We start from the raw sequence: 60,948 nt of genomic DNA on the forward strand, positions 1-60,948 counted from the left end.
TTGTGCAGTAGTTTGAGCATTCTTTGGCATTGCCTTTCTTAGGGATTGGCATCAAAACGGACCTTTTCCAGTCCTGTGGCCACTGCTGAGTTTTCCAAATTTGCTGGCATATTGAGTGCAGCACTTTCACAGCATCATCTTTCAGGATTTGAAATAGCTCAACTGGAATTCCATCACATCCACTAGCTTTGTTTGTAGTGATGCTTTCTAAGGCCCCCCTGACTTCACATTCCAGGATGTCTGGCTCTAGGTGAGTGATCATACGATTGTGATTATCTGGGTCATGAAGATCTTTTTTGTACCGTTCTTATGCTTAGTAAATCTTTAATCCAATTTCTGCTGAAGGGTGGGGCTGTGTTCCCTCCATTATTTGACTGGAGGCCAAACTATGGTGGAGGCAATGAAGATAATGGTGACCTCCTTCAAAGGGTCCCATCCATGCACTGCTACACTCAGTGTCCCCAACCCTGCAGCAGGCCACCGCAACCCACGCCTCTGCTGGAGACTCCTGGACACTCCCAGGCAAGTCTGGATCAGTCTCTTGTGGGTCACTGCTCCTTTCTCCTGGGACTTGGTGCATTCAAGTTCTGTTTGTGCCTCCAAGAGTCTATTTCCCCAGTACTGTGTAAGTTCCGGCAGCTCTATGGTGGGGTTAATAACGACCTTCTTCAGGAGGGCGTATGCCATACTCAGGTCTGCCGCACCTGGAGTACCTGCCCCTGCAACAGTCCACCGCTGATCTGTACCTCCACAGGAGACACTCAAACACGGTTCTGTCTCAGTCTCTGTGGGGTCTCTGGGTACTGGTGTGCACAAGGTTTGTTTGAGCCCTCTGAGCATCTCTGGAGGGTATGGCGTTTGATTCTAAACATTAATTTGCCCCTCCTACTGTCATGCTGGGGCTTCTCTGCCCTTGGACATGGGGTATCTCCTCACATGAACAGTAAAAAAAGGCAAAAAGACAGGACACTGAAAAATGAACTCTCCAGATCAGTAGGTGCCCAATATGCTACTGCAGAAAAGTAGAGAAATAACTCCAGAAAGAATGAAGAGATGGAGCCAAAACAAAAACACCACCCAGTTGTGGATGTGACTGGTGATAGAAGTAAAGTCCAATGCTGCAAAGAGCAATATTGCATAGGAACCTGGAATGTTGGTCCATGAATCAAGGCAAATTGGAAGTGGTACAACAAGAGGTGGCAAGAGTAAACATAGACATTTTAGGAATCAGCAAACTAAAGTGGACTGGAATGGCTGAATTTAACTCAGATGACCATTAAATCTACTACTGTGAGCAAGAGTCCCTTAGAGGAAATGGAGTAGCCCTCATAGTCAACAAAAGAGTCCGAAATGCAGTATTTGGATGCAATCTCAAAAATGACAGAATGATCTCTTATTTTGAGGGGCTCCAAAATCACTGCAGATGGTGACTGTAGCAATGAAATTAAAAAACGCTGGCTCCTTGGAAGAAAATTTATGACCAACCTAAACAGCATATTAAAAAGCAGAGACATTACTTTGCCAACAATGGTCTGTCTAGTCAAAGCTATGGTTTTTCCAGTAGTCATGTATGGATGTGAGACTTGGACTATAAGGAAAGCTGAGTGCCAAAGAATTGATGCTTTTGAACTGTGATATTGGATAAAACTCTTGAGACTCCCATGGACTGCAAGGAGATCCAACCAGTCCATCCTAAAGGACTGACTATTCATTGCAAGGACTGATGCTGAAGCTGAAACTCCAATACTTGGCCACCTGATGTGAAGAACTGACTCATTTGAAAAGACCCTGATGCTGGGAGGGACTGGGGGCAGGAGGAGAAGGGGACGACAGAGGATGAGATGGTTGAATGGCATCACCAACTCAATGGACATGAGTTTGAATAAACTTTGGGACTTGGTGATGGGCAGGGAGGCCTGATGTGATGCAGTCCATGGGGTCGCAAAGAGTCAGATATGACTGAGCGACCGGACTGAACTGAACTGAAACACTATAATTCGGCAATTCCACTCTGTACTCTCATTTGCACTCATTTCACATGCTAACAAAGTAGTGCTCAAATCCTCCAAGCTAGGCTTAAACAGTACATGAACCAAGAACATTCAGATGTACACACTGGATGTAGAAAAGGCTGTGGAACCAGAGATCAAATTGCCATCATCTGTTTGCTCACAGAAAAAGCAGGAGAATTCCAGAAAAACATCCAACTCCTTCATTGACTATGCTAAAGCCTCTGACTGTGTGGATCACAATAAACTGTGGAAAATTCTTAAAGAGGTGGGAATACCAGACCACGTTACCTGCCTCCTGCAAAACCTGTATGTAGGTCATACAGAGAAGAAACAACAGTTAAAATCAGACATGGAACAACAGACTTTTTCCAAATTGGGAAAGGAGTACATCAAGGCTGTATACTGTCACCCTGTCATTAACTTCTATGCAGAGTACATCATGCAAAATGCCAAGTTGGATGAAGCACAAGCTGGAATCAAGACTGCCAGGAGAAATGCCAACCTCAGATATGCAGATGACACCACCTTAATGGCAGAAAGCCAAGAGGAACTAAAGAGCCTCTAGATGAAAGTGAAAGAGGAGAGTGAAAAAGCTGGCTTAAAACTCAGCACTCAAAAAACTAAGATCATGGCATCTGGTCCCATCACTTCATGACAAATAGGTGGGGAAACAATGGAAACAGTGAGAGACTTTAATTTCTTGGGTTCCAAAATCACTGCACATGGTGACTACAGCCATGAAATTAAAAGACACTTAGTCCTTAGAAGAAAAGCTATGACTAACCTAGAAAAGAAAGTGAAAGTGAAAGTCACTCAGTCTTGTCCAACTCTTTATGAGCCATGGACTATACAGTTCATGGAATTGTCCAGGTCAGAATACTAGATGCGTAGCCTTTCCCTTCTCCAGGAGATCTTCCCCACCCAGGGATAGAGACCAGGTCTCCCACATTTCAGATGGATTCTGCACCAGCTGAGCCACAAGAGAAGCCCAAGAATACTGGAGTGGGTAGCCTATCCCTTCTCCAGGGGATCTTCCCAACCCAGGCATCGAACTGGGGTCTCCTGCATGGCAGGCAAACATTTTTTACCAATTGAGCTATGAGGGAAGCAGCTTATGACTAGCAGTTATGACTAACCTAGACAGTGTATTAAAAAGCAGAAACATTACTTTACCAACAAAGGTCCATGTAGTCAAAGCTATGATTTTCCAGTAATCATATATGGATGTGAGAGCTGGACCGTAAAGAAGGCTGACCACCAAAGAATGGATGCTTTTTGAACTGCTGTGTTGGAGAAGACTCTTGAGAGTCACTTGGATTGGAAGGAGATCAAATCAGTCAACCTGAAAGGAAATCAACCTTGAATATTCATTGGTAGGACTGATGATAAAGCCAAGGTTCCAATACTTTGGCCACCTGATGTGAAGAGCTGACTCACTGGAAAAGACCCTGATGCTGGGACACATTGAGGGCAGGAGGAAAAGGGGATGACAGAGGATGCGATGGTTGGAGGGCATCACCGACTCAATAGACATGAGTTTGCGCAAGCTCAGAGAGATGGTGAAGGACAGGGGCGTCTGGAGTGCTTCAGTCCATGGGATTGCAAAGAGTTGGACACAACTAAGCGACTGAACAACAACAACAACCCTCAAGATACTTTCACACAATCATGAGTTGACAGTGCAAGATATTAATCAATCACAGCAGTGCTGTGAGGGAGGAAACTTTACAGTTTATCCTAAAGAGAATGGATAATAAAATGTAGTAGATATGTACTATGAAAGACTGTGTAGCAGTTAGAATGACTGAATAGATGTCCATAGATCTACCTTATAAGCACAGAGTTCAAAAAAGTCAAATCAGAAATGAATTATATAACATAATACTGTTTATACAACATAAAAAGACCCCAAAAACCTAAGTTTTCCAAGACTACTTCAATATTCCACTTGTTCACTTTCTTTAATAAATATTTATTAAATTTCTATTTTGCATATCAGTTGCCAGGAATATATCGATGAGCAATAACAGATACAACCTACAGTGTCCTGAATTTGAGTCTAGTAGGGTGTTATGAGCTGAATTTTGTCCCCCTAAAATTTATTTGTTGAAATCCTAACCCAGGTACCTCAGAATGTGACTATATTTAGGGGTAGGGCCTTTAAGGATATTAATAAGTTAAAATGAGGCCATTATGGTGGACCCTAATGTAATCTGTGTGCTGTGTGTGTCAGTCACTCAGTTATGTCAGACTCTTTGCAACCTCATGGAATATAGCTCGCCAAGCCCTTCGGTCCATGGAATTCTCCAGGCAAGAATAATGGAGTGAGCAGCCATTCCCATCTCCAGAGAATCTTCCCAACCCAGGGACTGAGCACAGTCTCCTGCACTGGAAGCAAATTCTTTACCATCTGAATCAAGGTAATCTGATTGGTGTCCTTATGAGAACAGGAAATTTGAATACAAAAGAGAAACACCAGGGGTGTGCATTCCCAAAAAAGGACAACAATGTGAAGAGGCAACAAGAGAAGAGCCCCCAATGCAAGTTAAGGAGACAGTCTAGGTAGTACATTTTCTAATTTTTCTGCAATTTTTTCATGTTTCCTCTAACACATGCAATATGGAGAAACAGACAATCTGATCTACAAAAAAAAAAAAAGGCAGAACTTGCATCAACAAACTCTCCCGGAAAAAAACAATTAAAAATTCCAGGATGCTGATATACTAAAAGAAAATAGCTTGAAAGCAACAGATAAAGAACAAAAGCAGCAAAATGTGAGGAAAGTTGATACTGGAAGAATCTTCACTGGATAAGATTAGTATTTACCCTTGGTCGCTTCTCAGTGCATTCAAAGAGAATGATTATGCTAAGTAAAACAAGTCAGACAAAAAAGACAAATACTATACAATTTCACTTTTACATACAATCTAAAAACAAACAAAGCAAACACAGACTCATAGATACAGAGAACAAACAGCATGGTGAACAGAAAGGAAGAGGGTGCGGAAGGTGAAATACATAAATACATAAAAGAGGTAGAAATGTCCAATTATAAAATAAGGAAGCCACAGGGATGTATAATATACAGTATAAGGAATATGGTCAATAATACTGAAATTTTATAGGGACAATGGGTTACTAAACTTGTTGTGCTGGTTAATTCATATAGGAGGCAAATGTCAAATTACTATGTAATACATCAGAAATTACCATGATATTGTACATAAACTATATTTCAATTCAAAAAGCAATACAGGAATTGAATGCAGATGGAAATATACTTAATAATTCAATAAATATGATTATAAATGCTTCATATGTTTATGAGAATCACATGAAATAGAAGTTATCAGAATTCCTGTGTATGCAGGAGACAAACATAAAACAGTAACAAAACAGCATGTATTTCTGTGTGTCAATATTCATGTTTTTTTCATACCAAAGTATTGGATTATATCTTAGCAGATCTGATACATGATCCCAAAAGCCTCTGACAGTGCTAGATGAAGTGGCCTTAGGAAACAAATGTCTAAATGATAAAATGCACACATATTCATCAATAATGCAGTGTTCTTAGAATAAAAGTAATCTGAGTACACAATCATGTAGCTCAGTAAAATATAGCAACAATTTTAAGATGAGCAATTTGTGCACAAATATGGCACATTTAAAGGGCAGTAGCAGCTTCATCTGGTGAATATGAACAGTAAATAATACAAACTGTGGTCTTTCACTATGGCTTGGTACAATGAACCACAATTCTATTCAACTTTCTTACTGAAAGGCAGTTTGTTGGGTTTTCTTTTCAAAATCACACTAGTCATAATTTTTATAAAAAAGTACATAGAACATAAAAGTCACATAATTAATGCCTAAAGGTGTATATTTTTAATTCAGTAATTAAATGTTTTGAGATCCGAGCTAGTGTATTCCAGCGCTAAAGGACATAACAGTTTTGTTTTAAACTGTTTTCTATAAGAGACTTCTTACTTAAACCTGATGGATTCTCAGACCGAAATATTTTGAGATCCCTCAAAGGTCATGAAGAATATAGAGAGCATGAGAAGTTTATGTTTACTTGGAATGCATGTAAATCAAATGAAAATAAACTAAGTCCGTTCAGTTGACTTCAGTTCAGTTGCTCAGTCGTATCTGACTCTTTGCGACCCCATGGACCACAGCACGCCAGGCCTCCCTGTCCATCACCAAGTCCAGTAGTTTACTCAAACTCATCACCACTGACTCAGTGATGCCATTCAATCATCTCATCCTCTGTCATCCCCTTCTCCTCCCACCTTCAACCTTTCCAAGCATCAGGGTCTTTTTAAATGAGTCAGCTCTTCAAATCAGGTGGCCAAAGTATTGGAGTTTCAGCTTCAACATCAGTTCTTCCAGTGAACACCCAGGACTGATCTCCTTGAGGATGGACTGGTTGGATCTCCTTGCAGTCCAAGGGACTCTCAAGAGTCTGCTCCAACACCATAGTTAAAAAGCATCAGTTCTTCGGTGCTCAGCTTTCTTTATAGTCCAAGTCTCACATCCATACAAAACTACTAGAAAAACTATAGTCTTAACGAAACAGCCCTTTGTTAGCAAAGTAATGTCTCTGATTTTTAATATACTGTCTACGTTGGTCATAACTTTCCTTCCAAGAAGTAAGCGTCTTTTGATTTCATGGCTGCAGTCACCATCTGCAGTGATTTTGTTATTAGGTAATGCCCTATGTTCTCCAAAAAACATATGTACACTTGTACCAGTTACCAGTTGAGAAAGAGAGTTCCTATTGTTCCAGATCTCACCGGGACTTGTTTTCTTCCACCTTTAAATGTTTTGTTATGAAAAAATTTCAGTTCCTTATTTGTAAAAATAATGTCATTTTGCCCATTTTGCTGGGTACTCTGCAGATATCTTCTATCAAAATGTAGCTTATCTCTTCACTGTCTTCATATTGTCTCCTCTTTAAAAGGATTACAATTAATGCATTAGAATGTATGAATATTTAGCCTTGTAGTTTGTGCTGTTTCCCTTCTTTTCCTTGATGTCATAATCTCCAAATTTTCTTCTGAAAATATATTCACCTTTATTTTTCAATTAATACCCTTGGAATTTATTTTGTGTATGAGACTAGAGACATTATTGAATTTAATTTTTAATAATGGTGATAATAGGGATAATTTTTTCCTCACAATAACCCAGCATTCAAGCAACAGTTATTGAACTGTTATCCTTTCACCACTGATCTAATCTAACAATCTGATATAACTCTGGATCTTCCTAGTTGATTCCATTGATCTGTGTACCCTTCTTAAGGAAGCAACTGATATAAAAACAGCACAGAATTTATATGAAGGCCAGATGATGCATGTTCTAAAATCAGAAGTAAGCAGAAATCTGTTTTACTGATATGGGCCAATCTCAGTGAAATGTGTTATAGCTGTGAATTCACTGAACAGGTGGATTATTTTTTGTACAAAATAATTTTTAGCTTCTTTAGATTTCATCAGCCCATATACAACTTTTTAAAAAGTGTATCAGTATAGACCAGTGAAGGGGAGTCAAATAACTGAAAAGTTTATATTTTTAAGTAAATACTTTTTAACATGGTAAGAATTAGCATTCTCTCAATATCAACACCTTGGTCTCAAAAATAATGATTTTTCTTATTTTGATCTTACTGCAGATAACTAGAATTCAATTTTTTAAAGAAGCAGATAATGAGAAAAGAGAGAAAACGTGGAACCTCTGACTCTGTTAGCATTTGATGGTTCCAAGTTCAGAATGAACCAATTTCTGTTTTACTTTCAATGTTCAGTGTCCTCCAAAGTTCGCTTCTCCCTCACTCTTTTTCCCTCTTTTGTTGTACTTCAAGAGTACAGAGGCAAAATAATACGGGCTATAATTCATTTTTTTCTTTCCCTCACCTTTCACATCCAATTTCTTACAAGATACTACCTAAATATCTCCCAAGGCTATTTGTTTTTTAAGTCTCAACATTCACAAGCCATTGCCTGAGCTATTGAAATAGCCTGTGAATTCACCAGCATCTGGTTTTGTTGCCTTCAAATTCATGCAAAACTAAACTGATCTTTTCAAATGCAGAAACAATGTTGTTCTCAAGATTTAAATGTCTGTTTGGCTCATGATCTACAGCACAAAATGTGAGCCCTTTATCATCCCATCTATCATCTGATCCCTACTTATACTTTCAGCTTCATCTCAAGCTATTCTCTGCCTCAAAATTTGCATATCTGTGATTTCATCAACTTCACTCCCTTCCTCTTTGATCATCCTCCCTCACATCTTCAAAAGGAGCTAAGAAGTTGCTCTACTCAGAAGGTTTTCCTGCTCAACCCAACTCTCCAAATGCCCCCACTGATGTATAAACCCATTAGATATTAGACTTTTTTTGGTTTCTTGTATGCAACAAGCACTCTTCCCCAAAGTAACTTCATTTTTCTTTCTCCTTATTTTGGCATTGATGTTATGATGTTTTTGCTTTTTTTGTCATAATGAAGATTAAATTTTCACAGGTCAAATTCTGGTAATTTATTTTTGGATTTCCTGGTTTCATAGCATAGTCAAAAAATGTTTTCTTGATAAAAATGCTAATGTATATATTCTTCTCAGACTTGCAGACTTTGAATTTTTATATTATATGTTGAAAGTATTCTGGGGTAAGGAATTAAGCAGCGCTTCTTTTTCCTTCCCATTATTTTAGTGTCATGATATATTTACTAGCAGGTTGTGTTCACTGTTCTCTATTCTGTTAGTCCATTTCTCCTTGCCCTCAAAGGCTAGTCACTTGTTTTAATGCTTCAAATGAACTTTAGAATAATTTTATGAAGTTTCACTCCTCAGTTTGAAAAAGCTCTTTCTTTTGTTGAGTTTACATCTCATCTATAGATCCTTTAAAGGAAAATTCATTAACTTAAAATATGGAGTTTTCAAGAATGAGGCGGTTTCTTCAACGGTATTCAAGTTGAACGGCGATATTCAAGTCTTCAAGTGCCTCAGCTTATTTCAAAAGATATTTGTATATATGAGTTCCACATATTTCTTACTACATTCATCACTAGGCATAATATTGCTCATATTCATAGTGTGAATATAATATATACTTACTCGCATTTTCTTAGCAGCTTAGTTCTAGAAATGTTTTGATCTTTATATATTGTTGATGTAACTATGTTAATTACTTCTCTGGGGTTATTTTCCCATTCTTTTGTGAGATCTTTTGGAATTCAAAGTGTCCTGCTATATAACCTGCTGAAAATTGTATTTTTCTTGTGGGTTTTCACTATTTATCTCATTCATTTTACTCTCTTCTCTAAGTGCACTTGTTGACTAATATTTCAAGGACAAAGCTCAGTAAAACTTAGAATTAGTTTCAGACACAACACTGTTTATCTGCAGCAGCAGAAGACACTAAGTCGAGATTTCTATTCATCTTTCCTCTTGTCATCAACACCTCCATCAGTTCTTAATCTTTTTATTCCCTTTGTCTTTACTTTCTCCATTCTCTGAAGTCTCTGCTCTGAGAAGTAGGAACTTTGAAATTTACCAGGCCTCTCCCACTTTTTTCCTTTTCAAAAGAGAAGGAATTTGACAAGCCCTGAAATTCCCTGACCCACATTAAGGGCTATTCACCTGAACTGGTTGGTGGTCTGTGGCTTACATTTCACATTTGTTGCTGCTCTGACAACTTACTACCATCCCATAGCCCTATTGTAGATTCTTCCTTCTAGATTTCTGTTATCCCTAGGAGCTTTCAGAAACGTGTCCACTCATTTTTCTCCCACTATCCTGTTTCAGAAGGAATTGGAATCAGTAATTTATGGACAATTCTATGGATGACGATTTTCAAAATTTATGGAAAGAACTTGTACCCCTCCTTCCGTGTCCTACTGCTCCTACTTTTTTCTCCAGCTTATTGAGTCCTAGGGAAGAAAGTTTTTTGATTTGTTTTATGAGACTATATTTCCCCAGAGAATGAGGATTTTGTTTAGGAAAGACAGCTAACTCTAAGAGAAAAACTGTTGACCAGGACACCAGTCAAAAGGCTGCTGCCATAAGCCAATTGAGAAATGATGGAGCAGATTAGGAAAAGCTGCATGAGGACTCATCAAGACTGAATATATGCAAAATAAATGTATCTCCGTTTCAGATACTATATGCTAAATACATATTATATGGTATACAAAATGATTTTTTATTTTACATGAAATCCTTGTGAAACAGTTAATAATACATGTAATTCTAAAATGGTGACCCTAATCCTCCAGAAATACACATAATTAATTCAAATCCTCATAGATTCATGGGAAGCCCAAGAATACTGGAATGAGTAGCCTATCTCTTCTCCAGCAGGTCTTCCCAACCCAGGAATCAAACCAGGGTCTCATGCACTGCAAGTGGATTCTTTACCAACTGAGCTGTCAGGGAAGCCCTCATAGCTTCACAAATATATACTAATTTCAGCCCAGGTCTGCAAATAATGAACAATATATGATTTGAACTTTATTATCAGTACAGCATTTTCTTCAATAAATGATTTTGGTAGTCATCTTTTTTAAGCACTGAAAATGAAAATCAATTTATTGCATCAAATTTTCTTTTGTTTCTATTAGTACCCTATGGACCTAAAGTGAGGCTTGAGACATTCAGTAATTCTGAAAGTATATAACTAGGATAGGATTTCCTAGCAACTGACAATGCCTAAAAGTCTCTTCCCTCTGTTTCAAAAGTATTTACAGTCTACAAATATTTCAGTTTGTACATTAATCTTTTCAAAATTTTTTCTTTTAAAATTCAGTTATTCACCATATACAAAAATAAACTCAAAATGGATTAAAGATCTAAATGTAAGACCAGAAACTAAAAAACTCCTAGAGGAAAACATAGGCAAAACACTCTCTGACATAAATCACAATAGGATCCTCTATGACCCACCTCCCAGAGTGATGGGAAAAAAAGCAAAAATAAATAAATGGGACCTAATTAAACTTAAAAGCTTTTGAACAACAAAGGAAACTATAAGTAAGGTGAAAAGACAGCCTTCAGAATAGGAGAAAATAATAGCAAACGAAGCAACTGACAAAGAATTAATCTCAAATATATACAAGCAGCTCATGCAGCTCAATACCAGAAAAATAAACAACCTAATCAAAAAATGGGCCAAAGAACTAAGCAGACATTTCTCCAAAGAAGACACACAGATGGCTAACAAACACATGAAAAGATTCTCAACATTACCCATTATCAGAGAAATGCAAATAAAAACCACAATGAGGTACCATCTCACGCCGGTTAGAATGACTGCTATCAAAAAGTCTACAAACAATAAATGCTGGAGAGGGTGTGGAGAAAACGGAACCCTCTTACACTGTTGGTGAGAATGCAAACTAGTACAGCTACTATGGAGAACAGTGTGGAGATTTCTTAAAAAACTGGAAATAAAACTGCCATACAACCTAGCAATCCCACTGCTGGGCATACACACCGAGGAAACCAGATCTGAAAGAGACACGTGCACCCCAATGTTCATCACAGCACTGTTTATAATAGACAGGACATGGAAGCAACCTAGATGCCCATCAGCAGATGAATGGATAAGGAAGCTGTGGTACATATACACCATGGAATATTACTCAGCCATTAAAAAGAATGCATTTGAATCAGTTCTAATGAGGTAGATGAAACTGGAGCCTATTATACAGTGTGAAGTAAGTCAGAAAGAAAAACACCAATATAGTATACTAACACATATATATGGAATTTAGAAAGATGGTAACGATGACTCTATATGCAAGACAGCAAAAGAGACACAGATATAAAGAACAGACTTTTGGACTCTGTGGGAGAAGACAAGGGTGGGATGATTTGAGAGAACAGCATTGAAACATATATATTACCATATGTGAAATAGATCACCAGTCCAGGTTCTATGCATGAAACATGGTGCTCAGAGCTGGTGCACTGGGATGACCCTGAGGGATGGGATGGGGAGGGAGGTGGGAGGGGGTTCAGGATAGGGAACACATGTACAACCATGGCTGATTCATGTCAATGTAATACAAAAACCACTACAATACTGTAAAGTAATTAGACTCCAATTAAAATAAATAATTAATTTTTTTTAATTTAAAAATAAAATTCAGTTATTATTCAATGTTCAAAGTATTTAAGACTGAAGGTCATTAAATCTGTATGTAGCTTCATAGAAAGTGATATACAAACGGTATTGAAAACTCATATTTAAAAATAAAATATTTCATGGTTGAGGTTAAGGTATGTGCAGATTTCCTGTGTAAAGAATCTCAAAGTGTTGACAGTTGCTATTCAGTTCAGTTCAGTCACTCAGTCATGTCCAACTCTCTGTGACCCCATGGACTGAAGAATGCCAGGCTTCCCTGTCCATCACCAATTCCCAGAGCTTGCTCAAACTCATGTCCATCGAGTCAGTGATCCCATCCAACCAACTCATCCCCTGTCAGCCCCTTCTGCTCCTGCCCTCAATCCTACCCAGCATCAGGGTCTTTTCAAATGAGTCACCTCTTCACATCAGGTGCCCAAAGTATTGGAGTTTCAGCTTCAGCATCAGTCTTTCCAATGAATATTCAGGACTGATCTCCTTCAGGATGGACTGGTTGGATCTCCTTGCAGTCCAAGGGACTCTCAAGAGTCTTCTCCAACACCACAGTTCAAAAGCATCAATTCTTCAGCACTCAGCTTTCTTTATAGTCCAACTCTCATGTCCATATATGTTGCTATTAGAATGAGTAATATGGGCTAACTCTGATGGGTGATTCTTTTGGTCCTTAAGATGAAATAGAGATATAGTAGCCCGGCAGAGAGAAAGTAATAAACAGTATTATGACTTCTAAGAAACAGAAATGAGGACTAGGGTAACAGTTGCTGCTGCTGCTGCTGCTGCTAAGTCGCTTCAGTTGTGTCCAACTCTGTGCGACCCCATAGACGGCAGCCCACCAGGCTCCCCCGTCCCTGGGATTCTCCAGGCAAGAACACTGGAGTGGGTTGCGATGTCCTTCTCCAATGCGTGAAAGTGAAATCGCTCAGTCATGTCCAACTCTTCGTGACCCCATGGACTGCAGCCCACCAGGCTCCTCCGTCCATGGGATTTTCCAGGCAAGAGAACAGGAGTGGGGTGCCATTGCCTTCTCCAGGGTAACAGCTGACGAAAGCCAAACACGGACAGCCGGAAACCACCTGAACAAAAGGGGGCAAGGAGCAGAGATCTGAGGAATTTAGGTTCAATCAAGGCTCTGCCAGTTATTAACATGTATGTCATTCTGAAAATCATATGGTAATTCTGGGCTTCAATTTTCTTACCTGTAAAATGGTCACTAGTTTTTCTTTTAGACCACTCAGTATCTAAATCTTCCCAGCCTGACAAAGATTCTCCACCATATGATCGTGATGGAAGACAGAGCCCTCCTCTCAGTGCAGAAGCTTCAAACACCAGAAATGGCCCTTCCCACAACAGACACCTGTTCTGAGCTAAGGACTTCAGATGATTGTCTCTGGGAGTGAAGACAATTACAACCAAGTCCCGTTCCTCGATCCTCAGGCAGCAGTGGCAACGCTGCTAGGACTCAGAGCCTCAGTCATGCAATTTGCAGTAGCTTCTGTGTGCCATTTTCTCACTGGACCAGTTACCTGTTATGACCATAAGAATTAAGGCTACATAAAGTTTTATTCTTTCGTACATATCCTCCAAAACTAGATTTCTAGGCATCTGGGAAATTCTATTAGCTCTCCAACATTATTTTAATTCATTTATTTTTTGCCTGAATCAAACGAAGTCTACTTTCAGGTACCAGCATTAATGATTTGAAATTGTCTTTCATATAGAACCATTGTGACTACTGAATAAGATGATGCAGGCTATATAATTAGCACAGGAACTGGAAAGAAGCTTGTGTTCAAAAAAATCAATGTTATCAATTTCTATGACATTACTCCTTGGCTGCTTAAGTGCTATTTCCCAGGAGATAAAAATATCATTCATACATTAAATAATTTCAGCCCCAATTCTTCCAAAGGTTTTATAGCAAAAGAAAAAAAGCTGCAGTTAAAAAAAGCATCAAGGTAAAGTAGCAAGAAAATGAACACTAGAGACAGATGGAATTTAATTCAAATCTGCTTTTTTTACTTTCTTGAGCAAGGACTTTTAATCTCTCTGAATCCTAGTTTGCCATCTGTTAACTGTGTATAAATAATTCCTAACTTCAAGGTTGTAGTGAGGATGGTAAAAATATACTCAAGACATTTATCATGTTGCCAAATTTGGATAATTAGACTAATAAATGGTAGCTATTGTTGTTGAAGGAAATCTCTTTTCCTTCATTTAATGTATGCAGTATTCTCATACACCTTGCATAACAAGTCAGCAGTTGTAAGAATTTCTGCTAGATATTAGTCCCTTCAAACAGTTTTCATTTGAATGCTTATATTGAAAAGCTTATTATGTCATTAGATACAGCAGGATATTGCAAAAACTTTTATAGTATATATATTTTTAAATTATGTTTGGAAGTGACATGGGACATTTGAGAACAATCCAAGGGTTATTTAATTGTATAGTAGTCACCTATGTGTGTCTTTGTTGTAAATTATTTGAGTAGACCTCAGATACTCTGAAGTCACATGTTATCTTGCATTATTATTCTGTTCAACCAAAGGGTAATCCCAAAGATTACCATTTAGAGCACTAACCAGTTTGCACGTATTAGCTAATTCATTTTATCATATGTCTTTGAATGACTATGTACGTCTCGCATTAGTATATTCATTATAAGGCTACATTTCCAGTAACTTTTGTATTGAAGACAGGAGTTAATACTCTGTTATGGGGGAAAAAAGGAATACAGGAAAAAAATAAAAAAGGAATACAGGCAGTAGTTAAAAAAGAGTATTTGGGAAAATCACCATGGAAATGTTATATTTTAATTACACTTTCTGGTGAAAAAAATGGTACAAACTGTTTTAAAGTCTCTAGGAATAAATTTTATGGTTCAGAGAAAAACAGTTATTAAGACCAAGAAATGTATTTTCAGACCAGTAGTTACTAAATGGCAATAAAATATCTAGAAGCTGGCCAAAGTCTGTGCATATCAGGCAGGCCTCAGGTTTATTCATTAATGCCTTGGAAGATGATGTTAATAGTAGAAGGTTGCAACTAAGAGAAACTGGAAATGACTGTTCTGCCTTCGAAACAAAAGTAGTAACAGAAAGATCTCTGATTGCTCAAATGAATTGAGCAATTGAGATTGATAGGTCTGTGACAATACAGAGCTCCTTAAAAAAAGGAGCACACATGATTCAACTTTTCACACATTTGAAAAATAAAAACATTTATTTTAAAATGAGTTTGTTACAATAAAATTTAAAAATTTCAGTCTTTTCGAAATAACAAGTGAAAGGTGAAATGATAAGCAAACACTGTGAATGAAAGCAAGTATTATGTAAAAAAGAAAAAGAAAAAAGAAACTGAATGCAGAATGGGAATGTGATATGTCAGTTAACTTGTCATAGCAGAACTCCAATTAGCATTAAAAATTCACATATTTACAGATGCACATATTAAAGTTTGAGTGAATTTGAACTTAAAAACTACATATTGGTCAACAAAATTATAGGCTAAAGAAAAATAAAAATGTGACTACTATAAATAAACAAATATAGCCAAAGTTGCACTCAGAAATTCACATTCATAACAGTTCATGTAAAAATGACCAATAATAATAACTTGACCAATTTTCAATTTAAAAAGATGAAAAATAACTATATAAAGCTAAAACAAAGAAATAAAAGGAAAGAAAGAGAGCTGTCAGGAACTGGAAGACAGGGGGTGAAAACAGAATTAAGTATAATAAGAAAAGTACAATACTTCTATGAATCCATTAGAAATATCCTACAGAAAGATGCAATTAGACTTGAATAAGAAATTCTTAAATAACACTTACTATATACTACACAGTAATTTATCTATAAATATTGTATTATTTAATTCTGACTACTGGCCAAAGAAGTAGATACTATTATTATTCTGGCTCTTTTCAAAATTATTTTCACTTTATTTTTATTTAAAATCTTATTAGTCATAAAAGCCAATATTTTATTCTGGCTTTTTTAAAAAATAGATTAAAAACTAAGGTACAGAGAAGCTAAGTAAGTTTATTGAGATCACAAAAGCAGGAAATAGCACACCAGGATTTGAACCAGAGCAGTCTATCTCCTCGCTCTGGGCTCTTAATACTATGCTATGAAACCAATTAGTGAAATGAACTAACTATTAGTGAAATGAACCAATAAACAGAAAGCAATTTCAAACAAATATCCAACACATGTTTTTAACTTTAAAAATTAATTGTAAATTATATTTTAAGAATATTAGGAATGCTTTGATTTGGAATGAAAACAGGGATTGATTTTACCACCAGTTATTATGGAACACATTAAGTAGTAATCTTGTTCTATAGTTAAGATTATATATATCATAGCATAAGACAAAGTGACAAAACTAACCTTATCAGAATGGAATATATTCAATGATAGGATTTCAGTCAGTGATAAGAGGATTATATAGTAAATGGACAAAAGTTTATTAGAAAATATTCTTATTTTAGCATGCTTTACTGGCATAGTCAATAAAGCAGAAATAGATGTTTTTCTGGAACTCTCTTGTTTTTTTGATGATCCAGCAGATATTGGCAATTTGATCTCTGGCTCCTCTGCCTTTTCTAAAACCAGCTTGAACATCTGGAAGTTCTCAGTTCACATATTGCTGAAGCCTGGCTTGGAGAATTTTGAGCATTACCTTACTAGCGTGTGAGATGAGTGCAATTATGCGATAGTTTGAGCATTCTTTGGGATTGTCTTTCTTAAGGATTGGAATGAAAACTGACCTTTTCCAGTCCTGTGGCCACTGCTGAGTTTTCCAAATTTGCTGGCATATTGAGTGCAGCACTTTCACAGCATCATCTTTCAGGATTTGAGATAGCTCAACTGTAATTCCATCACTTCCACTAGTTTTGTCCGTAGTGATGCTTCCTAAGGCCCACTTGACTTCACATTCCAGGATGTCTGGCTCTAGGTGAGTGATCACACCATCGTGATTATCTGAGTCATGAAGATCTTTTTTGTACAGCTCTTCTGTGTATTCTTGCCACCTCTTCTTAATATCTTCTGCTTCTGTTAGGTCCCTACCATTTCTGTCCTTTATTGAGCCCATCTTTTCATGAAATGTTCCCTTGGCATCTCTAATTTTCTTGAAGAGATCTCTAGTCTTTCCCGTTCTATTGTCTTCCTCTATTTCTTCGCATTGATTGCTGAGGAAGGCTTTCTTATCTCTTCTTGCTATTCTTTGGAACTCTGCATTCAAATGTGTATATCTTTCCTTTTCTCCTTTGCTTTTCACTTCCCATCTTTTCACAGCTATTTGTAAGACCTCCTCAGACAGCCACTTTGCTTTTTTGAATTTCTTCTTCTTGGGGATGGCCTTGATTCCTCTCTCCTGTACAATGTCATGAACCTCCGTCCATAGTTCATCAGGCACTCTATCTATCAGAGTGCCATGTGACCCCGCATTTTAACTTAAAGGAACATCTGTGAGCTCCTGAGCTAATCCGTACAGAAATTTGTGATATTGTCCTCAGAGGAGGAGGAAGGTTGTGTCTTAGGGATGTTATTTGCTCCTGTTTATCATGACTGGGCCTTCCCTTTTTCTCTCTTGACTCATTTTAGCTTGTCAGTGAAAGGTGGAGGGTTTTTAATTTCAGTCTGTTTTGGTTAATCTATTTAATTAGACTTAAAAAGGATTTAAATGTATGATTCAAGAAATCATTAACCTGAATAGATATTTATGGCTTTTCAAGTGATATCTAACAATAGTTCTAGAATGCTAAATGTGTTTTAAATAGATGTCCATCAGCAGACAAATGGATAAGAAAGCTGTGGTACATATACACAATGGAATATTACTCAGCCATTAAAAAGAATTCATTTGAATCCGTTCTAATGAGGTGGATGAAACTGGAGCCCATTATACAGAGTGAAGTAAGCCAGAAAGAAAAACACCAATACAGTATACTAACGCATATATATGGAATTTAGGAAGATGGTGACGATGACTCTACATGCAAGAGAGCAAGAGAGACCCAGACGTAAAGAACAGTCCTTTGGACTCTGTGGGAGAAGGTGAGGGTGGGATGACTTGAGAGAACAGCATTGAAACATGTATATTATCATATGTGAAGCAGATCGCCAGTCCAGGTTGGATGCATGAGACAGGGTGCTCAGGGCTGGTGCACTGGGATGACCCTGAGGGATGGGATGGGGAGGGAGGTGGGAGGGGGGTCAGGATGGGGAACACATGTACACCCAGGGCAGATTCGTGTCAATGTATGGCAAAAACCACTACAATATTCTAAAGTAATTAGCCTTCAATTAAAATAAATTAATTAATTTAAAAAAGAAGTGACTATTTCAGCTTAGAATGAGCACATGTAGGATCACTGGTCATTTCTTAGGAAGCAAGGTGATGTCGTATAGAGATGTTTTTCTCATCTGCAGAAATTGTTCACAGATGTATAGCATATTTCACATGACTGATTTTACTGTCCAACATCTAGAAACTGAAAAATATCTCTTCTAGCTTTGTACAACAAAAAAACATTTGTTTTAATCAACTCTGTATAGTAAAACATGAGCAGAAACACCCTTTATAAGGTATTTATATGTATTATACATTTAAGCCCTTTATAAGTATAATTAAATAGATTAACCAAAACAGACTGAAATTTTAAAAAGCCACTCCATCTTTCTGACCAGTAAAATGGATCAAGGCAGAAACACCAACTTTATGAGAAGGCTTTTCTCCCTTAAGTCTATGAATGGTTTGATATTAAGGTTCAAAGTTACTTCTAGGTCCTTACACTCTACAAGTTCTATAAATCGTACACAGCAAGGTCACTTTGTCAGCATCCTATAGGGTGGCCAAAATTAAAGCATAAGAACAAGCAGTGGTTCCCAAGCTTGTCAAAACCAAAAGAGTGGCCTACCTATAGGCTGGGCTGACACAACAAGAGATCACAAACCGGATGGCTTATAACAATAAAAGTGTATTCTCTCACAGTCCTGGAGCCTGTGAGAGAGAATTCAAAGTCCCTGGGAGGGAGCCCCTGTGGTAGACCCAGAGGTTCCTTGGCCTCCATCCTCATCTATTCCCTCTGTGTAGCAGCTTTGTTGAATTAACATTCTATAAGTGCTCTTGTGTCAGATGATGAGCCACTGTTCGACAAAAGGCCAGAAAAGAGACTGATATAGGGAGGTTTATTATTCACACATCCTGGAGAAGGAGCATGGCATAATTTGAGGGAACACTTTGCGAGGCTGAGGCAGGAGAGGCAGAGAGCGGCAGGACCTGGGGCACATGCTCTCATCAGGGCCTGTGGCTAGAGTGCTTTGGGGTTATCAGTCTCTTACTCAGGGTCGTCTTTTTTATTAATGATTCAATGGATGGTAGTGGTTGTGAGACACGGGCATATATGGAAACCTCTGGAATTGCTAAAGTAGCTGCCCAGATCTTTTACTGATGTGTTAGAAACATACTCTGGCCCATAGTTTATTAAATCTGGTCTCCAGGTGAGCCAAACAACGCATCACTTGTATAATGAAAGCTCTTTTCATTAGAATGTTTTCAATAGAAAACATTTCTATTTTATAATCCTATAATGACACAGCTCACACTGACATTTTCCAGTGGATCATGACTCATAAACCCATAGACTCTAGTTGTTTACCACAAGCAAAAAAAAAAAAAAAGGAAATCCCAGACAGGCCATGTATACCCCCACTAAAAAAGAATTTCTTATCGGTAGATTAAAACTGCCCTTTATCTTTCTAGCAGTACACAGAATTAGGAGACATGTTTGTAAGGTGATTTGATCAGGTCATTTCTCCTCAGATGTCCCCTCAGTTAGAAGAACTGTGTGCCAATCATCTGCTAAATCTTTTCCCCCAAGGTTGAACTAGGTTATTTCCAAACTATCTTTCAATTCAATCACTGTGTTACTCCAGGTTAATTATGTTATAACCCACGTCCCTCTCATTTAACATACTAAATTCTCATTACCACCTAAAATAATTTAGTACATTAAGGAGATAAGCATGGCAAAATACTGTTGCTAGAATTTAATCCTTCAGTATGGAATTTAAAATACTAAATATTTAAGCAGTTCATGAGATTTTTACTACAGAATTACTCAATATAACATTGTCAGCAGAAAAAATATAATAATTCAATAAGCAATTTTAAAAGCTTCATAAGTATTCAAGTTTTTTGTCTTTTACTTGCCTGTAACTGTGATTCAGTAGTGGCTGTCAGGAACACATAATTCATCATATTATGGTATTGATACATTTTCTTTGAAAATCAAAGTCAAGAACTACCTACATGCTTCAAGCTGTATATTGATTTTTCAACACGGTATAACACGATATAGTTCAAAACACCTCAAAATCATGATAGTCTAAGAAATGTGAGGAAGTATTACAACACTTAATTCTGCATTACATCTGAAATTTTTAATAGCTTAAAATGATATACACATATTTTCACTATGCAAACTAATAATAAGCATGTCTCCCATAAACAAACTAACAATCTTTCTTCCTAGGTTCTCTACTAATTTGCATTTGTTACTTATTTATTTATTTTATCATCTTCAGATAAGTGACAGCTAACACTGAAGTTTTCAGAAAAATATTGATAAAAGTACAAAGTACATTTTGTACAAAAGTACAAAAAATACACTTATTTATGTTAAGCATTAAAAAAATCTACTCAAACTAAAATGAAAGTACATCCTGATTTATGGACACGGGAGAGAGGAGGAGAGGGTGAGATGTATGGAGAGAGTTTCACAGAAGTTTACATTATCATATGTGAAATAGATAGCCAGTGGGTCAGGGAACTCAAACAGGGGCTCTGGATCAGCCTGGAGGGGTGAGATGGGGAGGGAGATGGGAGGGAGGTCTAGAGGGAAGGGACATATGTACACCTATGGCTAATTCATGCTGATGTTTGACAGAAAACAACAAAATTCTGTAAAGCAATTATCCTTCAATTTAAAAATAATTTTTTTAAAAAATGAAAGTATATCATGTAATATTATGTGAAAGATTAAATAAGAAAAGTAGAAAGAATGAAATAATAAGAATAAAAGTAGAAATTCAAAAAACAGAAAACACTAACAAGTAGAATGTCAAATAGATACTGGCATTGGTGAGTATGTGTGTGTATTACACATCTTAATGATTACACACTAGTGCATAAATGTGGGTATGCGGCCATATTAGTGACATATTTTCCCCAATCATTTGTTTACAATTAGCTTTCAGTTTTTGAAACATATATGGATTTTCCTTTGTGACTAATTTTTTTAACTTCTAATTTCCTTTCTCATCTAGAAAACTGTCAGAGAAATACTGACTGAAGTCAATTATTTTCTTATAATTTTAGAGATTTTATTTTTTATATTTAAGTTGTTAACCTATCTTGACCAAAAAAAAAAAAAAAAAGGGTAGTGAAAGCAAATTAAGTGGTAACTAAAAATATAAAGATTATCTAGTTCATAATCACACCTCGATCACAGAATTACCTTAGTTTTACTCTCTCTCCCTACATTAACGGGGTTGACCTTAATTTATCCAGGCACAACTGGGAAGAAAGTGCACTGGAAAGTTCTTTACCTGGAGCCAGAAAGATCTATGTTTTAGTCTTAGATCTGTGTCTTTAATAAATGTGTGGCCTTTGTTAGGTTTTGATCTACACGGTGGCAGACAGCACCTGTATCATAGACTTACTTTGAGAATTAGGCTTTATTTTATCTAAAGCACATGGAATAAGACTTGACATTTAGTATCACTGCAATGACCCATGAAAAGTTATAACTAAATGTACAGCAAGTATCAGACACTACTGTTATGCAACTGGTTTTTATAGAGGTGAGATATTGAAAGCCCATTTGAAAAACATTCTTGTCTTGTACACATTTTCCCTTTTTATTATCTAAGTAATGAAAGTTCATTATTACCATGTGATGTTTAATTTTATGGGGCAACCTGACTGGGCCACAAGGAAGCCAGATATTTGGTCAAACATTATTCTGGGTGTTTCTATGAGAGCATTTTTAGATGAGTGTAACCTTTTAATCAGTAGATTGAGTAAAGCAAATGGCCCTCCCTGATGTGGGTGTCATCCAATCAGTTGAAGGCCTGAAGAGAACACAAAGAATGACTGTCTCCCAAGTAAGACAGAGTTCTTCCTGCTCGACTGCTTTCAAACGCAGATGCCAGCTTTTTTCCTGCCTTCAAACTCAGGCTGAAACATCAGCTCTCCCTGGGTCTCCAGTCTGCCAGACCAGACCTGAGACAAGAAGCATACCATACCATTGGCTCTCTTGCTTCTCAGGCCTTTGGACTTGGACTGGAACTTGCTCTCCTTGGGCCTCCAGCCTGCCAACTCATGTTGTGGATCTCGGGACTTGTCTCCTTTCATAATTGTGCAAGCCAATTTCTTATAATGAATTCTTTCTATACATACTCACATCCTATTGATTCTGTTTCTCTGGGGAACACTAAGTCATATAGGAAGTACAAATTAAATCTTATTGACTAGACAAATATTACATCCTAATTTTTATAATTAGGTTGCACTGAGGTTCCTTTCTTACTCACTAAGACCAATTTGTATCTACTCTTGTTTTGTCAAGAAGCCTGACTTCCTTAGTTTCACAAATACTCTGATAATAATATCACCTTTGCAATAATTGTGGTGACCTCAGTCAGTCTGCTATTAATTGTGGTAACCTCAATCAGTCAGTGGTGTAGTGACTTATCCTTAGCCCCTTTTTCATTGCAGTTCTGTGCCATTATATGCTAAGTAGCATTTGATATAAATATTATAAACATTCATATAAACTTCATTAGCTTCCAAATATTTTTAAAAGTTGGTGGTATTTAATAAGACAAAAATATTTATAAAGAGAATATGACATAGTCTTTAAAGGTAGATATGAAATGAAACTCATATTTTCAAGTCATTTCTTCCTTTAGTTCAGTTCCGTTCAGTCGCTCAGTCGTGTCCGACTCCTTGCGACCCCATGAATCGCAGCACGCCAGGCCTCGCTGTCCATCATCAACTCCTGGAGTTTACTCAAACTCATGTCCATTAAGTTGGTGATGCCATCCAGCCATCTCATTCTCTGTCATCCCCTTCTCCTCCTGCCCTCAATCTTTCCCAGCATCAGGGTCTTTTCAAATGAGTCAGCTCTTCAAATCAGGTGGCCAGGGTATTGGAGTTTCAACTTCAACATCAGTCCTTCCAGTGAACACTCAGGACTGATCTCCTTTTGGATGGACTGGTTGGATCTCCTTGCAGTCCAAGGGACTCTCAAGAGTCCTCGCCAACACCACAGTTCAAAAGCATCAGTTCTTTGGTGCTCAGCTTTCTTCACAGTTCAACTGTCACATCCATACATGACCACTGGAAAAACCATAGTCTTAACCAGATGGACCTTTGTTAGCAAAGTAATGTCTCTGCTTTTTAATATGCTGTCTAGGTGGTCATAACTTTCCTTCCAAGTGGTAAGCATCTTTTAATTCCATTGCTGCAGTCACCATCTGCAGTGATTTTGGAGCCCAGAAAAATAAAGTCAGCCACTGTTTCTACTGTTTCCCCATCTATTTGCCATGAAGTGATGGGACCAGATGCCATGATCTTAGTTTTCTGAATGTTGAGCTTTAAACCAGCTTTTTCACTTTCCTCTTTCACTTTCATCAAGAGGTTTTTTAGTTCCTCTTCAGTTTCTGCCATAAGGGTGGTGTCATCTGCATATCTGAGGTTACTGATATTTCTCCCGGCAATCCTGATTCCAGCTTGTGCTTCCTCCAGCCCAGCGTTTCTCATGATGTACTCTGCATATAAGTTAAATAAGCAGGGTGACAATATACAGCCTTGACGTACTCCTTTTCTTATTTGGAACCAGTCTTCCTTGAATACTACAAAAAAAGAAAAAACTAATTCTAAGCTAGTGCCTACTGTGACTCCAAGAATTTCTGAAACAGTATGCTAATGTCAACAATTAGCAAAGCCTTCCATTCCTATCCCCTAAGAAAACACATCAACATATAAGCTTTGATCAAAAACTTCAAACCCAACAGTGATCATTTTTTTCAAATATGCTTAAATAGGACTTTCCTTTATCATTAAATGATGCTTCATGCTTTATAAGTTAAGCGAATTTAATTTTTATAGAATAAGTATATTTAGAATTATTTTATTTTTAAGAATTATAAAATCACACAATTTATTTATTTACATATAGGAGCTTTTATGTCTACCAAGGAAATGAAAGGCTATCTTTTACGTTAACTAGCATAAAGCTATTAGGCCATTCAGTTGTAATGTAAATGTGGGAAAGGCAAATTTTACCCCCGATAGGTTCAATGGACATCATTACATTTTTTTCAAATTTTTTAAATTTATTCTTTTATTGAATTATAGTTGACTTACAATGTTGTATCAGTTTCTTCCATATAGCAAAGTGATTCTGTTTAATACACTATATATCTTTTTGTCAGATTCTTTTCCCTTAAAGGTTATTGTAAATATTAAAAAATGAAAAAACATTATTACAAAATACTGAAATAGCTCTCCATGCTACAAAGTAGGTCCTTGTTGGTTATCTATTTCATATATAGTAGTGTGTATATATTAATCCCAAACTCTTAATTTCTCCTTCCCCACCCCTTTCCTCTTCGGTGACTGTAAGTTTGTTTCCTATTCTGTGGGTCTATTTCTGTCTCACATATAAATTCATTTGTATCTTTTTTTTTTTTCAGATTCTGCATATAAGTGGTATCACATTCTTGCCTGGAAAACCCCATGAACAGAGGAAGCTGGCCAGCTACAATCCATGGGATCATAAAGAGTCAGACACAACCGAGTGAGTGTGAGCCCAAGTGATATCACATGATATGCACCTGTGGTTTGTCAGTATGATAATCTGTAGGTCCACTCGCATTGCTGCAAATGGCATTATTTCATTCTTTTATGGCCGGGTAATATTCCATTGTGTAAATATGCCACAGATTCACTTATCCATTTAACTATCAGTGGACATCTGAGTTGCTTCCATGTTTTGGCTGCTGTAAGTAGCGCTGCTCTGGACACTGAGGTATCTTTTCTGGATATATGTCCAGGATGGGATTGCAGGATCATAAGGCAATGTGTTTTTAGTTTTTTAAAGAATGTCCATATTCTTCTCCATAGTGGCTGTACTAATTTACATTCCCACCAAGAGTGTACAGCAGGGTTCCTTTTTCTCTACACTCTCTCCAGCATTTATTACTTCTAGACTTTTCAATGATGGCAATTCTGACCAGAGTGAGATGATACCTCATTTTAGTGTTGATCTGTATTTCTCTAATAATTCACAGATGTTGAACACCTTTTCATGTACCTTTTGTCGTCTGACTGCTTTCTTTGGAGAAATGTCTATTTACATCTTTTTGCTTTTTTTTATTGTGTTGCTTCTTGGATACCCAGCAGCATGAGCTGTTTGTATATTTTGGAGATTAATATCTTGTCAGTCACATATTTTGCAAATATTTTCTCCCATTCCATAGGTTGTCTTTTCATTTTGTTTATGGTTTCCTTTGCTGTGCAAAACTTTTTAAGTTTAAATAGGTCCCATTTATCTTTGTTTTTATTTCCATCAATCTAGGGAGACAGACTCAAAAACTTTATTTCCATCACCCTAGGAGACAGATCCAAAAAGATATTGCACAATTTATGCCAAAGAGTGTTCTGCTTGTTTTCCTCTAAGAGTTTTACAGTGTCTAGTCTTACATTTAGGTGTTTATTGAGTTTATTTTGAGTGTGGTGTTAGAGAATGTCCTAATTTAATTATTTTACATGTAGCTGTCCAGTTTTCCCAGCACCACTTATTGAAGAGGCTGTCATTTCCCCATTGTATATTCTTGTCTCTTTTGTCATAAATTAAGTGACCATAGTGTGTGGGCTTATTTCTGGACTTTGAATCCTGTCCATTGACCTGTTTCTGTCTTGGTGCTGGTACCGTTACGGCAGCGTTGTGGTATAGTTTCACGACATGGAGTCTGATTCCCCTCACTCTGTTTTTCTTTCTGAAGAATGAACTGGCTATTTGGGGTCCTTTCAGTGTTTCTACGCAATTTTTTTTAAATTTTTTTGTTTCAGTTCTATGAAAAATGCCATTGGTAATTTGATAGGGATTGCATTGAAGCTGAAGACTGCCTTGGGTAGTATAGTCATTTTGATAAAACTCTCCAGAAAGTGAGCATAGAGGGAACATACCTCAATATAATAAAGGCCATATACAACAAACTCACAGCTGACATCATACTCAACAGTAGAAAGCTGAAAGCATTTCTTCTAAGATCAGGAACAAGACAAGGATGTCCATTCTCACCAATTTTATTCAACGTATTTTTGGAAGTCCTAGCTACAGAAATCAGAGAAGAAAGAAATAAAAGGAATTCAAACTAGAAAAGAAGAAAACCTCTCACTGTTTTTGTATGTATAATGCTATACATAGAAAGTCCTGAAGATGCTACCAGAAAACCACTAGAGCTCATTGATGAAGTCATTAAAGTTGCAGGATATGAAATTAATACACAGAAATCTGTTACATTTCTATACACTAACCATGAAAGATCAGAAAGAGAAATTAAGGAAACAATCACATTTACCATCACATCAAAAAGAATAAACTCCCCAAGAGTAAACCAACATGATTTTTTTAAGATAATAATATATCAATATATTTTTTAAATATAAAGATTACCTTAAAAATTCATTTACTTTATCACATTTTTATAATTCAGTTACAGGAATATTCTTGATTTATTATTCCCACATCTTCTTTTATTCCCAGAGATACAAGTAACATAATGCAATTTTTTTCTGACAGCTAAAGCTCTTAACATTGCTTAACATTCTATTTCCTGTAAAAGGGAATTAGATTATATAAATGTGACATATGTCAAAAGGCAATTTCAAACATCAAAAGTATCAACTTAACTGGAGACTACCACCTACCTGATTTTAAAGAATAAAGTTGTTAATCATTTAATATTAAATGTCACATTTTTATTTCAATTTTGCTAAATTTTATATCAAAATCCATCTTTGGGTGTTTGATATCAAATATAAATATATGAATGCTCTTTTTCAGCATGTTGCATGTGTGCTAAGTTGCTTCAGTGGTGTTTGACTCTTTGCAACCCTATGGACTTCACCCTGCCAGGCTTCTCTGTCCATGAGATTTCCCAGGCAAGAATACTGGAATGGGTTGCCATGCCCTTCTCCAGGGGATCGTCCCCACCCAGGGATGGGACCCATGTCTCACTATGCTTCCTGCATTGGCAGGTGGGTTCTTTAACACTAACTCCACCTGGGAAGCCCCCTTTCAGCATGTGGCTGCTACTGCTACTGCTAAGTCACTTCAGTCGTGTCCGACTCTGTGTGACCCCATCCCTGGGATTCTCCAGGCAAGAACACTGGAGTGGGCTGCCATTTCCTTCTCCAATGCATAAAAGTGAAAAGTGAAAGTGGAGTCGCTCAGCCATGTCCAACTCTTCGAGGCCCCATGGACTGCAGCCTACCAGGCTCCTCCATCCATGGGATTTTCCAGGCAAGAGTACTGCAGTGGGGTGCCATTGCCTTCTCCATTCAGCATGTTACCAGACTCCAAATCACATTTTGTCCTTTTGGGGTTTGGACATAGCATATAATTTTTATCAGAATTAGAACTCCAAGTCTGTGTTCCGCAATGTACCAAATCTGGAGAACAAACCATTCCAACACATAAAGTGCACTGGTGATCTGTCTAACCCTGACAATGATGATTTTGACATAGCAGAAATGAAGACAGCTACAGCTATATGCCCTTTTAAAGCAGTCAAAATAATTCAACATCAAGAGAAAAAAGAAAAAAAAGAATTGTCACAATGCAAATGTCTATTTCAACTTAAATATACTCTCCTATAACCAAATACATTAAAAAGTGACTTTGTTTTGTGTATATAGAAAGGTAGTCAGTCTTTAGAAAGCACAAAGAATTGATAGTGATAATTTAGTATAGAACATCAGAAACAATGAGACTAAAGGAAACTAAATAATGTTATGCCAGTTTCCTCAGCAACTAACCTATTGACATTAAAAAAGAAGGATTTTTGTTTGGAGGAGAATATGTGCTCAATCTCTCAGTCATGTCAGACTCTTTGCAACCCCATGGACTGTAGCCCACCAGACTCCTCTGGCCATGGGATTCTTGAGGCCAGAATACTGAAGAGGGTTGCTATTCCCTTCTCCAGGGGATCTTCCCAACCTAGGGATCGAACTCGGGTCTTCTGCACTGGCAGGCAGATTCTTTTACCACTAGTGCCGGGTAAAGAGCCCTCTCTGTAGAAAATATGTCACAGAAAATAAAATGCAGTGATAAAATCAGATGCAGAGAATGTGGACACAGAATAACGTACAAGAGAGGTACTAAAAGATCGGTGGGCTTTGATGCTAGATGAAACATGGAGTTCAGAGGAACATCATTTGTACTTGGATTTGCTGTCAATGTTTCTTTGCTGTATAGCTTTTTTATTAGCATCCTCAACCTTAAGATGGACTTCCCTGATAGCTCAGTTGATAGAGAATCCACCTGCAATGCAGGAGATCCAGGTTCAATTCCTGGGTCGGGAAGAACTGCTGGAGAAGGGATAGGCTACCCACTCCAGTATTCCTGAGCTTCCCTCGTGGCTCAGCTGATAATGAATCCACTGGCAATGGGGGAGACCTAGGTTTGATCCCTGGGTTGGGAAGATCCCCTGGAGAAGGGAAAGGCTATCCCCTCCAGTATTCTGGCCTGGAGAATTCCATGGACTTCCTCAAGAAGCCCATGGGGTCACAAAGAGTTGGACATGACTTTCACTTTCAACTTTAAGAATACAACTATCACACATCATCTCATTTTAAAAACCATATTGTGTTTAAGTATCAATAAACAGTTTATATAAGAAAATTACTTATTGTTCAACTACATGATTTGTAATTTAATTTTATTATATATGTAATCTAACATACAGTGAAGATTAAAATGGCTTCCCTAACCACTTTTGATCAAAACCTACAATCACCTGGGGCTCCAGGTAAAAATAGAGGTTTCCAGGGCCTTCTAAAGGTCTGATTAAGAGTGTTCCTTGAAAACCACTGACATCACCCGTTTGTAAGCCCTCTAACTTCCTGCTGAGTAGAATACACCACTGTACTTACTGTCAGGGTGCATACATGACTTCGAGTTATATTTTTCATTTGTTACTTGGTGTAGGCCTTTGTGTATCTGTATATAGTGCTTGGGGCTTCCCTGGCGGCTCAGTGGTAAAGAATCTGCCTGCTAATGCAGGAGTCACGGATTCAATCCCTGGCTGGGGAAGATCCCCTGGAGAAGGAAATGGCTACCCACTCCAGTATTCTTGCCTGGAAAATCCCGTGGACAGAGAAACCTGGGGAGGCTACAGTCCATGGGGTTGCAAAAGAGCTAGACATGACTTAGTGACTAAACAACAACAACAATATAGTGCTTGACTATTTTTTTTTAATCTTGCAAGAAGAAAAAGAAATTGTAATGGTGGTTTTCTATGAAACAAAATCAACCCTTAGTGCATGAACCAGACTGTTAAAGGCAGGTGCAGCCTGCCAGGTGTAATCTTTGACTAAGGTAAAAAGTTTCTGTTCTCAGGATATAAAAATAATAGGGATTGACTTACATTGATTTTAAATGTTTAAAACCTTTGCCTTGATCTTAGAGGTATGAAACTGATTGTCATACCTATGCTCTATCTGTTTCAGGATTCCATCACTGTGGAATGTCATGTTGGCCTCCTTAACATTCATTCTGAAGACGAGAAACATTCTAACTTTAACTGCTACATGTCTCTGACAATCAAAAAATTATCTATGCCAATTTTTGAAAACACCTATTTCTACTACCATCCTCAAACACTAAGCTCTATAAATTTCTTCCACATATACAAAGTACTAGCATGCTCCAAGAGCTCCAGTATCAGGACATCACCATATATGTGTATGCATGCATGCATGCTAAATCCCTTCAGTCGTGTCTGACTGTTTGCAACTGTTTGCTGTAGCCCACTAGGCTCCTCTGTCCATGAGATTCTCCAGCCAAGAACACTGGAGTGCGATGCCATGCCCTCCTCCAGGAGATCTTCCCAAACCAGGGATCAAACCTGCGTCTCTTATGTCTCCTGCATTGGCAGGCAGGTTCTTTACCACTAGCACCACCTGGGAAGAACCACCATATATTGGGGATTATTAAAATAGTCTTTGAAACACTATAAGACTATTGTCCTAAAGGTTTTGGGAAACACTTTCGCATAATTACTTCTTTAGGTTGAATGGCAAAAGAAATTCCTATAGAATCATACTTCATCCTTGAAACTGCTTGCAATTATTTTCTTATATTATGGTTTAGTTACTAGCCAGAATTACCTAGACTCATCATTGCTAATCACTTTAGAGCCAAGTTTTTACCCCTCTCATAGTAAGTATGAAGGCAACAATAGTAAAGGGTGCCTTATTTTTAAATCATCTGTTTCATTCACTGTCCCCTTTTGTCTCACCTCAAACAACGAATCCAGGCATTGATTGGTAACACCAGTTATAGTAACACAGAATGATAAACATGCTGCAAAATTTCACCAGTGCCCAAAAGCCTACTTCACAGTCTAGGAAAGAAAGGCGTTTCTGGTGGTCAAAGTCTACCTGCTTGTGGTCATTCCACAACCTGGCTGACAGAGACTTTATCATCTTCAATATGTGGCTTCCACTGCAACAGAGGTCATCTTTACCCCACTAAATGTGAAGGGACAAAGAACATGCAGGAATGTACACAGAAGCTTCTTATGGTCCAGCCCTGGAAGGAATACCCATCACTTCTGTTCTCACGTCCTGACTGGATCTCAGTGGCATGGCCTTGCCAAGCTGCAGAAGAGTAGGATGTATGATCTAATTATGAGCCCCAAGCAAAATTCAATGTCAATTTTTTTAATAGCTAGCAAGGAGTATCTGCTATAGACATACATTGTCAAGTCCCAAACCCTTACAAGACAGGCAGAGAAGATTAAATAGTAGTACCCACATGGAAGAATGGTTTTAAAACATTTATGATGTAAGTATAATGTTAGGTAAAAACTCAAATTAAATAATGTAGAATGTAAAAGTAATTAAAATTACAACATTCCTAAATTTCAAGCTCTTGTTCTATTGGCAGAAAATTAAGAAAATGAAAATCACATATTATTTATTTATATTAAGTGGAAACTTTGTTTTTTATTTAGATTAAGTAAAGTTGAGAAGAGAAAACATAACTGAAACTAAATTGAAGTTCCTGCATAGTGATTACATTTGCAGAATATATTTTTTCATATTTAATATTGACTTTGTTGGGACTTCCTTGGTGATCCAGTGGCTAAGACTCTGAGCTCCCAAATGCAGGGGGTACAGTATCTGTTTCAGGGAAATAGATCCCATATGCTACAACTGAAAACCCAGCATACTGCAACCAACATGTGGCACAGCCAAATAAATAAAATAAATAAATATTTAAATAATGACTTTGTTGATTCTTATACACAGGAAATTTTAAGAAGAGGAGCATAATATTCTACTAGAAATAGTATCTTGCTACACTGAATTATATAACATCATAAAGAATGAGCCAAGTGAAAAACAAAACCTTTTTTACATAGTGTTAACAAAAGGAGATATATTTTATATACCTATATTATATGAGTTACTTAGAATAGTCAAATCATAAAGACAGAATGTATAATGTAATCGCCAGGACTGGGGGTAGGTAGGGAAGAAGAGGAGTTATTCTTTAGGAGTTATAGTTTCACCTTTATTTCAAATTTACACAATGAAAAGAGTTATGGAGATGTCTTCACAACAATATAAATGGATTCAATACCACTGAACTGTATGCATAAAAATGGTTAAGATGGTATGTTTTATGCTATGTGTATTTTAACAGAATTTCAAAAATTAGGGAGAGGAAAAATCCCAAAGGATAAGCACACAAAGAAGAAAGGAATGATTCATTTGGATATTAAAACAAGGGCAAAACTCCTAGATAAACTTTAGCAAAGTGAGCCACTCAGTTACTGTATCGAAAGCCCAGTGTGTTATGACCAAGAAAGAGTTTGTCCTCAAAACACAAGATGACTGCAGTTTATTAAGGCAACTATTGAGGAATGAATGTCAAGCTTTTAAAGGAGAGAAATCTCTGATCATCTCAAAGTATATTGAAATAGCAACTGACAGAACTCAGCATATGTTCCTTTAACAAAACCATTAATCAGACAGAAATAGAAGGAAGCTTCTTTAAGTTGCTGAAAGCATAAATGACATGAGCTGCCAGGGTACAGCCATGTTACTCCCTGGCTTATCACTGTCAAAGGTGTCGCCCTGACACCTACAGGCCTGTCTGGTACTTGGAGCTCAATTCCTGTGTTCAGTTCAGTCTCTCAGTCCTGTTTGACTCTTTGTGATTCCATGGACTGCAGCATGCCAGGCTTCTCTGTCCATTACCAATTCCCAGAGCTTGCTCAAACTCATGTCCATCGAGTCGGTGATGCCATCCAACCATCTCATCCTCTGTCGGCCCCTTCTCTTCCTGCCTTCAATCTTTCCCAGCATTAGGGTCTTTTCCGAGTCTGTTCTTCACATCAGGTGCCCAAAGTATTGGAGTTTGAGCTTCAGCATCAGTCCTTCCAAATAATATTCAGGGCTGATTTCCTTTAGGATGGACTGGTTGGATCTCCTTGCAGTCCAAGGGACTCTCACGAGTCTTCTCCAACACCACAGTTCAAAAGCATCAATTCTTCGGCACTCAACTTTCTTTATGGTTTAAGTCTCACATCCATACATGACTACTGGAAAAACCATAGCTTTGGCTAGACAGACCATGGTCAGCAAAGTAACATCTCTGCTTTTAAATATGCTGTCTAGGTTTGTCATAGCTTTTCTTTCAAGGAGCAAGCGGCTTTTAATTTCATGACTGCAGTCACCATCCCCAGTGATTCTGGAGCCCAAGAAAATAAAGCCTCTCACTGTTTACAATGTTTCCCCATCTATTTGCTACGACATGATGGGACCAGAAGCGGTGATCTTAGTTTTTTGAATGCTGAGTTTTAAGCCAGATTTTTCACTCTCCTCTTTCACTTTCATCAAGAAACTCTTTAGTTTCTCTTCGCTTTCTGCCACTCGGGTGGTCTCATCTGCGTATCTGAGGTTACTGTTATCTCTCCCTGCAATCTTGATTCCAGCTTGTGCTTCATCCAGCCCAGCATTTCACATGATGTACTCTGCATGTAAGTTAGATAAGCAGGGTGATGATATACAGCCTTGACATACTCCTCTTCCAATCTGGAACCAGTCCATTGTTCCAGATCTGGTTCTAACTGTTGCTTCTTGACCTACATATAGATTTCTCAGGAGGCAGGTCAGATGGTCTGATACTCCTATCTCTTTAAGAATTTTCCACAGTTTGTTGTGATCTATACAGTCAAAGCTTTGGTATAGTCAATAAAGCAGAAATAGATGCTTTTCTGGAACTCTCTTGCTTTCTTGATGATCCAGCGGATGTTGGCAATTTGCTCTCTGGTTCCTCTGCCTTTTCTAAATCCTGGAAACATCTGGAAGTTCTCAGTTCATGTACTGTTGAAGCCTAGCCTGGAGAATTTTAAGCATTACTTTGATAGTGTGTGAGATGAGTGCAATTGTGCAGTAGGTTGAGCATTCTTTGACATTGCCTCTCTTTGGGATTGGAATGAAAACTGACCTTTTCCAGTCCTTTGGCCACTGCTGAGTTTTCCAAGTTTGCTGGCATATTGAGTGCAGCACTTTCACAGCATCATCTTTTAGGATTTAGCTCAAAATTCCTGTGAGCTAGCCTTAATCCTCACTGTTGGTTTAGCTTAGCAGTTGGGATTGGTTTCTTAAAAAAGAGAAAACATTGGCTGTGGTTAATGTTTCCTTTTGTAGTTCCTAGAATTAAACACAGAGCCATTTTAAATCTCTGATGGGAATCATGTCATATCAAGGTCACTGTTTTGTCTGCTTGAGACATTCCTTGGGCATTTATTGCAAATAATTTTGAACTATCTAATTGGGAAAACTACAAATCTTAATTTTACCTTTTCCTTCTTCTAAAAACTCTTTATCTGCCGATTCTTTTGTTTAGAAGAGTACATGCATTTTTCTCTTTAGTGTATGCTTTTACCTGCACACACATATGAAAATGCAAAAACCATGAATGGGGGTGTGCTCAGAAAATAGACCATAGTTTGTGGGCAGGCAGAAACCATAAACACAAGCTATACCACCACCTTCTGCAAAACCAAAGAGAGGTTTCCAGCAGCCAGCCTGATAAGCTATAAGACATAAAAACATGAGCATTCTACCCAAAGAGAAAGCAACAAGGTAGAAAAACTTTGCCAATACAAAGACCAAGAGAAAAAAACCTAAGTTAATAACAACACAAACAGAACACCCCATCTGAAGGTAACCAGCAAAGATCCAAGGAGGTGTTTGCTGCTTCACGCCTGTAGGAAGGAAGGAGGGAAAGAAGCAGAAAAGCGTCTGAAAGGGCCGTAAAGGGACACCATCCCTTCTGGCTGCTTCAGGAGTTGAGCAGGACATCTGCAGCATGCAAGCCTCTGGGAGTTCCCCACCTAAGGGTCTTCCCCACCAGGATCATGGGTACCCCAAACCCTGAGTGATAAACCTACACATCTCCCACCACTCTGCAACCAGACCCATGAGCTTGCTCCCACGTGCTCAGTGCCAAGAGCAGGTCCAACGACTTCAATGCTCAGAAATGCAGACCACACAAACTGGAGCTTTAGCACCACTTTTTGGAAAGCAAAAACAGGTCTCCAGCAGCCAGCCTGCTGAGTAGTTTTTTAAGAGAAAATATAAAGGCTTTACAATTCTGCCACAAGAGGGAGCAGGAAGCGTAGATATGTTTGCCCATAAAAATCCTAGACAACCCCAGACACAGCTGCATCAATGTTGAGATAGTTCCCATCTCAAGACAACCGGTATATTTTTAAAATAACCAAGGAAATATGTCATCACCAAAAAGAAAATGATAGTTAACAACCAAGTTCACATCCATGGAATATTGTGGTCTCTGTGTATTGTTATCGCTTGATCATGTCCAACCCCATGGACTGTAGCCCACGAGGCTCCTCTGTCCATGGAATTCTCCAGGCAAGAATACTAGAGTGGGCTGCCGTTCCCATCTCCAGGGTATCTTCTTGACCCAGGGATCAAACCCAGGTCTCCTGCATTGCAGGCAGATTCCTTACTGTCTGAGTGATTTAAATAATAAAAAATTCAAAATAGCTGTTTTGAGAACAGGCATCCCCATGTTCGTATTGTAACCAAGCAGTGCTCTATGGGGTCTTCCCCTGACAGACTCTACTGCGTCCTCTACCTGTCTTGTTTGTAGACTTTAGTCTCCCAGGCCTCCCCTTTGTCACAAAAGGTTGGCTCAAAAGGTAATGATTAGGAGAATGTGAACATGTAGGAACAAAAAACTGCAATTTGGCCAAGAGAACTGGTAACAATTTAAGCAATAGATCAGCCACACAGCAATTACAGAATCATTAGTTCCACCCTGAAGGACATGGATATCTGTGTGTATCTGACACACATTCCTGAGTTGTTTTGCAGATACTAAAACCTCCACCAGATGAGTGTGACCTGGACTTACCAACTCAGATATGATGAATAGAGTATATCATATGAGAAATTAGATTATGAAAGGCTATGTGTTTCATTTTGGGTTTGATCTCTCATTCTCTCTGAGATAAACTGCTGTTAGGCTAGCCAGCTGCAATGCCATGAGAAGTTCTATGGGGAGGCTCATGTGGCAAGGGACTGAGGTGTGCCAACAACCATGTAAATAAGTTTAGAAAGAGACCTGTCCCAGCCTTCAAAGGAACATCCAAGCCCAATGACAGCCTTTTCTGCAACCTCAGGAGAGACCCTGAGCCAAAGGCACGCAGCTAAGCCACACCCAGATTCCTGACCCACAGAAATGGTGAAGTAGCAAATGTTTGTTGTTTTAAGTCACTACGTCTTGGGATATTTGCCATGTAGTGACATGCAACTGATATGTTCCCTTGTGATCTATCTGTTTTGTGACCACTCTATTTAATAAAAGGTGTTGAGTAGCTATCTAGCTTATTCTATCATCTGAATTCCTCTCACAAAACAGAAGTTATCTAGTCCTTGAAGATTGTGTATAAAGTCTAGCACCCTTTGAACATGAAAGGACAGAACCTCAACTACTTGCAATTTCATTTTATTGGCCAACATTACTGACATATAATTCCCCGAAAGTGTCCATTTCATTCAGATATTTGGTATAGGGCATTCACTGTATTCTATAATAATATTTAAACTCTTCTCTATATGTTATTTTAATGGCCTAGGACTAACCAAAAGAGTAATGAATGGTCTTTTAGGTGGTAGAATAATGCAATATGTTTATTACCATCTTAATAATTTTACGAGTTTTCCAATTTTAAAATAAAAATGTAATATTTAGGAATCAGAATAAAAAACTATAAACACACATAGTATATAGGTATCTATGTACATATTTATATGTAAATGTATTATATATATATATTTGATTTTATACAGAGGAAAATTTGTTAGTGATTTAGCAAAAGTATATTCAGTACAAAGAGATGTCAGAAATCTTCAGGTTAAGAAGTAAATGAAAAGAACTGGAAATAGAGAGCATATTGTTATTTTCCTGAGACAAAAGGGGGAAAGTTAGAGTTTCACATAAAAAGTAAACTAAAGAAAGGAAGGTTACTGTATCTGTTGCTTTTAAAGCCCAAGAACTTGCTTTAAATAATAAGCTTTCAATACTGAGTACAGAAAAGGAAGGTAAACAACGAACACTTGATTATAAACTATCTGAGTATCTACTGCCCTTCTGGAGAGCTAAATTCAATAATAAAACTCAATAATTCCTAAGTCTAATTTATTGTCTCATGGTAAATTAACTCCTTTCTCCTGCTGGGACAATCTGTACTTTGATAGCTTGATATCTGACTTTCTTCTCTGTGTTTTTCTAAGGAAAGGCCTTTATCAAAGTGCTTCCTCTTTCTGTGCCAAGGCCCTGAGCAATCTGGTGATGAGCCTCCTTTCAACACTCACTGGTGCCCACAAATCCACCCCCAGAATGTAACGAACCGTCCTCTGACCTTCCTTTGACGATGTCCCTGACTACCAACCCATGGATCACTCAGTGTTCTTGGGCTTCCTGGGCAGCCTTCCAAGCCCATCCCCTGGCTCCAGATCTTTTTGGATGAGGAACAAATTTTATAGAAAATGACAAAATATCTTTGAAGATTCAGCCCTTAGTGTTCCATTAGGGAACTCAATGATTTGTGTCCATAAATGTGATTCCTTTGCGATGCAAACTATACTTCCAAAGCCGTTCATGATTGGAGGGGCTAAAGATTCCCAGCCAGTCAGATTTAAGTAAATGGAATAGTCATCAGTACCCAGCACACCCCCCTGACCTGAACAATGCCTCCATGAGTTTTCAGGGTGCCGAGAGGGGCTTGTCCCCAGGGGCTTGTCGCCACTGTCACAGCAACTTCAGAGGAGAAAAAGTCCTGAGCCCAGGCTTAGGAAAAGCCACCCCCAGAGCTTTTGACCCCCTCATTGGCCCTCCTCAGGCTAAGGCCTGTGGAATTGGCCTCTTCCAGGACCTCAATCCCTATCTCTCCACCAATCCTCCATCCCTGATTTAGTTCCTGATGTCGTTTTCAAGGCCTCCATGGCCATGGAGGGCCTGCTCAAATAGTGTGACTCTATGCTTCATTAGGAGTTGGAAACGGTATCCAGAGGAAGCCATGGAAGAAAGGAGCTTCCTTTTGGACACTGACAACCAAAAGGAAGTTACTCAATGCAGAGTAAGAGCATCTAAGAAATTATGAAGACCAAGTTAGATCATGAATGTGAACGTGCTCTGCAGCTTCTAAAGGTGGCATTCTTACTCATGTTTTCTTTAATCATCCCCTAGGTCATCCAAACGACTCCAGTGTTTCTCTGTGCTCATTCCATAGTGTCTGCAAGGTAATTACTGGAGGAGGAAATGGGAACCCACACCAGTATTCTTGGCTGGAAAGTTCCATGGACAGAGGAGCCTGGCAGGCTACAATCCATGGGGTCACAAAGAGTTGGACACGACAGAAAATGCACACACACAAGGTAATTGTGTCCACTTTGTCAGAGACATGCTCAGATGGCATTGCCATTGTCATTCCTGTACTATTTGCTTTCCCAAATGCACCTCAGTCCCTTTCTTCCTTTTTGGTCTCCCTCACATTGCATGACAGTGATGTACAACAAGATGTGTTCACTAAGATTCTAGATACAAAAATAAGCTGATCTCATTAGCTGGCTGGACAAAGAGATAATCAAACATAAGCTTCTGTATATCTCACAAGCCTGTGTATGGTTTCAAAAACAATTCCATTGCTGAAGTCTGTTAACATACATTCCCCCAAATATTAATAAATAGGTATGTTATTATAGCTAGTGCTTCTCTTATTGTATTACTGGGGAAACAAATTGAATGTTTTTACTCTGTAAATGTTGCCTTAACCTCCAGGAACCATAAGACAATGATTTTTCAACAGAGTAGCCCCTCTTCCCTTTATGACGGCTGCTATTTCTCTGTCAGTGCTTTACATTCTTCTGTCACTGCCCACACCCTGCCAACACTTGACAAATGTCCTGTGAATGACTGATGGTCACGTCCCTTGTGTGGTATCTCCTGATACGAAGGCTCATTGGAACGCAGAAGTGTTCTTGCCACTGAAAGGTTCAATAATCATACAGAGACTCACTTCTTGAGTACTGAATGTAGAAAGAAGTTTTCTTCACCCCAGCTACAGATTCTCTCTGACTTATTCAGCTATGAAGGTCTTGCTTTCCCTCCTTGGGCTTCTTGCCTTACTGTCCATAGTTCCTCAAGGTAAGATGGAAAACTTTCATTCCAAAGTTATGAAAATATAAGTAAAAGAGAATACAATGTCTTTCAAGAGCTTGAAAATAGATTAGAGAAGAGCAGATTGTACCATATAATGAAGAATGGGAGAGTAGCAGAGAGCTGGTGGTTAGGGCAACAGCCGTAAGGTGGTATCCTCCATTGATTTAACCTATAGCTCTTACTTGAAGATTGTGCTTGATCTAAAGAAGGTGGAAGGAGGTTACAAAACACAGAAAAATTGGGGAACTAAAAAGTGGAAAATGAGTGGAGATTAGAAGGGCCAGGGTGAAGAGGAGGCTGCTACATCATAATCTGTGGTTTACATAACACTCTGATCACTGATCTAGGTAAGGCTTATGTGGAAATTACTTTATGTATGGTGGGACTTAAGACTCCATCTTAACACTAACCAATTACATGGGCCTACTTATTGAATAATCAATCTAACCCTCCCAAATTAACTTTAAAATCCATCAATACTATGTGTTAAATATATGTTAATTGTTGAGTTTATCAGTGGGTTTTACATTACTATCAATTGACATCTTTTATGATGCACTTACTACTTTAAGATCACCTTTTAATACCTAAAGAAATTCAAGATTTTCTTCATTGTTGATGTTTCTTTTATAAGATAAAATTCATTCTTTTAAAGTTTACCATTTATGTGGTTTTCTATATATTCCTGAAGTTATTCAACCATCACTGTCCAATTCCAGAACATTCCATGACTCCAAAAAAGAAACTCCATATTCATTAGCAGTCATTCCCCGTCTTCCTCCTCCCCTCAGACCCTGGCAACTTTTAATCTATTTTCTGTTTCTATCCATTTGCCTATTCTGGATATTTAACATAGTCAAACATGTAACCCTTTGTGTCTGTTTTCTTTCACTTAGGAACAGATTTTTCAAAATGTATCCATATTGCAGCATGCATCAATACTTAATCTTTTTCAACTGATAAGTAGTATTATAGTAAATGGATATACTACCTTTTTTCATCCAGTCATCAGTTGATAGACATTTGGGTTGTTTCTAGTCTGGATCTTTTATCAGTGATGTTGCTCTGAACATTTACATCCAAGCTTTTATGTGGATATATTTTTAATTCTCTTGGAAATATACCTATGTTTTATGGTTACACTATGTTTAAATTTCTGAGGAGCTATCAAACTATTTTCCATAGCTTCACTCTTTATTTTAAAATACCAGCAGTGCCTGAGGGTTCCAATTTCTTCACATAGTCACCAACAGTTGTTATTGTCTGTTTCTTTTATTATAGTCATCCTAGTTAGTGTAAAGAGAAATCTCATTGTAGTTTTAATTTGTATTTTAATTTGCATTTAATTTGCATCATTAATGATGTTGAGCATCTTTTAAGTGTTTTATTGGCCATGTGTATATTTCTCTACTCAAATTCTTTACTTATTTCTTAATTTAGTTGTATTTCACTAGTCTGTTCTTCATATATTTTTGACACTAAACCTTTAGCAGATACAGGTTTGAAAATATTCTCTCCCACTCTTTAAGCTGTTTCTTCTTAAATATATATATATATTTAAACATATATTTATATTTAAATATTTAAATATATATATATATTTGACTGACATTGCTGTATCACTGAATATGCTTCCAGGCTCGAGTTAGAAACAATTCTGACTGTTACCTCTGTAGGCAAATGACATGATCTTATATATAGAAACACTAAGATACCATCAAAAACTTAGAACTAGTACAAAAATTCAGTAAGTTACAGAAAACAAAATCAATAAGCAAAAACCAGTTGCATTTCTATATATTAACAACAAACTATTCAAAAGAGAAATTATGAAACCAATCTCATTTATAACAGCATCAAAAGAACAAAGTACTGAGGAATACAACTTAACCAAAGAGGTAAAAGACTTGTACACTGAAAACTACAAAATACTGATGAAAGAAATTAAAGAAGACATAAATAAAAGGCTATCCCCTATCTAGCAGCTGAAAGAATTAATACTGCTAAAATGTTCACAAAACCTAAAGCGAATAATAAATTCAGTAAAATCCCTGTGAAAAACCCATTGTTATTTTTCATAGAAATAGAAAAAAAAAACAATTTTAGAACAGCTTTTTAAAACTTTTAAACAGCCAAAAAAATTTTTTAAAGACAGGAAAGAGAGATGGAAGAAAGAGTCCTAAAATTCTTATGCAGCCACAAAATTCCCTAAATAGCAAAGCAATTTTGAGCAAGAAGAACAAAGCTGATGACATAGTAATTAATGGCTTCAAAATATATTGTAAAGCTATAAAAATTTTAAAAGTATGGTACTGGCATAACTACAGATATGTAAGGACTTCCCCGGTGGTCCAGTGGCTAAGACTCTGCACTCCAATGCAGGGGGCCTGAATTCCATCCCTGGTCAGGGAACCAGATCCCACATGCTGCAAGTAAAGATCTGGGATGCCACAATGAAGATCAAAGAGCCTGCATGCTGCAACTAAAGATCTGGGATGCCGCAGTGAAGATCAAAGAGCCTGCATGCTGCAACTAAGAGCTGGTACAGCCAAATAGATAAATATTTTTTAAAAAAAGAAAGAAAGACATGTAGAACAGTGGGAGAGCATAGAGAACCTCAGAAATAAGCCCCTCCCCCAAAGCACAGAGGGAACTGATATTCAATAAGGGTGCTCAGACTACACAATGGAGAAAGGAGAGTCTCTTCAACCAATGATGTTAGGAAAACCGGATAGCCATATGCAGAGTACATTTGTAGAAAAAAAATCAATTCAAAATAGATTAAAGGTTTAAACATGAGACCCAAAACTATAAAATCTCTAGAAGAAAACGTGAAGGAAGAGCTTCATGACACTGGTCTTTGCAATGATTTCTCGGATATGCACAAGCACCAAAGGCAAAATAAGATAAGTAGGACTACACGAAACTAAAAAGCTTCCGCAGAGCAAGACAAACAATCAAGAGAGTTACAAGACAACCTAAGGAATAGCAGAAAATATGTGCAGGCCCTACACTCAATAAGGGTTTGCAAATTCCTTGCAGAACACATGAGGAGCTCACACAACTCAATAGCCCAAATAATAATAAGGCAATTAAAAATAAGCAAGGGACCTGAACAGTTATTTTGCCAGAAAAGATATACAAATAGCCAAAAAGAATACAAAAAGGTGTTCAAAGTCACTTACCATCAGGGAAATGCAAATCAAACCCACAATGAGATATCACCTCACACCTGTTAAAATAGCTATTATCATAATAATAATAAGCACTGGTAGATATATAGAGTAAAGAGAAACCTTGTACACTTTTGTGGAAATGTAAATTGAAAAAGTAATTATGAAAAAATATGAATGCGCCTTTAAAAATTAGAACTAGAAACCACTATAAGATCCAGCTATTCCACTTCTGAGTATATATCCAAAAAATGATATTGAATAGAGATGCTGAAGAGACAACTGTACTCCCATGTTCAATGCAGCATTATTCACACTGGCCAAGATAAGGAAACAATCAAAGTGTCTTGTCGATGTATGAATGGTAAAGAAAATGTCTTATATATGTGTGTGTGTGTGTGTGTGTGTGTGTATTCACACAATAGAATATTATTCAGCCTTACAAAGAAGGAAACTATACCATTTGCATTGACATGAAAAAACGTCCTGAAGGACATTATGCTAAGTCAAGTAAGTGAGACACAGAAGGATCAATACTGTGTGATCTCATTTATGTGTGGAGTGTAAAAAAGTAAAAGTCAAAGAAGTAGCAAGTAAAATGGTGGATGTCAAGGGCTGGAGGGGCAGGGAAATGGAGAGATGTTAGGGTACAGACTTCCAGTTATAAAATGAACAAGTTCCAGAGACTTAATGTACAGTACGGTGACTATAGTTAATATAATGTATCATACACTCGAAATTTGCTGAGAGTAGATCTCAAGTGATCTTACGATACAATAAAAGAGGATGACCACATGAAGTGTTGGATATGTTAATTATCTTGCAGTGGTATCAAGTCAATATATATTATAGCATAATATTGCATCATATACCCTAAATGTGTACAATTTTTATCAGTCAGTCATTCCTCAATAAAAGTGAAAAAAATACACACACATAAGAAGAAAATGTGATATATATGTAAGATAAATTCAGCATTAAAAAAGAAGGAAATCCTGCCATTTGTGACAACATGGATGACCTGGAGGGTACTATGCTAAATGAAATGTCAGACACAAAAAGACAAATACTGTGTGATCTCGCTTATGTGTGGAATCCAAAAATGGCAAACTCATATCAACAGGGCCTGACAGGTGGAGGAAATGGGGAGACATTGGTCAAAAGGTACAAAGTTTCATTATTTTATTATGCAAGACAGAATAGCTCTGAAGTTCTACTACACACAGTACCCACAGTTAACAATACAGAATTGCAACCTATATCTTTCAGAGTCTAGATCTTATGTTAAGTATTCTTACCACAAGTGATAATAACAACAATAATAGTAATAATAGAGGAGGTGAGAGGAAATTTTCATATGTGATTAAAGTGTCTTATGATCTTGATAGTAGTGATGATTTCACAAGTGTAAAGTGATAAAATGAAGTTGCTCAAGTGTAAACTAGTCACCAAACTTACTAAGTCATGTACATTTCAACTAAGCAATGAAAAAGACATACAACTACAGTGTCACCAACATACAACCCTCATTATTAATGAATGTAGCCACAGGGAATCACTAGCTGCTATTATCTCCAAAAGACAGACAACCAGACATAAAGGGTCTCCTGATAAAAAACACACAGACATACAATCACCACCAGCAACTGCGGTACAGCCAGCTAAAGGAATTAAACATGAGTCTGGTCCAGCGTCTGAATCCGGTTGCCAATTTGCTGAAAACACAGGGGACACAGGAACATGCTGACTTCTCTAAGAGTATGCAATCAGAAAAATAGAAACTGTGGGAAACACTACAGGTTAAACACCCCAAGTTCTTCAACTTAAGAACTGTAAGAAAGCTATAAAAAATGGAATTGGGGAAAATCTGTAAGTTTAGAAGGAAGATCAAAAATTATAAAGAGAAAAAACAAAACTACAGTATCTAGGGATGAAATTCAGGTACTAACACTATTTTTAAGTAAGGAAATACATGCAAGTGATTCCTATAAAACTTAGGTTTCCTTGGGGTAAAGGGATCCATGGAAACACCTATGACCAAGAACTGGAAACCAAGGTGAGAGAAAGGTCATGGCCTGCGGGACCCTGTGCAGGCCTCAAGAACATCCTCAGCGCAGGAGGCAGAGGCTCTGAGCCTGTGCACCCTGGAAACTGGAATCCAAGACCCGACTGCCCCACCCTATTCTCGTTCTCAGTTGATAATTTCTCTTTTCACCAAGACAGGAAAAGCAACAAGTGACAAAATCCCCATTTCCCCACTACCATGAACCTTTACCTAATTTTACCTCACCTTGCCTTCTAAACTTCATACTCGGACCTAAGGCCAACCCCTTCATCTTTACATGAGATTTCATCCCCACTCACTTTCACAGACTTCACTTCTGAAATTAAACACCTTTTCCTGAATCATGAATCCCCACATTTAAATGGATCATTAATTTTAGCATAGCCAAAAATATGCTGTGACAGTTCTTATCAGAAACACTGCCCCTTTTCAGCCTCACCTCACTAACTATTCTAGAGAAGAAACCCTCATTTATCTTTATTCAGTACTGCCACTTTTCTCTTCTCCATTCTTTTTTTGTCATTTTTTCTGGGAAAGTTCTTTATTGTTGTTGTTTTGTTATGAAACACTTCAAATATTAAAGTGTTCAAATATTAAAATATACAAACACACAATATAATGTTTTCTCTTTTTAAAGCCAGAAGCCTCTTTTTTCAGGAAAGATGTCCTTCAGGATACTATAACTGCAGAATGAAGTGCAATGTTAACGAATACGCAGTTAGATACTGTGCTGACTGGACCATCTGCTGCAGAGAGAAAAAAACAGTTAAGGCAAAAAAGAAGTGGTGAAACGTCTAACTCCATCTTCTTCAGAAATCTAAAAATGTTTAAAACTCCCTTGTCTACATAAGAATAATTAATATGATGGATAAAGGAAACTCATGGTAATTATATATGTAAACGGTCAAGTTAAAGTAAATATTTTATAAAAGTTCACACTCTGTTTTCATGTGTGCACTTTTTCATTAATTTCCTCAACTTATATCACCACATTGGTATTTCATCGATATTACCATAACCCAGCCCCACCAGTTTCAAACTGTTTGACCTTGGATAAGTTCCTTAGTCTCTCTCCATCCTCAGTTTCCTCATCTATACAATGGGATAACCATGGTACCTACATCAACAGTGCTGGGAGGATTACATGAATTGTGTGTATGTGTGTGTGTGTGTTCAGTCATGTTCGACTCTCTGTGACCCCATGGACTGTAGCCTACCAGGCACCTCTGTCCGTGGGATTTCCCAAGCAAGAATACTGTTGCATGGATGTGCTAAATTTGTGAAATTTGTTAAGAGGGTCACTTATGATTTTTTACATTTTTCTGAGTACATTTCAGTATATCTGTCGTATATACAAATACAGGATATTTCAAAAAAAGTTTTTAGGAAAATCTTAGTAGGAAAAATTAACAAAGAAGAAAAATATTGAAGACAAGGAATTTGACTAAGAGATTATTTCCATGGGAGAGACAACGAACTCCTCTAAATAAAGAGAAATACATCCAACACAGAAATATTGATAGACTAAAGCCATCATTTTAATGGGATGGTACATCTCAGAAGGTCCTCAGAGGAAGTCAGCAGGAACCTCAGATACAACTATTTTCCAACCATTGAGGGCAAATACTTTTTATCAATGCAGCAAAGCATTGTCATTTCACAGAATACATGAAATATTTCACTTCTATAGCATGATTTCCTGCAAACACCTTTTGTTCGCCAGCATGTATTAAAGAATCTTCTTATGAATGCATTTGCTCCACTTTTAACTGCCAACAAAAACAGAATTAAACACACAGTGCTTGCAGGGTCATAAAGCCTTGGATAAGACTGAAGACTACACTTTACAACTTTTTAATGGTAAATTGAACAGGCTCCAAAGACCCCAGTCATGTTATGGTTGGGTGTCCCTTTTTCAATTGCTCTTAAGTTATTTCCCAGAGATGTATTACGAGTCACTAGTTTCCACAATCCCAACTTAATGTAAATCTCTAACCAGCTACAGACAGGTAACAGGGCCCAGCAGATTTGCTTGGAACCATCTGCAATGGAAAACATTTAGACCCCAGGAGTCTGTCAAGGCCCTGTGGCAAGAGACATGCAGGATCTGGAACAGGAGCAAGGTAGTCTGATTATCAAGTGTCGTTTAAAGAAGGAAAGATCCCTGACACAGAAGTTCAGAAGCTCCTGGTTCTAGGCCTGCCTCTAGTTGACTTTTTCCTGCATGCCTGACTGCCTGCCAAGGCTTAATCACAGAGTAGTTGAAAGCATCGGTGGCTGGTGAGTGTTAATGGGTCTGGAGTACCTGACACCTAGATTTCAATCAGTTACTAGGATTTCTCCTAACCTTGAGACCTGGGCACCTCTGGAAGCTGAGGGATCAGGAGTGGTAGGCAGGCAGCTTAAGAGGGTGGCTCTGAGTCATCCTACTGAATTAATTCCCAGCTCTTGTGTGTTCAACCTTACCAGTCTCTCCATCCAGCCTGCCCAAGGGCCTTTGTAGTGTAAGAGTAACCAGTGTGGTCTGACCAAAGGCCACTGGCAAGTGAATTTGCCTTTCAAACGCCCATTATCCCTGAGGCACCCCTGGGAACAAAGGAGTCCAGTGGAGACACCGTGAGTCCAAAGGTCCTGCCATCCAGGATGACGGCAGAAATCTCACAATTCTCGTACGCCTCTTCAATACTTACCTATGGCCCTAAATGACACCTTTAGAATGTGAAGCTTTCAGACAAAGGGTAGAAGCTGTCTGCAGACTTTAGCAAACCACAAGCAAAGTTGTTGACTCGCCACTTCAGTGACTTAAGTGGACCCTTCTCAGTATCAAGTTGCTGGTTTCTTTCCATAGGATATAAATTTTGACCCCCTCAAACCAATGTTCCATAGGCTCCTATCATGCTTTAAAGTTAATATATTTGAACAACTCGCTCTATTTATTGATTCTGCTCAGCATCAAATTTGTCTTGGTTTCTAATTGACTTTGAAGTGCAAGTTCTAAGAGTCCTAGAGGAACAGTCCCTCTCTCACCCTCTATGTATCCTCTAAAGGTCTCATGCTTTTGCTCTGCCAATGCCATCAGTTCAGTTCCCCCACAAACTTCACAGATTCCCTAGGCCAAAATCCAGAACTAATGTCTTCTTTGAAATTACTGTGTCCTTAGCATCTTATCTCTGTTCCCTGGAACAACCTGGAGCATCCATCTCTGCTTACATCCCTCCCTGTTTCAATTTCCTTCATCCAAGTCCAGCTTCTTCCTCACTCTTGTAGGACCTCATAACCTCTTTCCCTTAATCGTTCATAATTCCACAGGGAGGAGATTCCTTTTTACCTGGTGGAACATAGGAGAGCAAGACAAGGACCACAAGGACCAAGAGTAAGCTCCTCATAGCTGAACCAATCAGCAAAGGGACATCTGAGAGCAGGGGAGAGTCACTCTATATGTAGGTCTTGAGCCATAGTGAGATGCGTGACCAGTGAACCTTTTAGGAACAAGAACATCTACTTGCTCCACTGAGCAGTTCAATCAAATAAAGGTCTGTCTTTGAACACAATGTCTCACCATTAAAATACACTTCTTGAGTACCACTTGCAAAGTGCATTACCACTGTGGAAACAGCCCTAATGGCCTGGTAGGATGTTATGTAGGTTTCTTTGTATTCTCACTGTACATTTATTTAACAAATGCCTATAGTATATAGAGAACTGTAAGGCTACCTTACTTAGCTGACAGTGTGTTTTTGATAACTGTCTTCAGTCTCTCACCTTGAAAAACAGAAATGTCAGGTAAATATCACTGTTTGTTTTAAAATGCAAAGAACATGAAGCTTGGGTAGAAAAAGGACTTTCTCGAGTTTATACGTATCACAAATGGCAGCAACACAACTTACATGGCTCGTGCATACAGAATAATTAGAGAATGGTCCAGCCCAGTTCTAATGTGGCTCCAATCTATTTAGGGAAATCAGAGCTTCCCACAGAGCAGGGCAAAGCCCTATAACACCATCAACATGAGTCTTCCATGTTGGGCAATGTGGGATATACAAAGAATTCGTGTTAGAACTCTTGCTTTGAAGAACTGAAGATCAAGAGTGCCTGACAGTTTACAGTGCATTTTAAGCTTTACAAAACCTTTATCTGATCTTACATAAAGGATACAGAACCCAGAATCAGACAATCCAAGTTCAGATCTGGACTCAGCTTGATGAGCTTTCAGTAAGGTGCTTGCTTTGTCTTTCCAAATGTCAGTTCTCTCCCCTGTAAAACAGGCTGTGCATCATTAATGCTTCCTATTACAGAGGCTTGTGGTGAGGCCAAGCAGAGCAATTCTTGTAAAATGTCCTTTGTAAAATGTACACTTCAGGGATGGTTAGACCCAGAGAACAGAAGAAGATATTTAAAACTAGAGAAGGAAAAAACTAGAGATGGGAGAAATAGGGCTCCTCTAACAGGAGAGCAAAAGAACCAGGACAGGAATAAATTCTTCCATCACTCCCTCCTGTGTGCTTTTCACGTCCATGAAAATTTATATACATGTATCACTTTGGCTTCATGCATTCCACTTTCAGGAAGTGTGTGATATGATTTTGATTACAGAGATGGGGATGACTCCTAAAAAGAACTGCAGAACAAAAATATGTAAAGAAAAAGTAAAAGACACGAATTTGGGGAAATGACCAAGTGAGCATGGGTGCACTTAGGGATATGAGAACCACTTTCCAACCTGGAGCAACAAGTGCAGCCAGAAATACATTCACGCACCCCCATCTGGCTCTGATCTCCTCTTCTCCAGCCAAGCTTCTTGGCCTCTAACTCGACTCTTGCCACCATGCCCTGCAGAACCGCAACTCCTGCTGCTTCTCACCTTCTCCCAGCACATCTTTCCACCCGCATTCCAGCGAAACAGTGGCTTGTCCTCTGGAGGGTACGGCCTCCCACGAGCTTCTGGTGACTGGGGACATTCATCTGCTGAGGCTCCACGCACCATGGAACAACAGGCAAGAAGCATTTGTCCTAAGACTAAGGAAATGGCCTCTTAACTGGTGTCCCATGTCATTTTTACATATTTATTGCTCCTCTTTCATGCAATTATCAAATGACCTTTATAGAACTGAAATTGGATCATGCATTTGCCACACATAAAACATTTCACTGTCCTCCTATTGGGCTAAAGTAGAAACTGCTTACATGGACAACAAGCCCCCCGCCCCATCTGGCCCAGCTGCCTCCTGCAGCCCTACCCGTCTCATGTGCCCACTCTCTCACATGGTCCACCTCACTGGACTCGACTTTTCTGAAACAAGCTCACCTCACAGCTTCAACCCATGCTGTGCACACATCCGGGAAATCCACCTCCCTGCCCCGCAGTCTTCACCTCACATTTACTCATTTAAAGAGATATTCTCAGTGTTCTCCATGGAATAAATTTTCCTGGATACTACCCACCTAAATTATATTCTCCCCTGTTAAATTTTCTCATAGGATCTTTTTTTATTATTATCATACGAAATATTAGAATTTGTGTATATATGTTTTCTGACTTAGTAGTTGCTTCATCACTTGGCTACAAGTTCAATGAGAGCATGGACCATGTACATCACATACACATCACATCAGGCAAACCCGATTTTTCTTCTAGGGCACTGGATTAAGTCCTAAGACTGCCATAATAAAGCACTATAATCTGAGGCGCTTGAACAGAAGAACTATATTGTCTCACAGCTCTGGAGGCTAGAGGTCTGAAATCAAGCTGTCTTCAGAACTGCTTCTTTCTGAAGCCTGTGAAGGAAGGATGTGCTGCAAGCCCCTCTCCCAGCTCCTGGCAGCCCCTAGCATTCCGTGGTTGGTAGATGGTGTTCTCCCCAGGTCTTCGTATTGTCTTCCCTCCATATGTGTCTCTGCCTGTGTCCAATTTTGCCCTTTAATTCGGAAACATTCATACTGAATTAGGGCCCATCTTAATGATTTTCAACTCAAACATCTACAGAGACCCTATTTCCAAATAAGGTCACATTCACAGGTACTAGAGTTTAGGACTTCAACATCCTTGAAGGATCATGATTTAACCCATGATGAACATTAACTTTTCATCTTTCATTTTCCTGGGTAATTCTATGACCCAAATGGCATCACAACAAACAATTTTTTTTCCAGGACACTAAGTTTTTTTTTCTTCTATCACACTACATGGAAGAAGATTCAACCACAGATCAGCCCAGTAGAAACTCCTGGGCTTCTAAAAGTCACTGGAGAATACCACACAACACTGCACGCAAGCTGAGTTTAGACTTGAGGTCACTCTTCTCACTTCAGAGGCTATTTGACCTCACCACCCACCTACAGTGGACCACAGTCCATCCTACTCTCAGCAAGTAATCTAGTTTCTGGTTCAGAAAAAAAAGAGATGTCAGAGGGTTTTAAACAATTTACCATTGACCCTATTGCCAGCCTACTCACTCAATAAGCAAGCATATATCTGTAAAGGTATATGTATTTTTCTTCTTTTCTTTCTTCTTTGGAGGATAAGTGTCAAGTCTCCTGCCACATTTCATCCTCCCAACCAGGCTCGTAGCACATGCACACACATCTTCTAAGTTATGTTGCTTTCTCATTAATTTCCTTTTTTAAAAAATAGAACTTTTTGTTGTAAAATATATAACACATACATAAAAAACCCACAAGACAAATGCAGAGATTCACAAATTATTATATGCTTAACCCCACAGTAAACACTACTCAGATAAAAAGCACAGCTCTGCAGCACCCCAGAAACATCTCCATACAACCCCATCCCAGTCATAACCCCCTCAAGTTACCACAACCCTTGACTTTTATTGTAACCATGTCCTTGAATTTCTATCTGTACCAGACAACTCACCATTCTTACAAAAATAAAATTTCATCTTGCTTTTTTTTTACTTGATATATCTTTTGATCTCTTTTTATCTGAGTGTTTTCCCTCCTGCTCTCTTACAATTTACCTGTTAAGTAGCCTAGGACACCTGACCTGTAGATTTACCCACAACCTGGATTTTACTGACTGGGTACTCACTCATGGTGAAGTTTAACTTGTACCTCTGTCCTCATATTTCCTGAAGACAGGCAACTGGATCCACAGACTTGATCAGACTCAGGTTCAATCCCTTTAGCAGAACTACAAGTTTTCTTGTTTCATCAAAATTTCATAATATCTGGTTGTGTCTCTGATTGTGCCATTGGTAATTACGAACACTTAATGCCAAGAACCATTCATTCATCAAGAGTTGAAAAGGGGTTATATGCTAATTTCCAATGGCATTTTTACAGAATAGAAATAACAATTCTAAAATTAATATGGAACCAGAAAAGATCTCAAATACTCAAAAGAATGCTGAGAAAGAAGAACAAAGCTTCTTCATCTTGTTTCTTGCTTCTTAATTATAAACTATATCATAGTTTATAATGCTTCTTCATTATAAACTATATCATAAAGCTATAGTAATCAAAACAGTATGGTACTAGAATAAAAACAGACACATAGATCAATGGAACAGAAATAAGGACACCCCCAAAATTTTAACATCCTTCAGCTATTCTCTAGACAAGAATTTTTAAGTATTTTCCTTTTGTTCCTTTTCACTTTTATGGGAAAAAGACAAATTTTACCTAACAAAATAATCTTACAAATTATTTACCACCAATCAGTGTGTTCTTAAACAATTACTTCAATGGCCTATGTTCTTCACATTGGGAGAACTATAGACCTAAAATTGATTCCAAATAATGGTATATCTGAAACACTGTCCATCAACTGTACTTCAATAAAAAATAAAATTAAAAAAAAAAAATAAAATTGAATAATAAAATTTCACTCATAGACCTTTGTAACAAGGTTCTTCCACCCACTACAACCTCATCCATGGTCCAGTATACCTAAATATGTGTTCACATCTGCACACCAGACCTTTCTACCTCTGTACCCTGAGTCTGTGGGTCTACTGATCTCTCCTAGAGCCCTCTTTCTTGTACTTCCTGGATAATTCTTACTTACCCTTAAAGATTCAACTCTGCCAGGAAGCCTTTTCTGCTTCTCTCAAACCTCATTTTGGTGCCCCAAGTTTCCACAGCGTTCTATACATAATTCTGTTCACAGCTTTTACCTCATTATGTGTGTATTGGTTGAGTTGCTCAGTCATGTATAACTCTTTGCAACCCCATGGGCTATTACCCACCAGGCTCCTCTGTCCATGGAATTCTCCAAGCAAGAATACTGGAGTGGGTAGCCATTCCCTTCTCCAGGGATGAAATCCAGAGATGGAAACCAGGTCTCCTGCATTGTAGCAGGATTCTTTATCATCTGTGCAACCAGGGAAGCCCATTACTTCATTATATGAAAATTATAACCTACGGCCCATGCAACTGAGGACAGGAATCTTCTCTGTGTCCCTGGAACCCAGCAAAGGACCTGGCATAAAATGCCACTAATGTTGGCCACCCTGAACTGAACTGGACTGAACCTTCCTGCTCTCTGGAGCTTTCCATTTCCATGCCCCATGCTACATTTCCCCTCCACGCTCACAGTGATCATGGCCCTTCTGTATTTTCCCCACACTGGGTCTGTAACTCACTTCTTACAGACACGAGTCTGAGTAAGGGCAGGGTGGGCTGCTGATCTGCTCAGAGTTATGAGTAAGGCTGAGGATCTGTCGCACACCAGGTCCATGACCAGTGTGGTAGAACTGCCTTTCTCACAGCCCGCACAGAAATCCATGGAGATAAGAACAGCCCCGTTGGCTACAACTGTGCTAAGAAATTCAAGGACCGGGAAGAGACTCAAATGCCCAGAGGAAAAAATCATGTTCTATAGACAGTCTGTCTGAAGTTAAGGAAGAAGGCAAACCAGCCCATGGGATTTCTGGGCATCTGGCCAGTGGCAGAGGGCATCTGATCTGGAAAGAAAGCCCTGAGAATGTTCTTCCTTGTATGTGGCCAGGGACCAGTTCCAAGCCAACGTCTCCTCACAGAATGTCCTAAGACTCCAAACATAATCGAATCTTGCTAAAGGCAGTGATGGATTCACCTGATTACACAATTCCTTCCAGGCACAAGTGTCTCTTGATTGCTTGTGACAACCAGACCCCACTTTCCTCTCTGAACTTCTCCAGGTCCAAACAGGGATTTCTTTAGTATCCTCACGTCATGGTTATATGTAACCAGCTGGCTAAATTTTTTTTCCTACATGGGTTTGGACTTATGTTTTGGTCTGAAGTTCTTGCTCAGAGTTTGCAGGCTGTTAGACATACTGAAACTATGATCTTAATCCTCACTCTAAGTCCCGCCCCAAATATAGTGAGAGGAACCTGGTGAAAGAGCGGAGGGTTCTGGGTCATGCCCCAGAAAACCCAAGACTTAGGTCAAGTTTCCCAGTGATCAGAGGAGCTGCTGCGCTCACACCCTTTGTTCCTCTGGTCTGAAGTCTGCCAGTTGCTAAGGAGATGGCAGCAATGTACTCCTACCCTCTGAGTTCCACGGATTCTCCCATCAGCCCTATATGGCAGAATGGGCCACACTGAACCCCGATATCCACCCTGGCTTGAAGCAAGGCTCTTCCCATCTTCTGCTGGGAAGTTCTAGGATCAGAAACATGTTCCTTCATCAGACCTGAAAGGCTTCCTCCTTTCACTGACGTTGATCTTCCTTTTGACATGCATGCTTCCAACTAAAAGGATGGTGTAAATTAAACTGGGCCATGGGAGTATGCCTCAGGCCTTCCCCAGGCAGATCTCTAAGCATGAGCTGGTTAAGATAGGTAGCTTATCAACAAAAGACATTGATTTCTCACAGTTCTGGAGGCTGGGAAGTCCAAGACCATGGTGCAAACAGATTCAGTGTTTGGTGAGGGTCTGTTTTTTCACTGTAATTTTACGTGATGGAAGGGACAAAAGATCTTTCCGGAGCTTCTTTGGTAAGGGCACAGATTCCATTCAAGAAGGCGTCTCCTTCACAACCTAATCATCCCAAATACAATCAAAACAGTAATGAAAATAGTGTGGAACTAGCATAAAAATAGATACAAACCAACGGAACAGAATGAAAAGGCCAGCTAAGCCCAAATACATTCAGTAAACTAACATCTGACAAGGTTGCCAAGGAATACACAATAGGAAATCTATGATGCATTTAATAAATAGTGTTGAGCAATCCTAATCCTGGGCATGTAGCCATCTGTAAGTCCGGGGTTAGCATATGCAAATTATTATATATGGAATGAATGAACAACAGGGTCCTACTGTGTAGCACAGGGAACTGCATTTTATATCCTGAGATAAACCGTATGGAAAAGAATTTGTTTAAAGAATGTATACATATATATATGTATAACAATCACTTTGTTATATAGTAAAATTAACATAACATTGTAAATCAACTATACTTCTATAAAAAATAAGATGGTGTTGGGAAAATTGGATAGCCACATGCAAAAGGATGAAATTGGACCCTTACCTTACAGTATACACAGTAATTAACTCAACATGTATTAAAGACTTAAATGTAAGACCTGAAAGCATAAACTCCTAGAATAAAACATGAGGAAATAACTCCATGATATTGGTCTTGGCAATTATGTTTTTAACATGAAATCTAAAGCACACACAAGAAAAACAAAAATAAATAGGACTACATCAAACTAAAGAGTGTCTGTAGAGCAAGAGAAGCTATCAACAAAATGAAAAAGCAACCTAGGCAATGGGAGAAATGGTTACAAATCATATATCTACAAGGTATTAATACCTAAAATATACAAAAAGGCTCACACAACTTGACAGCAAATTTTAGAAAGCTAATTAAAAATAGGCAAAGGACCTGAATAGACAATTTTCTACAGAAGACATACAAATGACCAACGGGCAGATAAGTTTCTGAACATTGCTAGTCATCAGGGAAACGCAAATCAAAGTCCAAGGACAGGTTTCCCTGGTGGCTCAGTGGTAAACACAGGAGACTGGTACACCACGACTATCGAGCCTGTGCTGTAGCGCTCAGGAGCTGCAACCTCGGAGCGCGTGTGCCACAACCACTGAAGCCTGAACACTCTAGAGCCTACGTTCCACGCAAGAGAAGCCACTGCAATGAGAAGCCCGTGTACCATGACTAGAGAGTAGCCCACGCGCCCTGCAACGAGAGAAAAGGCTCCCACAGCAGTGAAGACCAGCACAGCCAAATAAATAAATAAATAATTTTTTAAAATCCAATGATAAGTATTTTCACACCTGTTGGGATGTTTATTATAAAAAAGACAAGAGATAGCAAATATTAGCAGAGACGTAGAGAAAAAGGAACTTTTGAGCACCACTGATATAGCGTCTATAACACTACAGAGGTTCCTCAAAAAAACAAAATTAGAACTGCAATGTGATTCAACAATTCCACTTCTCAGTACATATTCAAAGTAAATTGAAATGATATCTCAGAATCATCTGCACACTTACATTCACTACTAACAATAATCAAGATATAGACACTGCCTCAGTGACCAGCAACACTAAATGGATAGAGAAAATGTGCATACATACTATTCAGTATGTACATACATACTGAATGCTATTCAGCCATAAAAAGGAAGGAAATCATACCACTTGTGACAACTTAGATAAACCTAGAGAACATCACACTGAGTGAAAAAAAGCTCAACATAGACAAATACCATGTGATCTCGCTTAGATGCAAAATCTCAAAGAACTCAAATTCAGAAAACCAGAAAGTAAAATGGCAGTTTCCAGGTGTCTGGAGGGGAGACATGTTGGTCAAAGGGAACAAACTCCCAATCACAAGATGAAGAAGTACTGGGGATCTAAGGTATAGCATGGTGATTCTAGCTAATAACACTATATTGAATATTTAAAATTTGCTGTAAGATTAAATCGTAAATATTCTCACCACACACACACAAAATGGTAAATATCCGAGGTGAGAGATGTGTTAATTAACCTGATTGTGCTAATTATTTTGCAATGTACATACTTAAAATCATCACATTTTACTCCTTTAAATACATGCAATTTTTCTCATTAATTATACCTCAATAAAATTGGTGAGGGAAAAGTCACAAAGAGTGGTTGGAAGAAAAGATATGTACATTACCTTGAATATGATGATGGTTTCACATTCAAGTATGTATGTGTCAAAATTTATCAAACTGTACACTTTAATATCTGCAGTTTTGTCATCTTTGTCATCTCCACTTCAATAATGATGTTTTTGAAAATAGTGACAGCTGTTTTAAAATGATCTTAATAAAGCATTGCATAACTTTTTTAATTTTATGAAGTTTAAAATGACACAAAATATCTATGCACACATCACTTATCATGATGCATATATCATGTGAAATGCCAGGCTGGATGAAGCACAAGCTGGAATCAAGATTGCCAGGAGAAATATCAACAACCTCAGATATGTAGATGACAACACCCATATGGCAGAAAGCAAAAAACTAATGAGCCTCTTGATGAAAGTGAAAGAGGAGAGTGAAAAAGTTGCCTTAAAACTCATCATTCAGAAAACTAAGATCATGGCATCCAGTCCTATCACTTCATGGCAAATAGATGGGGGAACAATGGAAACAGTGAGAGACTTTATTTTTGGGGGCTCCAAACTCACTGCAGATGGTGACTGCAGCTATGAAATTAAAAGAGCTTGCTCCTTGGGAGAAAAGCTATGACAAACCTAGACAGCATATTGAAAAGCAGAAACGTTACTTTATTAACAAAGGTCCATCTAGTCAAAGCTATGGTTTTTCCAGTAGTCATGTATGGATGTGAGAGTTAGACCATAAAGAAAGCTGAGCGCCAAAGAATTGATGCTTTTGAACTGTGGTGTTGGAAAACACTCTTGAGAGTCCATTTGACAGCAAGGAGATCCAACCAGTCCATCCTAAAGGAAATCAGTCCTGAATTCACTGGAAGGACTGATGCTGAAGCTGAAACTTCAAAACTTTGGCCACCTGATTCGAAGAACTGACTCACTGGAAAAGACCCTGATGCTAGGAAAGACTGAAGGCAGGAGGAAAAGGGGACAACAGAGAATAAGATGATTGAATGCCATCACGGACTCAATGGACATGAGTTTGAGCATGCTTCGGGAGTTGGTGATGCACAGGGAAGCCTGGCATGCTGCAGTGCGTGGGGTTGCAAAGAGTTGGACGCATCTGAGCGACTGAATTGAATTGATATCACCATACAAAAGCAGAATACATAAATATGGGTATATCATGTCTGTAACTATACAAGATAAAATATTAAACAAAAAACTAGACATAAAATCAACTTTCTTGAGAAACACACAGGTTGTGTCTGAAGAGGTCTTCCCTTGTAATTCTCAATATTTTATGAATTTTCTAAAATTGCATTTTTATTGTAACATAAAAGTCAAACAATTAACTTTATTTATTTAAAATAAATAAAAAGAAAAGAAATTGTTAAAAACAGGTCTCTGTTAGTCTTTTGGAAAACCCAGGTTTTCCAAGGGGGTGAGCAGTGCCTTTGCCAACAGGAAAAGCTATCAAACAGGACAGGGCTGGCTGTTTTTCCCTCACATAACCATTGCCAGCTCAGCTGCCTCAGGGGAGGTCGGTGTAGCGTATCTACCTGGAGCAGATCATCCCCAGACCTGAGAGGTTTGTGCTGAGAGGCATGCTCATCCTTCCCTCTCTGCTCTAGGACAGCCTGCATCAGACCCTGCCAGGAGCCTCCTCAACAAGAAAGCGCCAGCCATGGAGTCTCCTTTCACTGTGTTCGTGTTTCTCATCTTTTGGGATACAACACTAGCAGGTAAAATGGGAATCTTCCTGGGAGAATCCTTGTCTAGAAGGGCAATTGCTCTATGCAAACCTATGAATGTCCTCCCACCATAAACTCTTTAATTTTTGAAGTAGAAAAAGCATCAACCATCTTTGATGTCAGCAAGGCCTGACCTTGAATCTTGGCTCTCCAAACTGCAGCTGTACAGTCTGAGGCAAAAGTCTGTGCATCTCTGAAATGTAATTTCTTCATTTACCAAATGGAAATAATAATAACTTCAGAGTCTTGCAAGGATTAAATAAAATAATGTATAGAATACGCCTATACATATGTACAGTTCCTGACTTATGAGAGTTATCATTATCTTTTTATTAGTAATACTACATTTTGTTTTGCTACTATTGTTGTATCTCTACTCAGGAACATGCCTAGGAATAGTAGTCAACATCAGCGAGCAGTAATAACATAATTTTTAAAGCTTTCTACATATACTCAAGTTACTCACAGTTAACTTATTTGTAGATCCCTCAGGTACACAGGGAAACAGATCAGGAACTGCCATCAATCCAAGAGATTTGATGGGCTTTATGTGACTTGAGAAATGTCTCATTAGATGAGGTAGCCGCTGGAGAAATGTGAGGGAGAACACCAGCTGGCCTCACACTCTAGCTTGACCACACCCATTACTGACTTTGAAAATCTCATCTTGAGAATTCTCTTCATTTAGTGTTACTGAAGCAGTTCACATCCATATGTTGTAGGGTCCAACTTAATTTCTCAATCTCTCATGTATTCTCTAGGCAGATGAAACAGATGTTCAGATCATGTGACTCAACAAGCTGGATTTAAGAATCTATAGAATCCAGACCTCTAGAATCTCTACAGGCCATTACAAGTCCACTATGGTTCATGGCAATGAATCCATGGGCTCTAGACAGTGAACAACTGCACAGAGTCTACAATATTCCCTTCAGTGCTGTATACATGCCCAGAGCTTATTATTTTTATAGGAACTTCTTGTTTCTTTACAGAGATCATTACAAGTTTCACATATAGACCATTATACATCACATCTTCTTAGGCATCCATCTTGCTAACCTAGTAACCTGACCTCCTCTTTTCCTGTGTATGTTAGTCGCTTAGTCACGTCTGACTCTTTGCAACCCCATGGACTACAGCCTGCCAGGATCCTCTATCCGTGGGATTTTCCAGGCAAGAATACTGGAGTGGGTTGCCATTCCCTTCTCCAGGGGAATCTTTCTGACCCAGAGATCGAACCTGGGTCTCCTGCATTGGCAGGCAAATTCTGTATGGTCTGAGCCACCAGGGAAGCTCCAGACAAAATAAATGGGGTAAACGCTTACTCAAAATTTCCACAGATGGCCAAATTTTAGCATTCTTTCTCCTTTCAACACTCTCTTACATATGAAAAGAAACATTCATATTCTGATGATTCTATAGAGTTACATGGCCACTAAACTGTAGGCCCAGCTCAAATACCTCGGGCTCCAATAATACATCCCATCCTCAGAATTGCTTCCATCCTCCTCTGAACTCACACCACCACTCCATGTTGCATATATCTCACTGGACTTGTCATATTTTCTTCTCATGCATCTTTTGTGCTTCCTTTTTTGCCAAAACCAAAAATTCTTGGTGGTATCATACTCAAATCTGTACCTAAACAGTACCTGGATTTATAAAAAACTGGCTTGAGAATGAACAAATAATTAAATATTTTGTTAATAACTACATACATAGGTAACTTGTTTATAGAATTTATTATTCAACCAATTTGGGCAAAGTTCCAAGTTATTAATTGTCTCAGTTCAGGCTACCATAGCAAAATATCATGCATGGCAAGACCTAAACAAAATTTATTTTCTCACAGTTCCAGAGGCTGAAAAGTCCACGGGCAACTGCAGACCAATTCAGTTTCTGATGAGAATTACCTTCCTAGCTTGCAGACAGCCATCTTCTTTCTGTGTTTTCTGTCAAAAAGGCCACCAATTCTATTGGACCAGGCCCCCCCCTTTTATAACCTCATTTACTTTACTGTCACCTTTAAAGTCCCTGTCTCCCAGAACAGTCACATTGGGGATTATGGTTTCAATATATGAACCTGGGGAGGACACAGTTCAATCCATAGATTTTTAAAGTTTTTTCAATTATAGTATCAGACTATGAACAAGTCTCTTGGAATCCACTTTGACAAAAATGGAAGGACTAGTCATTCTATAGTACAGAAAGGTCTATAACGAATCATCTTTCCATTCATTTTCTTTCCAGGCTTGAATCCATTATCATCAGAATTATACAGAAGATGTTATAAAAATGGTACCTGCAGACTTGAGTGCTTTGGAAGTGAAATGTTAGTTGCCTACTGTATGTTTCAGCTGGAGTGCTGTCTCAAAGGAAACCCTGAGCCCTGACTTAAGAAGTAAATACCAATTAACTTGACAGAGAATTTAAACTGAACTCTGACACTGTGATGTGCCCACAGTTGTTGGTTTTCAGCATTTTAATAAGCCATCAGAACATCAAAATCTTATAATCTTAGATTTGAAAAGCTGAGCTGATGTCTTCCTAAACACAGTTAAAGTTCTCATGAAAATAGGTTATAATATATTTTTTCTCACGTCAAAGTGATATTCACACTCTCCTCAGTGCCTATTTTTATCTTTACTCATAGAAAAG

General features: G+C 38.3%; 2 protein-coding genes across 2 annotated transcripts; both read left to right on the plus strand.

Moving 5' to 3' along the window:
* Nucleotides 1-39,165: 39,165 nt before the first annotated feature.
* On the plus strand, nucleotides 39,166-45,265 carry LOC136148308 (beta-defensin 43-like). Its single transcript, XM_065907825.1, has 2 exons — nucleotides 39,166-39,223; nucleotides 45,114-45,265. Exons 1-2 carry the CDS (start codon nucleotides 39,166-39,168, stop codon nucleotides 45,263-45,265), a joined length of 210 nt encoding a protein of 69 aa, XP_065763897.1.
* Nucleotides 45,266-56,403: 11,138 nt separating this feature from the next.
* On the plus strand, nucleotides 56,404-60,683 carry DEFB134 (defensin beta 134). Its single transcript, XM_065908420.1, has 3 exons — nucleotides 56,404-56,419; nucleotides 58,171-58,281; nucleotides 60,541-60,683. The coding sequence occupies exons 1-3, from the start codon at nucleotides 56,404-56,406 to the stop codon at nucleotides 60,681-60,683; spliced, it is 270 nt and encodes an 89-aa protein (XP_065764492.1).
* Nucleotides 60,684-60,948: the final 265 nt, after the last annotated feature.

Source organism: Muntiacus reevesi, chromosome 17, assembly GCF_963930625.1.
Source record: "Muntiacus reevesi chromosome 17, mMunRee1.1, whole genome shotgun sequence".
In the NCBI taxonomy this organism is placed as follows: Eukaryota; Metazoa; Chordata; class Mammalia; order Artiodactyla; family Cervidae; genus Muntiacus; species Muntiacus reevesi.

Bases quoted from the DNA above. Each gene is read 5' to 3' on its own strand.
- LOC136148308 (XM_065907825.1), top strand. From the start codon at position 39,166: ATGAAGGTCTTGCTTTCCCTCCTTGGGCTTCTTGCCTTACTGTCCATA. The intron at 39,224-45,113 runs GTAAGATGGAAA...CTCTTTTTAAAG, and splicing joins ACTGTCCATAGTTCCTCAAG to CCAGAAGCCTCTTTTTTCAG.
- DEFB134 (XM_065908420.1), top strand. The intron at 58,282-60,540 runs GTAAAATGGGAA...TTTTCTTTCCAG, and splicing joins TTGGGATACAACACTAGCAG to GCTTGAATCCATTATCATCA.